The sequence below is a fragment of the Triticum aestivum genome, chromosome 7B, assembly GCF_018294505.1.
Source record: "Triticum aestivum cultivar Chinese Spring chromosome 7B, IWGSC CS RefSeq v2.1, whole genome shotgun sequence".
NCBI lineage: Eukaryota > Viridiplantae > Streptophyta > Magnoliopsida > Poales > Poaceae > Triticum > Triticum aestivum.
This window is the reverse complement of record NC_057813.1, coordinates 681,543,187-681,615,275: the sequence shown is the minus strand read 5'-3', so window position 1 is coordinate 681,615,275 and position 72,089 is coordinate 681,543,187. Positions and strand designations below refer to the sequence as shown.

General features: G+C 46.2%; 1 protein-coding gene across 3 annotated transcripts; it reads right to left on the bottom strand.

Moving 5' to 3' along the window:
- Positions 1 to 42,466: 42,466 nt before the first annotated feature.
- On the bottom strand, positions 42,467 to 65,141 carry LOC123159732 (probable sulfate transporter 3.3). Of its 3 annotated transcripts, XM_044577543.1 has the most exons (14): positions 64,839 to 65,141; positions 48,594 to 48,998; positions 48,354 to 48,402; positions 47,837 to 48,050; positions 47,539 to 47,710; positions 47,363 to 47,428; positions 47,005 to 47,118; positions 46,793 to 46,909; positions 46,543 to 46,669; positions 46,135 to 46,421; positions 45,842 to 46,032; positions 45,682 to 45,761; positions 43,127 to 43,203; positions 42,467 to 43,038 (listed from the first exon to the last, which is right to left on the bottom strand). In XM_044577543.1, the coding sequence occupies exons 2-14, from the start codon at positions 48,930 to 48,932 to the stop codon at positions 42,889 to 42,891; spliced, it is 1,983 nt and encodes a 660-aa protein (XP_044433478.1). In that variant the 5' UTR covers positions 48,933 to 48,998; positions 64,839 to 65,141; the 3' UTR covers positions 42,467 to 42,888. The 3 variants fall into 3 exon arrangements, 2 of the variants coding, with proteins under 2 accessions (XP_044433478.1, XP_044433479.1); XR_006479860.1 differs by lacking the exon at positions 45,682 to 45,761 and having other exon boundaries at positions 42,806 to 43,038; XM_044577544.1 differs by lacking the exons at positions 48,354 to 48,402; positions 48,594 to 48,998 and having other exon boundaries at positions 42,469 to 43,038.
- Positions 65,142 to 72,089: the final 6,948 nt, after the last annotated feature.

Below are 72,089 nucleotides of genomic sequence, written 5' to 3'. Positions count from 1 at the left end.
CGGTGGACCCCCGGGACCCTTCCGGTGGTCCCGGTACAATACCGGGTGACCCCGAAACTTTCCCGATGGCCGAAATATCACTTCCTATATATAATTCTTCACCTCCGGATTATTCCGGAACTCCTCGTGACGTCCAGGATCTCATACGGGACTCCGAAAAACATTCGGTATACTGCATACTCATATTCATACAACCCTAGCGTCACCGAACCTTAAGTGTGTAGACCCTACGGGTTCGGGAGACACGTAGACATGACCGAGACGGCTCTCGGGCAATAACCAACAGCGGGATCTGGATACCCATGTTGGTTCCCACATGCTCCTCGATGATCTCATCAGATGAACCACGATGTCGAGGATTCAAAGAACCCCGTATACAATTCCCTTTGTCAATCGGTACGTTACATGCCCGAGACTCGATCGTCGGTATCCCAATACCTCGTTCAGTCTCGTTACCGGCAATTCACTTTACTCATATCGTAATGCATGATCCCGTGACCAAACACTTGGTCACTTTGAGCTCATTATGATGATGCATTACCGAGTGGGCCCAGAGATACCTCTCCGTCATACGGAGTGACAAATCCCAGTCTCGATCCGTGTCAACCCAACAGACACTTTTGGAGATACCTGTAGTGCACCTTTATAGTCACCCAGTTACGTTGTGACGTTTGGTACACCCAAAGCACTCTTACGGTATCCGGGAGTTACACAATCTCATGGTCTAAGGAAGAGATACTTGACATTGAAAAAGCTCTAGCAAAACGAACTACACGATCTTGTGCTATGCTTAGGATTGGGTCTTGTCCATCACATCATTCTCCTAATGATGTGATCCCGTTGTCAATGACATCTAATGTCCATAGTCAGGAAACCATGACTATCCGTTGACCAACGAGCTAGTCAACTAGAGGCTCACTAAGGACATGTTATGGTCTATGTATTCACACGTGTATTGCGATTTCCGGATAATACAGTTATAGCATGAATAAAAGACAATTATCATGAATAAGGAAATATAATAATAACTATTTTATTATTGCCTCTAGGGCATATTTCCAACAGTCTCCCACTTGCACTAGAGTCAATAATCTAGTTACATTGTGATGAATCGAACACCCATAGAGTTCTGGTGTTGATCATGTTTTGCTCGCGAGAGAGGTTTAGTCAACGGATCTGCGACATTCAGATCCGTATGTACTTTGCAAATATCTATGTCTCCATCTTGAACATTTTCATGAATGGAGTTGAAACGACGCTTGATGTGCCTGGTGTTCTTGTGAAACCTGGGCTCCTTGGCAAGGGCAATAGCTCTAGTGTTGTCACAGAAGAGTTTGATCGGCCCCGACGCATTGGGTATGACTCCTAGGTCGGTGATGAACTCCTTCACCCAAATTGCTTCATGCGCTGCCTCCGAGGCTGCCATGTACTCCGCTTCACATGTAGATCCCGCCACGACGCTTTGCTTGCAGCTGCACCAGCTTACTGCTCCACCATTCAACATATACACGTATCCGGTTTGTGACTTAGAGTCATCCAGATCTGTGTCGAAGCAAGCGTCGACGTAACCCTTTACGACGAGCCCTTCGTCACCTCCATAAACGAGAAACATGTACTTTGTCCTTTTCAGGTACTTCAGGATGTTCTTGACCGCTGTCCAGTGTTCCTTGCCGGGATTACTTTGGTACCTTCCTACCAAACTTACGGCAAGGTTTACATCAGGTCTGGTACACAGCATGGCATACATAATAGATCCTATGGCTGAAGCATAGGGGATGACACTCATCTCTTCTTTATCTTTTGCCGTGGTCGGGCATTGAGCCGAGCTCAATCTCACACCTTGCAATACAGGCAAGAACCCCTTCTTGGACTGATCCATTTTGAACTTCTTCAAAATCTTATCAAGGTATGTGCTTTGTGAAAGACCTATGAGGCGTCTCGATCTATCTCTATAGATCTTGATGCCTAATATATAAGCAGCTTCTCCAAGGTCCTTCATTGAAAAACACTTATTCAAGTAGGCCTTAATGCTGTCCAAAAGTTCTATATCATTTCCCATCAAAAGTATGTCATCTACATATAATATGAGAAATGCTATAGAGCTCCCACTCACTTTCTTGTAAACGCAGGCTTCTCCATAAGTCTGCATAAACCCAAACGCTTTGATCATCTCATCAAAGCGAGTGTTCCAACTCCGAGATGCTTGCACCAGTCCATAAATGGATCGCTGGAGCTTGCATACTTTGTTAGCATTCTTAGGATCGACAAAACCCTCCGGCTGCATCATATACAGTTCTTCCTTAAGATGCCCGTTAAGGAATGCCGTTTTTACGTCCATTTGCCATATCTCATAATCATAGTATGCGGCAATTGCTAACATGATTCGGACGGACTTAAGCTTCGCTACGGGAGAGAAAGTCTCATCGTAGTCAATCCCTTGAACTTGCTGATAACCCTTAGCGACAAGTCGAGCTTTATAGATGGTGACATTTCCATCCGCGTCCGTCTTCTTCTTAAAGATCCATTTGTTTTCTATCGCTCGCCGATCATCGGGCAAGTCAGTCAAAGTCCATACTTTGTTTTCATACATGGATTCTATCTCGGATTTCATGGCTTCCAGCCATTTGTTGGAATCTAGGCCCGCCATTGCTTCTTCATAGTTCGAAGGTTCACTATTGTCCAACAAAATGATTTCCAGGACAGGGTTGCCGTACCACTCTGGTGCGGAACGTGTCCTTGTGGACCTACGAAGTTCAGTAGCAACTTGATCCGAAGTACCTTGATCATCATCATTATTTTCCTCTTCAGTTGGTGTAGGCATCACAGGAACATTTTCCTGAGCTGCACTACTATCCCGTTCAAGAGGTAGTACTTCATCGAGTTCTACTTTCCTCCCACTTACTTCTTTCGAGAGAAACTCTTTTTCTAGAAAGGATCCGTTCTTGGCAACAAAGATCTTGCCTTTGGATCTTAAGTAGAATGTATACCCAATGGTTTCTTTAGGGTATCCTATGAAGACGCATTTTTCCGACTTGGGTTCGAGCTTTTCAGGTTGAAGTTTCTTGACATAAGCATCGCATCCCCAAACTTTTAGAAACGACAGCTTAGGTTTGTTCCCAAACCATAATTCATACGGTGTCGTCTCAACAGATTTATACGGTGCCCTATTTAAAGTGAATGTAGCTGTCTCTAGAGCGTATCCCCAAAATGATAGCGGTAAATCGGTAAGAGACATCATAGATCGCACCATATCCAATAGAGTGCGATTACGACGTTCGGACACACCGTTACGCTGAGGTGTTCCAGGCGGCGTGAGTTGTGAAACGATTCCACATTTTCTTAAGTGTGTACCAAATTCATGACTTAAATATTCTCCTCCACGATCCGATCGTAAGAATTTTATCTTTCGGTCACGTTGATTCTCTACTTCATTCTGAAATTCCTTGAACTTTTCAAAGGTCTCAGACTTGTGTTTCATCATGTAGACATACCCATATCTACTCAAGTCATCAGTGAGAGTGAGAACATAACGATATCCCCCACGAGCCTCAACGCTCATTGGACAGCACACATCGGTATGTATGATTTCCAACAAGTTGGTTGCTCGCTCCATTGTTCCGGAGAACGGGGTCTTGGTCATTTTGCCCATGAGGCATGGTTCGCATGTGTCAAATGATTCATAATCGAGAGACTCTAAAAGTCCATCCATGGAGCTTCTTCATGCGCTTGACACTAATGTGACCAAGGCGGCAGTGCCACAAGTATGTGGGACTATCCTTATCAACTTTACATCTTTTGGTATTCACGCTATGAATATGTGTAACATTACGTTCGAGATTCATTAAGAATAAACCATTGACCATCGGGGCATGACCATAAAACATATCTCTCATATAAATAGAACAACCATTATTCTCGGATTTAAATGAGTAGCCATCTCGTATCAAACGAGATCCAGATACAATGTTCATGCTCAAGCTTGGCACTAAAAACAATTATTGAGGTTTAAAACTAATCCCGTAGGTAAATGTAGAGGTAGCGTGCCGATGGCGATCACATCGACCTTGGAACCATTCCCGACGCGCATCGTCACCTCGTCCTTTGCCAGTCTCCGCTTATTCCGCAGCTCCTGCTGTGAGTTACAAATGTGAGCAACGGCACCGGTATTAAATACCCAGGAGTTACTACGAGTACTGGTAAGGTACACATCAATTACATGTATATCAAATATACCTTTAGTGTTGCCGGCCTTCTTGTCTGCTAAGTATTTGGGGCAGTTCTGCTTCCAGTGACCCTTCCCCTTGCAATAAAAGCACTCAGTTTCAGGCTTGGGTCCATTCTTTGACTTCTTCCCGGCAACTGGCTTACCGGGCGCGGCAACATCTTTGCCGTCCTTCTTGAAGTTCTTCTTACCCTTGCCCTTCTTGAACTTAGTGGTCTTATTGACCATCAACACTTGATGTTCTTTCTTGATTTCAACCTCTGCTGACTTCAGCATTGAAAATACTTCAGGAATGGTCTTCACCATCCCCTGCATATTGTAGTTCATCACAAAGCTCTTGTAGCTTGGTGGGAGCGACTGCAGGATTCTGTCAATGACCGCCTCATCCGGGAGGTTAATGTCCAGCTGGGACAGGCAGTTGTGCAACCCTGACATTTTGAGTATATGCTCACTGACAAAACTATTTTCCTCCATCTTACAACTATAGAACTTGTCGGAGACTTCATATCTCTCGACCCGGGCATGAGCTTGGAAAACTAGTTTCATCTCCTCGAACATCTCATATGCTCCGTGTTGCTCAAAACGCTTTTGGAGCCCCGCTTCTAAGCTGTAAAGCATGCCGCACTGAACGAGGGAGTAATCATCAGCACGAGACTGCCAAGCATTCATAATGTCTTGGTTCTCTGGGACGGGTGCATCACCTAGCGGTCCTTCTAGGACATATTGTTTCCTGACAGCTATGAGGATGATCCTCAGGTTCCGGACCCAGTCCGTATAGTTGCTGCCATCATCTTTCAGCTTGGTTTTCTCTAGGAACGCGTTGAAGTTCATGTTGACATGAGCGGCGGCCATTTGATCTACAAGACATATTTGCAAAGGTTTTAGACTAAGTTCATGATAATTAAGTTCATCTAATCAAATTATTTAATGAACTCCCACTCAGATTAGACATCCCTCTAGTCATCTAAGTGTTACACGATCCGAGTCGACTAGGCCGTGTCCGATCATCACGTGAGACGGACTAGTCATCATCGGTGAACATCTCCATGTTGATCGTATCTTCTATACAACTCATGTTCGACCTTTCGATCTCTTGTGTTCCGAGGCCATGTCTGTACATGCTAGGCTCGTCAAGTTAACCCTAAGTGTTCTGCATGTGTAAATCTGTCTTACACCCGTTGTATGTGAACGTAAGGATCTATCACACCCGATCATCACGTGGTGCTTCGAAACGACGAACTTTTGCAACGGTGCACAGTTAGGGGGAACACTTTCTTCAAATTATTAGAAGGGATCATCTTATTTACTACCGCCATTCTAAGTAAACAAGATGCATAAAACATAATAAACATCACATGCAATTATATAGTAGTGACATGATATGGCCAATATCATATAGCTCCTTCGATCTCCATCTTCGGGGCTCCATGATCATCTTCGTCACCGGCATGACACCATGATCTCCATCATCATGATCTCCATCATTGTGTCTTCATGAAGTTGTCACGCCAACGACTACTTCTACTTCTATGGCTAACGCGTTTAGCAATAAAGTAAAGTAATTTACATGGCGTTCTTCAATGACACGCAGGTCATACAAAAAATAAAGACAACTCCTATGGCTCCTGCCGGTTGTCATACTCATCGACATGCAAGTCGTGATTCCTATTACAAGAACATGATCTCATACATCACAATATATCATTCATCATTCATCACAACTTCTGGCCATATCACATCACATGACAATTGCTGCAAAAACAAGTTAGACGTCCTCTAATTGTTGTTGCATCTTTTACATGGCTGCAATTGGGTTCTAGCAAGAACGTTTTCTTACCGACGAATAACCACAACATGATTTTGTCAACTTCTATTTACCCTTCATAAGGACCCTTTTCATCGAATCCGCTCCAACTAAAGTGGGAGAGACAGACACCCGCCAGCCACCTTATGCAACTAGTGCATGTCAGTCGGTGGAACCAGTCTCACGTAAGCGACGTGTAAGGTTGGTCCGGGCCGCTTCATCCCACAATACCGCTGAAGCAAGATAAGACTAGTAGCGGCAAGCAAGTTGACAAGATCTACGCCCACAACAAAATTGTGTTCTACTCGTGCAATAGAGAACTACGCATAGACATAGCTCATGATGCCACTGTTGAGGAACGTTGCAGAAAATTAAAAATTTTCCTACGGTTTCACCAAGATCCATCTATGAGTTCATCTAAGCAACGAGTCATGGGAGAGAGATTACATCTACATACCACTTTGTAGATCGCGCGGAAGCGCTCAAAAGAACGGGGTTGAAGTAGTCGTTCTCGTCATGATCCTATCACCGGAGATCCTAGCACCGAACGGACGGCACCTCCGCGTTCAACACACATACGATCAGCGTGACGTCTCCTCCGTCTTGATCCAGCAAGGGGGAAGGAGAAGTTGATGATGAAAGCTCCAGCAGCAGCACAACGGCGTGGTGGTGGTGGAACAGCAGCACTCCGGCAGGGCTTCGCCAAGCACGTGACGGAGGAGGAAGAGATGTAGCAGGGGGAGGGAGGCGCCAGAACTTCAGGGTGCGGCTGCCCCCTACCCCCCCTCCCTTTATATAGGCCGCCAGGGGGGGCGCCAGCCCTGGGAGATCCAATCTCCCAAGGGGGCGGCGGCTAAGGGGGGGTGGAGTACCCCCCCAAGCCAAGTGGGGCGCCCCCCCCCCCCCACCCTAGGGTTTCAACCCTAGGCCCAGGGGGTGGGCCAAGGGGGGCGCACCAGCCCACTATGGGCTGGTTCCCCTCCCCACTTCGGCCCTTGGGGCCCTCCGGGATGGGTGGCCCCACCTGGTGGACCCTCGGGACCCTTCCGGTGGTCCCGGTACAATACCGGGTGACCCCAAAACTTTCCCGATGGCCGAAATATCACTTCCTATATATAATTCTTCACCTCCGGATCATTCTAGAACTCCTCGTGACGTCCAGGAACTCATCAGGGACTCCGAACAACATTCGGTATACTGCATACTCATATTCATACAACCCTAGCGTCACCAAACCTTAAGTGTGTAGACCCTATGGGTTCGGGAGACACGTAGACATGACCGAGACGGCTCTCGGGCAATAACCAATAGCGCGATCTGGATACCCATGTTGGTTCCCACATGCTCCTCGATGATCTCATCGGATGAACCACGATGTCGAGGATTCGAACAACCCCGTATACAATTCCCTTTGTCAATCGGTATGTTACATGCCCGAGACTCGATCGTCGGTATCCCAATACCTCGTTCAGTCTCGTTACCGGCAAGTCACTTTACTCGTATCGTAATGCATGATCCCGTGACCAAACACTTGGTCACTTTGAGCTCATTATGATGATGCATTACCGAGTGGGCCCAGAGATACCTCTCCGTCATACGGAGTGACAAATCCCAGTCTCGATCCGTGTCAACCCAACAGACACTTTTGGAGATACCTGTAGTGCACCTTTATAGTCACCCAGTTACGTTGTGACGTTTGGTACACCCAAAGCACTCTTACGGTATCCGGGAGTTACATGATCTCATGGTCTAAGGAAGAGATACTTGACATTGAAAAAGCTCTAGCAAAACGAACTACACGATCTTGTGCTATGCTTAGGATTGGGTCTTGTCCATCACATCATTCTCCTAATGATGTGATCCCATTGTCAATGACATCGAATGTCCATAGTCAGGAAACCATGAATATCCGTTGACCAACGAGCTAGTCAACTAGAGGCTCACTAGGGACATGTTATGGTCTATGTATTCACACGTGTATTGCGATTTCCGGATAATACAGTTATAGCATGAATAAAAGACAATTATCATGAATAAGGAAATATAATAATAACTCTTTTATTATTGCCTCTAGGGCATATTTCCAACACCAGTTTTTCAACAGCTCATCGATTTCGGCACCGCTCCGCTTACGTGGAGGTCCTCGATGCTCAAAGTGACCATTGAATAGATCTCCACGATTTCTCCATGGGTTGTCCTATTCAAGCCGTCTTCGATGCCCCATGTACACGATTTTCCCAGACCCGCCATCTTTCCTTGACGTTAGCTGCTGAGTCGTTGTATCAACCATGCACCGCGTGCATCCGCAATATCCATGGCACACCTGGCCTGCCACATATCCATAACCGAGATATTCCTGCACTGTCGTGATCAGCGCGGCTCTCATGTTGAAATACTCGCCTTTGCTGGCATCCCATATCTTGGCTGGTGTTTTCCATAACGTGTCTAACTCCTCCTGAAGTAGCCCCAGATACAAATTAATATTATTTCTTGGTTGTTTCGGCCCTTGAATAAGCATGCTCATGTGAATGTACTTCGATTTCATGCATAACCAGGGCGGGAGGTTGTACATCCATACAAACACGGGCCATGTGCTGTGGTTAGTGTTCTGGTTGCCAAACAGATTCATGCCGTCAGTACACGCACCGAGCACGATGTTCCTTGCATCACATTCAAAATACCGATAGAAGCTGTTCAACGCTCTCCACTGGGTTCCATCCTTCACGTGTCTCAGCTTCGGATCATCTCCATCGTCGGGCTTCTTCCTCTCCGTGTGCCAGCGCATTAGCTTTGCTTCCTTGGGATCTACAAAATACCTCTGGAGATGGGGAGTGATCGGTAAGTACCATACAACTTTCAGGGGACATTTCTTCCCGGCCTTCTTGTATCGAGAAGCATTGCGCACCGGACAACTTGTTTTTTCTGCGTGCTCCTTCCGATAAATTATGCAATCATTGATGCATGAATGGTATCTAACGTGTGGCAGATCAAGAGGGCACACGATCAACTTGGCCTCATCAACACTAGTAGGACATAGATTACCCCCGGGAAAAACATCCTTTAGGTACTTGAGATGCTCATCGAGGCTAGTGCGGTCCATTTGTTTTTAGCCTTCGTCTTCAGGAGTTGGAGCGTGAAACTCAAGCGGGTCACCTCAGGATTGCAACCATCATACAATGGAGTGTTCAAGTCTACCACCAGTTGCTCCAGCTTAGCCTCCTCTCTAGAAGCAGCTCTCTCAGTACTCGTCTCCTTGTGAAGCAATGCTTGAACATGAGGGTCCCGTACGATTGAACTTAGTACCGACGAACTCTGCTGCGTGGAGTCCATGTCGTTCTCTCCGCCGCCATGTCTGGCCCCTTCTCTTCCGCCATGTCCGGCCCCTTCTCCACCGCCATGTCCGGCCTCTTCCCCGCCGCCATTATCGATCATCTCTTCGTCTTGCCCCGTGTCATCATTGCCTGCCCCGTCGGCATCCTCAACATCGTCATCCTCATCTTCAGTTATCCATCGAGTATAGCCATCCATAAAACCAGTCATGAGCAGGTGCGCTTCGACACGACCATCGTCATAGGGGTCGAGCCAAACTATTCCTTTGCATTTTCGACACGGACATAAAACCTCTGTCAGGTTATTTTCTTTCATGTCCTGCACCGCCGACCGCAACCACCTGTCCACCATCGTTCCACTAACCATCATGAATGTCTGCACGGTAATAATAAAACAAATTTATTATAAAATGCATGCATGCATCAAAGTCATACAAAAATTCGGCATGACCTTCCCTAAAAATAGGACATATATGGATCTAGAGTTTGCCCGGAATTCGCCGAAACAGAAATAAATCGACATTTCGGCAAAACATAGGCAACTCAAAAGCACAATTTGGCGTCAACTCATGCCACACACACAATTTCCACAAACATATCACACACACATAAACATATTTCCATTTTGCAAAAGCATGAAATTTTCATCACCTCTATCTCGAGATCGAGCACACGGTGATGAGATGATGATGTAGGGAGATCAAAAGTGCCCAGAGCTCTTCTTGACAAAGATAGATCTAGTTAGGGGGCAAATAGGTCACTTAACTAAATGCTACATCTACCTAGCTACCTAATTTGGGAGGAGACAACTTCAACTAGTGGAGGGGGAAGGATAAAGAGAAAGGAGATGCATTAATGGAGATGGTGTAGTTAGGTAGGAGTAATGAAGAGAGAGAAAGGTAGGTAGAAGAGGGAGAGTAATGGGGGAGAAGTGTTGAGGAAGAAGAAGAGTGAGGGTGGGAGGATGTGGGAGGTAGGGGAAAGGGAAGAGAGGAGGGGGAGGGGAGGGCACGGGTGGGGAAAAGGTGGTGGGTTGGTGCGGATTAGCAGTAGCGCGGGACGTAAAACGCGCTGCTGATAAGAAAGTAGCACCAGCGCGCTTTCGGCAGAAGCGCTACTGCTAACCGGGACAAAAAGTGTGTCCCATTTGAAAATTAGCAGCAGCGACCTCAAAAAAAGCGCGCTACTACTACATCCATAGCAGTAGTGCGGCTCGCGGAACCGCGCTGCTACTAAACGGAGTTTGGGGGCCACTGTCGGTCGATACTTGTAGCAGCACAGGTAACACCATGCGCGCTACTGCTAAACGCTTGTCAGTAGCGGGTTTTACACACCCGCGCTACTGCTAATTAGCAGTAGCGCTCCTTTTTGAGCCGCGTTGCTGCTAAGATTCTGTGTATAGGCTTTTCCCTAGTAGTGCATATCCAAAACTAAAGATAGAGAACAACTTAGAACAGAAAATAAAAACTACTTAGGGATAAAGCAAACAAGCACACACCAGAATATCAAACCCACACTATTGCTCCCCGGCAACGGCTCTAGAAAAAGGTCTTGATAGCCCACAAGTATAGTAGATCAATTGCAGATTTTTTGATAAATAAGAGTGTCAAATCCAACGAGGAGCTAAAGTTAAAATTAACATTCCCTTCAAGTTCTATCGACCATCGATACAACTCTATGCACACTTAAAGTTTTCTTTACCTAGAACAAGTTTGAAACTAGAAGTACCTAACTAGAATAAAACTAAGAAGAATTTTCAAGATAAAAAGATTTAGTTGTTTAATAGAGAGCTTTTTGTAACACAAAAAGAAAGATTTGTCCCTAGGCAATCAATAACTAGACCGGTACTCATTATTGCAATTTTATATGAGGGAGAGACATGAGCTAACAAACTTTTCGTACTTGGATGATATGTACTTGTGATTGGAACTCTAGCAAGCATCCACAAGTACCAAAGATCATTAAGGTAAAACCCAACCATAGCATTAAGTAAAAAGTCCGCTTTACTCCCATATGCAACAACCCACTTATCCGTGTCTAGGTTCCTGTCACTCCCGCAACCGATAATAACCGAATCATGAACATATTTCAAACCCTAAGCGGTAAACCCACACACTTGCGTGACACGGAGAGGACCATAGGACAACACCAAAAATAAAACATACAACTCAAACCAATCACGACCATCAATAAACCGATAGGACAAAAAGAATCTACTCAAACATCATAGGATGGCCGTACATCATTGGGTAATAATATTTAGCATGAAGAACCATGTCTAAGTAGATATTACAGTGGGTAGAAGAGGTGGTACACCTCTTCATAGAGGGGGAGAGAGTTGGTGTTGACGGCGGCGAAGTTGTTTGTGTAGATCGTCGTCACGATGGTTGCCGGGCGGCGTTTCAACGCCACCGGGAGAGAGGGGGGAGAGAGCCCCCTCCTTCTTTTTCTTCCTTGGTCTTCCCCTAGATGGAAGGAGAGTTTCTCCTCCAGTCCATGGCCGCCATGGCTCCCGGAGGGCAGGAGCCCTCGAAGATTTCATTTATCTCTCTGTTTCTCTTCTATTTTGCATTCTTGTTTTCTGGCCTTTCACCGTTTCTTAAATCCCCGAAGATCAGTAACTCCGATTGGGCTGAAATTTTAATACGATTTTCTTCAGGATATTTTCTTTCTTGCGGAGAAAGAAGGGCATCAACCTCCTTATAGGGCCCCACAAGCCTGCTGGGCACGCCCTGGGTAGGGGGCACGCCCTCCGATCTTGTGGCCACATCAGGCATCGTCTCACATTGATTATTTTTTCCCAAAAATCATATATTCCAAAATAAATCGTCATAAATTTTTATCGCGTTTGGACTTCGTTTGATATGATATTCCGCAAAACAAAAAATACATGCAATAAACAGGAACTCCCACTAAGCACTGGATCAATATGTTAGTCCCAAAAATAATATAATAAGTTGCCGACAGTATGTGAAAGTTGTAGAATATTGGCATGAAACAATAATAAAAAATTATTTGTATGGAGACATATCAGCCCACTCATGGCCTTGGCAACCTTGACTACGACACTCTCCATGGCCTTTGACTTGTTGTTATCAGAGGCGATGAACGGAGATTGCTCAGCTTGGGGAAAGCCTCCAGAACTAAAATCTCTCTTATGTGATCCTTGACCCTTCCAGTAAGCATCTACACTAGGTTTTCTTGGGTAGATTGCTACTCTTTATTCTTGTGGAATACTACAAAAATGCTCGGCGGCAACATGATGAGTGTCATGGGAGGTGGCTTTGGCATCATCTGTTGGAGTTTGGCACTTTTCTTAAGATGCAAAAAACACATTTTGGAGATGTAAATTTTTACATCTTCTGTTTTGCATCTCCAAATTTGCATTTTCTGATGGTGATGCTTTAAGGAAGCCGAACTGGCCATTATTAAACATCGGATCGTCATGGACTGGGTGGGTGCTAGCATTCCATGTAGTATGATTTTATAAATTTGACATGACATTGCTCCGACTTAGAAAAAAAACATCCCCGTTTTGCCGGCATTTCATCTTTGCAAGACACTGGTGTCCATGTTTTGAGTTTGCTTCATTGGGGGGGTGAGGATTTAAGGTTTTGTAATATGGAATTAGCACCTGTTGAACACAGTCATGTCTCGAAATTGACCATACGAGGGATTCTTTATTTTCTCACCATGAGACCCTTGCCCAGATGGCTTTCTAATAGAATTCTACTACTCCCTTCGATTCACATAAATTGACGCAATTTTAAAACAACTTTGTAAAAAATTGTACTAAAACTACGGCAATTAATTTGGATCAGATACCAGAAAAATAATATTGACTTGGGCCTAAGGGAGTACCTCCATTTCTAAAACAAACCTAAGGTGTACTACTTAATATGAAACTCTCCAGGGTCCCTCCCCTGGGCTGACATACTAGAAAACCACTGACACAACTTTACCTATAGCAACCAGATCTGGAGGTGCGGCAGGGCGGCAACGAGAAACCACTCACATACTAGAAGCTTCCTACCTGAATTTTGTAGGCTGGGTGGAGGAAAGGAAATTAGGCGCAACAAAGGTCTTTGGTGGAGAAAAACAACAATGGATCCTCGGCGGACAACGGCATTGCTTCTCCTACAGGTGGACAGTGTTGTTGCCAATGACCAAAACAATTGGTCATAGAACAAACGACCTTTTATTTTGGTCGTAACCTTCTATGACCATACCACAAAGAAGGTCGTTAAGTTTCATTAAAGACAACCAGCTTTTGACCAACTATTTTTGTCACAAAAAGGTCGCAAATGAAAAACAGCGACCATTCACTGACCAGTTTTGATGGTCGCAAGTTGCCATATTTCTTGTAGTGTTGCTGCTCTTGTCCAATGCTAGTTGACGGTGCTACTGCTCCTCGGTGCAGCGGACGGAGCTGTCGCTCGTAGGCAGATGGTGTGCTACGAGGAGGGAGGTCGGGGTCAGAGATGATGTGGCGCGAGGGGACCATCGGAAGGGCGACTGCGCATTCAGGTTAAGTTGAGGTCAGGAGCGGCGACACAATCGGGTTCTGTGTGAGTGGTGAGAAAGAGATAAGGTGAGATTGGGGATCAAATAGGTGTGTTTCTTCTTTTCTTTTCTGCAGGTCTAGTCTGACTCAAGTGTTTTCCATCGCGCTCCCATGCCTGTCTTTCAGCGCCATAATTTTTGTGTGTATATGGAAGCAAATAACACTGACACTTTTTTTTGTCCCTACGAATCAGTGACACACAAACAATCATTAAAGTTTGTAACTGCCTACAGATATTACGTCAGTGCTCTCGTGGTGCTTCAGCGACACACAATGTGTCATGAGGTTATATAAAACTAACATACTATGTGTCGGTATAGTTTGGGACAAAAAAAAATAATATCGGCGATGCTCACTTTTACCAGTAGATGTATGTCGTCATTGTGGTGTCGTGTTCCTTTTTTATATGTAAACACTTTGTAACTAATTTATATTGGACATGATTTATCAATTTTCAATATTCTTCTTTTTTTATTTCTCTCATTTGTGTTTTTCATGTATTCTTATTATTATCCATATTAATGAACCGTACGTGGGCAGGCTTGCACACGGGCGGGTTTCACCGTCTAGCGCTAGGAGCGGCGTGTTTTAGGGGGTTTGACATGTCATATTCAATTTTTCCCTTGTATTCATTGTTTGTTTGTTCATCAACTGCAAGTTTTTACATAGGTCCCAACTGCAAATTTCATGGGGTTTTAACTGCAAGTTTGAAATGGGTCACATTTGCAAGTCTTCAAGGGTTGCAGCTGCAGGTTCTCAAATGGGATAGAAATTGCAAGTTTTCAAGGGGATCGCAGCTACAAGCCTACAAGTTTTCAAATTGGGTCGCAACTGCATGTTTTTAAGGGGGTCGCAATTGCATGTTTTTAAATAGGTCGTAGCAAATTGTGACGCCTAGATAATTATGCTACAGTAAACCTGTGTTAATGGTGCCATGTCATCATGTTACTGTTGCTAATCTCTGCTTGATCGAAATAGCAATACAAATTCAAAACCGAGTTTAAAATTCAATTTTTTCAAACATTCAAACTAAAATGCTCAAGTTGTTACAAATAATCTTTTGGTAATATTGGTGGAGAAACCAAAATTTTATGGGATGGTTAGATGCTCTGAAATAAATAGAAGCACAAAATAAATAAGCAAAAAAAAAGCAGCAACCCGCCCCCCCTTCCCACTAACCCTAGCCCACCACCGGCATACCCCCCACTCCCTCTTGATATCTCTCCTCCCGATCCGATCTGGATCGGGATCGGGTGAACTGCCCCCAACTCCACTCTGGGCCGCCCCGTCGCCGGACCTCCTCCCCGTCGACATGTCCGCCGCTCGCTGGAGCCGCCTCGACGCCGCTGCCTAGAGCCGCCTCGGGTCGCCTGCCTCTATGCCGGCGCGACCACGCCACGACGTCGCCTTGCCGCCTCGTCCTCTCCCTCGCCGGACCTCCCCGAGCCCACTGTCACTCCCCTACGCTCCGCTGTGAGCGTTGCTCGTCCCCCCCTTCTTCCTTCTTCACATCGTCGTCTGGCTCTGCCACGGGTGCGCCCGTAGCTAGCCGCGTGGTCATGCCCATCGCGCGACGGCCATGCCCTGTCCGCCCCCTCGTGCTCCTCTACCGTGCGTGCTCACCACACCCGCACAGCGCTTACCGCACCCCCGACCAACCATGTGCGCTGCTGCTCGCGCACGGCCGACCGCGACCACCCCGCCGTGCTTGCTGCCCTCCGCCTTGGCATCACCCCAAGGCACCAGGCCGCGCACACTTCCCATCGCCATGCACCGGCCACCCCTACTCCTCCTCCCCTCCCACGCATGACTAGCTGCTTCTGCATCTGCTACTGCCGCCATTCATCCCGCCCCGTAGCCGTTCGCTGCCCTGCTCCGTATCGCCGCTGCGCGCCCAGCTGTGCGGCCTCACGCCCACGGCCTCCCCTCTCTCGCTCACCGCTCCTACAGCGTCGTTGCTCCCGCTCCGCCGCCCCTACGTCGACTCCGCCTGCCGCGCGCGGCCGGCGAGCTGCGCCGCCAACCACGCGCCCGGTGCCGGCGCCCCGGTGCACACACGCGTCCGAGCGTGTTTGGGCAGGCGCCAACACCCACGACCCGGCACCCGTTGCTACGTCTCGAGCTTGCATTGGATTTCCCTGAAGAGGAGAGGATGATGCAGCACAGTAGCGTAGGTATTTCCCTCAGTTTTTGAGAACCAAGGTATCAATCCAGTAGGAGACCACGCGCAAGTCCCTCGTACCTGCACAAAATGATAGCTACTCGCAACCAACGCTTAGGGGTTGTCAATCCCTTCACGGTCACTTACGAGGGTGAGATCTGATAGAGATAATATTTTTTGGTATTTTTGGTATAAAGATGCAAAGTAAAAGGTAAAAGCAAAGCAAGTAAATAAAGTGATGGAGATTGATATGATAAGAATAGACCCGGGGGCCATAGGTTTCACTAGTGGCTTCTCTCAAGAGCATAAGTATTCTACGGTGGGTGAACAAATTACTGTTGAGCAATTGACAGAATTGAGCATAGTTATGAGGTTATCTAGGCAATGATCATGTATATAGGCATCACGTCCGTGACAAGTAGACCGAAACGATTCTGCATCTACTACTATTACTCCACTCATCGACCGCTATCCAGCATGCATCTAGAGTATTAAGTTAAAAACAGAGTAACGCCTTAAGAAAGATGACATGATGTAGAGGAATAAATTCATGCAATATCATAAATACCCCATCTTGTTATCCTCGATGGCAACAATACAATACGTGCCTTGCAACCCTTTCTGTCACTGAGTAAGGTCACCGCAAGATTGAACCCAAAGCTAAGCACTTCTCCCATTGCAAGAACTACCAATCTAGTTGGCCAAAACAAACGGATAATTCGAAGAGACTTGCAAAGATAACTCAATCATACAAAAGTCGAACCTTTCCCCTCCAGTTCATCTGTCTGACAGACGTCCGGAACCGGGGAAACTTTCTCGGATGTTTTCCCCCTTCACCATTATCGCCTAGTATTGTGTTAGAACACCTATAGCACCGCTTATTATCTTCCTATGCTTATGTATGCGTGTATTTACTGTTTCTTCCCCCTCTTCTCTCCGGTAGACCCCGAGACCGCTGTTGATGCCCCTGTGATCGGCTACGCAAACGACGACACTTCTTCCCTTTCAGCAGAGCTTCAAGGCAAGCCCCCCCTTTGACCATCCTGATATCGCCCATTCCGTTCTCTCATGCTTGCATTAGATTTTGCTACTATAATTGATTGCTCCTATTCTGATGCATAGCCTGCTTTTGTACCTGTTGTTATACCTTTACCGACTTATCCTAAACAGCTTAGTATAGGTTGGTTAGTGATCCATTAGTGACCGCAACCTTGTCCTTGTTGCCCCTGCTTCATCTTCAACAACTCGATCGACGGGATCGACGACCAGAGCCCGACACCTCACATCACATGACACCCCTTTGTTTCCCGACTCTGCAGAGCTACTATCAAGTGCTGAGGGTGATACCTCGTAACGCACTCCAGATGCTAATTCTGTAGTGTAGCTATTCGGTCGTGATCATCGAGGGTGATTCCTCCTTGACCACTCCTGACACGACTCTATCGTGCAACCCCTCAAGTGTGAACTTCGAGGGTGGTTCCTCTTACGTTCACCTTGATGATTACATTGGGTGGAATCCACCGAGGGTGATTCCTCGGGTTTTCCCCTTGATGTTTTGGACACATGGTTACCTTGACTTTACTTGAGACCATTGTTAAAGTCGGGTCGGCCCTGAGGGGTACCCGTGAGTTGATGTGAAAGACGGGCGGTCCCGGAGAGCACCCGCGAGTTTTCCACGTGGCAAGGCCTGGAAGTATGGGACCTTGCCGTATGTCCATGAGACGGGGCGACGGGATCACACTATCGTGAGTCTCTGCTCGTTTCCGCAAGCCCCCAATGCACTAATAGGTTTTGGTATTTGTTATGAGTTGGCCTCTGGGCTTTACACACTAACCACCACGCGAGAATATTTATGGGCCTCGACGTCGCAACATCAGCCGAAGCTTTGTCAGACATCCAGTTCAGTAGTGCGGCATGGTCGGATCATGCTGGCCATCCGAGGCGGTGCTGGTATCCACCCTACTCGCAACGACCCGGAGTGCTACGGGCGATGGGCCAAAGATCCTGAAGTTCTTAGAATGTAGACTGGCGGGGACCTCTCTGCTGAGCCTAGGTAGGGCTGCGACGTGTTGATCTTCCGAGGCCGAGCATTGACCCAGAGATGTGTTTCCCGCCAGAGTAATGAAGTGTGTTGGGTAACGTGGTGCACCACTGCAGGGAAGTTATATATTCGAATACCGTGTCCTCGGTAATGGACATTCAGACTTGTATCCTGATCTTATATGACTAGAAATGGATACTTGAGATATGTGATGGATATGTGGCTCCGAGATTGCTTTCCCGCAGTGAGTCGGGGAAGGATCTCTGGGCGTTGATGTTACAACATGCTTGTTTAATATTAAAATGTTATTCTTTACGTTCTACATGTTGCAAGATGCTTGGAGCTGCTTGAAGATGCTGGTCTTCGTTAGGATAGGCATTCCCCTCTATTCTGCCATTCTGCAGTTCAGTCCATAGATACAAACCTTCCATTTTGATACCAATGCATACTTAGTATAGATATGATGCTTGCGAGTACTTTGGATGAGTACTCACGGTTGCTTTGCTACCCCTTTTCCTCCTTCTTTCTTCTTTCCGGTTGAGGCAACCAGATGGTGGATCCTTGGATACAGATGTCGCCGTCGACGGATACTACTACATGGAGACCGCCGACGACCAGGAGTAGTTTAGGAGGTCCCAGGCAGGAGGCCCTGCCTCTTCGATCGTGTTGCTTTTGTGCTAGCCTTCTTAAGTCATCCTTGTTTTACTTATGTCTGTACTCATATATTGTTGCTTCCCCTGACTCTTGTGTATCGAGCTATGTATTCGAGCCCTCGAGTCCCCTGGCTTCTAATATAAAGCTTGTTTTCTTTTATTTGTGTTTAGTGTTGTGTTGTGATATCTTCCCGTGAGTCCCTGATCTTGGTCGTACACATTTGCGTGTATGATTAGTGTATGATTAAATCATGGGCATCACAAGTTGGTATCAGAGCCGACTACATGTAGGATCCCCCTTTCCAACTCCTTGGCCGAAGTTGAGTCTAGTCTATGAAAAACAGATTTACTAACCTGGCTGTGCGGCTTACGGGCCCACATTGCCATTGGCTGGTATTAGGATCTTTTACTCCTCGTCTATACTTTGGGACTCTGATCTCTCTTTTATTCGGGTTAAATGATTTTGTTAACTCTAACTCTAGGATCTCGTAAATACTTTCTCCCGAAGAGCCCCTCACTCCAGATGATTGCTTGGTGCACCAGAAGATTCTGAAGATACTCTCAAATGTTTTACCGAGTCCCTTGTACCCTTCACTGTTGCGATCCGTACCACCGATAAATCCTTATGTGTAACTACCTATGTTGTCGTTCATACCTTCATCCCCAGTTGCTCTTGTTATTACAAGATGTCCTGAAATACTTTTTGATGTTCCGAGAATTCTTTATGCTTACTGCCCTGAAGTTCCTTCCCACATGAATATCCCTACGGATAATTACTCGCTCTTATCGAGTATCCATTATCCCCAGTTATTCTTATGCTTCATAAGATACTTTGTAATACAATCCGAGCTTTCGAGGATCTATGTCGCCTATTGCTCTAGAAGGTCTTACATGCCTACATTCTGGTTAATTCCATATGCCTAGCTGTATCCATTGACGTCCTTTCGCATTATCATTTTGAGTATTTCGATTTGATATGTTTGTGAGTAGTCACAATCATCAGTTGGTCCTTATAAATTATCATTCTGGCTCAAACGTCTTCCTGAACATGAGCTGGTTCTCGGCCAATCAGATTGCCATCGATTGTGCCCTAAGTCTATTCAACTTATCGATTCTTGATCAGAGTGTTTGCTTCTGATCCCTTGATTTGGGAATCATAATTCCTTTGCATTTGAACTCTGAATTAGTCAGTTGCTTCTATAAAATGACCTCCTTGCATTCTTTCTTCTTCTAGTTGAGTACCGTTGCTCATATCAGATCCCTCATGGACCACCAAATCCTTTGTGGATTTTATCTGACAGCATCCTTCATATTCAATAACCTTGTGAGCCTTCCCTCGGAAACATAATTCCTTTGGTAAATTGTATCCCCCGCTCTTGTCAAACATACCCTTCTTCCGGGCTTTATTTACTTGTGAAGTTGTGGTATATGTTCCTAAGATGCCCCTATGGGTTGAATCTATGGCTTCCCTAAACTTTGTGAACCCAAAGATTATTCAAGTTATATCTACTGGCGTTTCTTTGGATAAATTTTCAATTCTACAACTTCATCGAAAGCAAGAAGTGAATGAAAAGTTATGCATTAGAGAAGTGGGAGTCGACCTTGAACCTTTGTGTTCATGCCCATGGACCTGATGTGGAACTTATCATGGAAGCTTCTTGTAATAATAATAATCCCCTTGTGATAAGTTCATCTTGTATCTATGTTTGGTCCTTTGCAACCATGGTTCCGACCATGATTTTTCTTCTTTGATTCCATTTGTCGGACAAGTTAATGTACTTGTCTTCTGCAGATCTTTTCACCTGTCCAAACTCTACTTTGATCCACCTTCAAGTATTACCCTCTGGTATCTCGAGAATATCACGGAACTACATAACTTATGAGTTATTCATCAACTATTATTTCTCACTGATTCAAATTTTCCACGGGTTCCAAGTTGTTAGACACCCGTGAACACCGATAATTGATTTGAGTCTACACTTTCCTTTCCATTGTTTTGTTTAACCTTTCTTGTGACCTAGCATATTTGAGAAGTGATAATTCCCTGCTTATGTAAACACCTCAGTGTACAAACTCTGCCAGTAAGACCTTGTTACTATTGTTGATTACATTCTAGCAGCCACCGATGGACGAGAACTTTGCCTATTGGTCCGCCTCGTCTTAACGAGCAGGAAGATGGTTCTCTTCGTCCCACGCCCTTGGTACCAACGTTGTTGCCAACATAACTGACAGGTTATCCTGTGACCGGCCTTTCTATCATGACGGTGCAAATGTTAGCACCCTTCCTTCTTTTAACCCACATGGTGGGCCCATAACCCATAGTTCCACGGGATCAATACCCGACTCTCCTACACATCCCTGTTTCTAAGTTATTCCTCATGCTTGGCTTCGTATGTAATTCACAAGCCACATTCCTAGTGATCTATTCTGGTTCCAGATGCCATACTTATTCTCGATGCTCCGAACCCCTTTCACACTCTGTTTTTGATAACGAATAATTGCCTACCGGTTGAAGCTTCTTATTGCACCTTCTTCCCTGGCTCTCGATGACTTTTCTTGAAATTTTAACTCGAGAGATGCCTCTGTGCCATGTTCACTTATATAGCCCCCAGGTACCTATGTTGGGATTGAGCTCCGTCCTTCCCGAGTCTTTCCCCCTTACTCCACCCCTTAAATCTTGGGACGAGATTTCTTGTAGTGGGGGAGAATTGTGACGCCCGGATAATTATGCTACAGTAAACCCGTGTTAATGGTGTCACGTCATCATGTTACTGTTGCTAATCTCTGCTTGATCCAAATTGCAATACAAATTCAAAACTGAGTTTAAAGTCAAAATTCAAATTTTGTCAAACATTCAAACTAAAATGCTCAAGTTATTACAAATAATCTTTTGGTAATATTGGTGGAGAAACCAAAATTTTATGGGATGGTTAGATGCTCTGAAATAAATAGAAGCATGAAAAAATTAGCAAAAAAAGCAGCAAACCCACCTTCCCAATGGGCCTCGTGGCCCAGCTGGCCATTCAGCCGGCCGGCCAGGCCGGCCCACACGGCCACCTCACCTGCATAGCCCTCCCACTCCCCACTAACCCTAGCCCACCACCCGCATACCCCTCCCCCCCCCACTCCCCATCGATCTCCCCCCCCCCCCGATCTGATCTGGATCGGGATCGGGCAAACCGCCCCCGACTCCACGTCGTGCCGCCCTGTCGCCGGACCTCCTCCCCATCGACGAGTATGCCGCTCGCCGGAGCCGCCTCGACATCGCCGCCCGGTGCCGCCTAGGGTCGCCTGCCCCAACACCGGCGCGACCTCGCCATGACGTTGCTTCGCCGCCTCGTCGTCTCCCTCGCCGGACCTCCCCAAGCCCACTGCCGCTCCCATACGCTCGGCTATGAGCGCTACCCGTCCCCCCTTCTTCCTTCTCCACGTCGTCGTCTGGATCTTCCACTGGTGTGCCAGTTGCTAGCCGCGTGGTCATGCCCATCATGTGACGGCCATGCACCATCCGCCCCCCTCGCGCTCCTCTGCCGCACGTGCTCACCGCACCCGCACAGTGCTCGCCGCGCTCCTGGTCAACCCTGCGCGCTGCTGCTCCCCCACGGCCGCCCGCGGCCACCCCGCCATGCTCGCTGCCACCCCCCCCCCCCCCCCCGCCTTGGCTTCACCCCGCGGCACCGAGCTGCACACGCCTCCCCATCGCAGTGTGCCGCTGCCCCCTGTCATCTCTCCTCGAGCGCCTTACCGCGGCCACGCTAGCCCGTGCCCGCACACCGACCACCCCCTACTCCCCCTCCCTTCCCACATGCGGCCAGCTGCTTCTGCATCTGCTACTGCCGCCGTCCGTCCTGCCCCGTAGCCGCTGGCTACCCTACTTCGTATCGCTGTTGCGCGCCCAGCCGTGCGGCCTCACGCCCGCGGCCGCCCCTCACACGCTCGCCGCTCCTGCCGCCTCCCTGCTCCCGTGCCGCCGCTGTCCCAGCGCACGCGCGCCGCCGTCCTAGCGCCCGGCTCTGGCGCCCCGACGCATAGACGCGCCCGAGCGTGTTCGGGCGGGCGCCGACGCCCACGACCCGACACCCGCCACTTGTTAGGCTCCCCGGGGCCACTGTCCAGTGGGGCCCCCATGCCCATGTTCAAATATATATATATATATATATATATAATAAAATTAATTAACTAATTAATTAATTTACTTAATTAACTTAGTTTAATTATCCTAATTAACTGGGTTAGTTAAAATCAAAAGTTGTTTAGTTATCGGTCTATGATAGGATGGACCCACCTTTCAGTTTGATTGGTCAACAGGTCAACGTTGACGGCTGATGTCACCCTAACGTCATGCTGATGCAATATTAACTCGGATGAAAATGTTTTCTACATGAGAGTTTCTCAGAATGACGAGACAAATCCGAATGTCTAGTCTGTTCGCTCGCCACACGTCCCTATCATAGCAAATGTCGAACCTTTCCCCTCCGGTTCATCTGTCTGACAGACGTCCGGAACCGGGAAAACTTTCCCGGATGTTTTCCCCCTTCTCCAGTATCGCCTAGCACTGCGTTAGAACACCTCTACCACCATTGTTATCTTGCTATGCTTATGTTTGCGTGTATTTACTGTTTCTTCCCCCTCTTCTCTCTGGTAGACCTCGAGACCGCTGTTGATGCCCCCGTGATTGGCTACGTCATCGACGACACTTCTTCCCTTTCAGCAGAGCTTCCAGGAAAGCCCCCCTTTGGCCATCCGCTATCTCCCATTCCATTCTCTCATGCTTGCATTAGATTTTTGCTACTGTAATTGATTGCTCCTATTCTGATGCATAGCATGCTTTTGCACCTGCTGTTGTATCTTTACATGCTTATCCTAAACTGCTTAGTATAGGTTGGTTAGTGATCCACCAGTGACCCCCACCTTGTCCTTGTTGCCGCTGCTTCATCATCGACGACTTGATCAATGTGATCGACGACTAGAGCCTGACACCTCACATCACATCACACCCCCTTTGTTTCCCGACTCTGCAGAACTACTATCGAGTGCCGAGGATGATACCTCATAACACACTCCTGATAGTAATTATGTAGTGTAGCTATTCGATCGTGATCATCGAGGGCGATTCCTCCTTGATCACTCCCGATACGACTCTGTCGTGCAACCCCTCAAGTGTGAACCTCGAGGGTGGTTCCTCTTACGTTCACCTTGATGATTACATTGAGTGGAATCCACCGAGGGTGATTCCTTGGGTTTTCCCCTTGATGTTTTGGACACATGGTTACCTTGACTTTACATGAGACCATTGTTGATGTCAGGTTGGCCCTGATGGGTACCCGCGAGTTGATGTGAAAGATGGGCGGGCGCCGAGAGCACGCGCGATTTTTCCACGTGGCACGGCCTGGCAATCTGGGCGCTTGCCATAAGTCCACGAGACGGGGAAACAAGGTCACATTATCGTGTGTCTCTGCTCATTTCCGTGAGCCCCCAATGCACTAATAGGTTTGGATTTTTTGTCTGAGTTGGCCTCTGGCCTTTACACACTAACCACCACACGAGAATAGTTATGGGCCTCGACGTCGCAGTATCAGCCAAAGCTTTGTCAGACGTCCAGTTCAGCAGGGCGGCATAGTCGAATCGTGCTGGCCATCCGAGGAGATGCTGGTATCCACCCTGCTCGCAACGACCCGAAGTGATGCGGGCGATGGGCCCAAGACCCCGGAGTGCTTAGGATGTAGATCGGCGCGGTCCTCTCTACTAATCCTAGGTAGGGCTGCGACTTGTTGATCTTCTGAGGCCGGGCATTGACCCAAAAAAGTGTGTCCGGCCAGAACCCCTGCTGGGAAGTTATATATTCGAATAAATATACACAGTAATGGACATTCAGACTTGCATTCTGATCTTATATGACTAGAAATGGATACTTGAGATATGTGATGGATATGCGGCTCCGAGATTGCTTTCCCGCAGGGAGTCGGGGAAGGATCTCTGGGCGTTGATGTTACAACATGCTTGTTTAATATTAAAATCCTATTCTTTACTCTTCTACATGCTGCAAGATGCTTGGAGCTGCTTGAAGATGCTAGTCTTCATTAGGCTAGGCCTTCCCCTCTAGTCTGGCATTCTGTAGTTTAGTCCACAAATACAAACCTTCCATTTTGATACCAATGCATACTAAGTATAGATCTGATGCTTGCAAGTACTTTGGATGAGTACTCACAGCTGCTTTGCTACCCCTTTTCCCCCTTCTTTCTTATTTCCGGTTGATGCAACCAGATGGTGGATCCTTGGAGCCAGATGACACCGCCAACGGATACTACTACGTGGACACCGCCGACGACCAGGACTAGTTTAGGAGGTCCTAGGTAGGAGGCCTTGCCTCTTCGGTTGTGTTGCTTTTGTGCTAGCCTTCTTAAGGCATCCTTGTTTAACTTATGTTTGTACTCAGATATTGTTGCTTGCCCTGACTCTTGTGTATCGAGCTATGTATTCGATCCCTCGAGGCCCCTAGCTTGTAATATAAAGCTTGTTTTCTTTTATTTGTGTTTAGAGTTGTGTTGTGATATCTTCCCGTGAGTCCCTGATCTTTATCGCACACATTTGCGTGTATGATTAGTGTACGATTGAATCGGGGGTGTCACACAAAATTTCAATAGCATCGCAACTGTAACTTTTCAAAATAGGATTGCAAATTCATGTTTTTGAAGGGGGTCACAACTACAATTTTCAAATGGGTCGCAACTGCAAATTTTCAAGAGAGTCGCAACTACAAATTATCAAATGGGGTTGTAACTACATGTTTTCAAATGGGTTCGGAATGCATGCTTTCATGGGAGGTTACAACTGTAAGTTTTTTAAATATGGTCGCAACTATAAGTTTTTTAAATATGGTCGCAACTGCATGTTTTCAATGGGGTCGCAACTGCATGTGCTGGGGGGGGGGGAGGGGGCAATTGCAAGTTTTCAAATGGGTCACAACTTTGTGCTTTCAAAGAGAGAGGGGGGAGCACTACTAGAAAAAGGCTTATCCCCAATATCTCTACTAGTGGCGCACCATGATGGTGGTGCAGCACTGCTATATAGCAGTGGTGCACCAGAATCAGGTGTGCATTGCTATGTTTTTACTAATGGCGCACCACATGAGCAGTGCGCCATTGCTATTTTTTTTGGACCATTCATCCCCCACCAGACATAGCAATGGCGCACCACACCTAGGTGCGCCCCTACTATGCTACATAGTAGTGGTGCACCTAGGTGTGGTGCGCCATTGCTATGTCTCACACACACAACCCCCCCCCCCCCATCCCCCCCATGTGGATCGCCTTTTAGGTTTTTACAAAAATAAAAGAAAATGATAAAAGATTCAAAACAATTCAGAAAATAGATGCCCATGTGTTATGTGTTCTAGTTGTTAGGAAAATTAACAAAAATGAATTTTGAATTTTTTTGCAAAAGGCCGCCGTGTTTCGGTAAAATGGTCGTAACTTTTGCATACGACCTCCGATGAAAAAGTTTTTTATATGAAAAATCATCTACTCGAAACGTTACATCCGAATTCAAAGTAGATGAAATCCACATCTATGGGATCACTATTTTTCTCAATCAAAATAGACAAAGGAACATCATTAAGATCAATAGGAGCATTCTTATTAGCAACCAATTTCATAAGAGCATCAACTTTTTTACATAAAGAATTAATTTCTTCAACCGAATTAACTTTTTTACTAGTAGGTGCTCTTTCGGTATGCCATTGTGAACAATTGGCCATGATATTATAAGATACTAGCACAATGCTCCTCTTACAATTTACTGACATGCCGAACATACATACCCTCGGCCTCGTCAAGCCGCTTGTTAACAAGCGCGATGTCGGCATCCGCCACGTCTAGCTGCTGCTTCAGTTCGGCAAAATCAGCAGTCCGGTCATCCTCCGGACAATCAGCCGCCTGCACATACAAACAGCGCATTTATTACCTGGGATTACGATCCTCTGTTTGCCACGTCTGGGCGGCGACCAGAGTCTCAGGGGCTACTATCTACATAGAGCACACCTAGAATGTGCGGTACCATCAGAAATACATATATTATTTTGCATGCCTCGAAGACACTCAGCAGACTGGCAAAGGCTTCATTCAATCCACTTTTGGCGGATGAAATCCTCTCAATCACCGTACCCACTAAGGTACGATGTGTCTCTGAGATGGCCGCTCGCCCCAGCAGACCCATCAGTGTGTCCGGCTGTACGTCGGACAACCCCAGACTCCTCCTATCATTCTCCTTGGGAGCCAAATAGCCCAAACCACGGGCAGCCGAAGTGTCAACTTCCGGCCTCGGCGGATCGGGAGAAATCCTCCATGACGACACCTCGGGGTCGTCTGCCCCATGTGACGGGGAGGCAGGGGGAGGCGTTTCGCTTTCCATCATCTCCGGAGGAAGATCCCCCGAAGATAAACTCTATGGAGAAGGGCTACGAGCCGGACATCAACAAATATGTTTTGGTTACTATCCTTAGAGACAAAACGGGATATGTTTACCAAAGTACTCTTTTACTTACGGCTCGGTGGAGGGCTGGCCCCCTTGCGGGCGCTGCACGCTAAGGATGCCCCCTGGGGCAGGGCCCTTTGGCGAGGGTTTCTTCCCTCGTTTGGAAGCCTCCGTTTCTAAGTCTTCAGAGGCGACCCTTTTCTTACCTTGAGGAGAGGGGATTTTAGATTCCCCTCCCCGATTATCCTCCTTCACGGTGGCACTTACTCCTCCGATTTGGATGTGTAGAATGTGAGGCCCACCTGTGGCTTCCCTATTCCTCCCCTTGTCTTCTCCTGATGGCACCTGATACGGCGTGCGCTCAAGCATCCTGGTCAACAAAGGATTCGGCGAGCCTTCGGGAAGAGGGGCGGACACCTAATCCTCTCCACCTTCCTCAGCCAGTCCTGGCAGAGAGCAATTTTTTAGAATGATGTTATAATAAACATAAAGGATGGTGTTTTTGGTAACAGAAGTATTTACCTGGGTATCCGTACGGTTGCAATTGAGACCCGCATCCTCGGCGGTGTCTGGACACTTTATTCGTGATCCGAAGAATGACTCATACATCTCTTTGAGCGTCATGCCAAATTATTTTTGAACGGTTCACAGTCCTTCCGGGTTGAACTACCACATACGGAGAGGACGACGTTGGCAGGGCAGGACTCGACGAACCAGCATCACTTGCATTATCTTGACAAGACTGACATCCCTCTTGAGAAGGTCTCGGATGCGGCTTTTCAATGTCAGCACATCGTTAACCGGCCCCCAGTCCAGCCCCTTGTTGACCCATGACGCCAGTTGCGGTGGAGGGCCCGGGCAGAACGCTGGAGCAGCCAGCCGCTTTGTACCTCAGGAAGCGGTGATGTAAAACCACTCCCGCTGCCGTAAATCAGAAGTCTCCACGAAAGAACCCTTTGGCCATGGGGCGTCGGCGCCTTTGCTTATTATGGCACCTCCGCACTCCGTGTGACGCCCGTCGATCACCCTCGGCCTCACGTTGAAGGTCTTGAGCCATAGGCCAAAGTGGGGGGTGATGCGGAGGAAGGCTTCGCACACGACTATAAACGACGAGAGGTGAAGGACGGAATCCGGAGCTAGATCGTGGAAATCTAGTCCGTAGTAGAACATGAGCCCACTTACCAAGGGATCAATCCTAAAACCTAGCCGTCGGAGAAAGTGAGAGATAGAAACAACGCTCTCGTTGGGTTCGGGAGTGGGGACGACCTGCCCTTGAGCAGGTAGCCTGTGCGGAATCTCGGCGGTGAGATACCTGGCCTCCCTAAGTTTCTGGACATCCTCCTCTGTGACGTAGGAGGCCATCCACCGGCCTTGAAGGTTGGATCCGGACATGGTTGAAGGTTCGAAGCGCTTGGCTTAAGCCTTGGGTGTTAGAACTCGAGGTTTGGGAGGGGAAGGATCAAGCGTGGGAAGAAAAGGACAGGCCTTGGCCCCTTTATAAAGAGGACGAATATCAAGCGTCCCCCGCGTGACCGTTTGGGACTTGCCTAAAATCGAGGAGTCATATTAAACAAACACGGTTGGGTTACCCACACCCTTATTGATGAGAATCCCGTGATAAGGGGGACACGATCTCTGCTTCGACGAGACGTGCCAATAAAACCGCCTCGCAGCACGTGTAGTGGCTGGTTAGGAAAAATGGTTCGAATAAAGACTGGGCCGTGGTGGGACGTCACGCTATGAAAAGCTGTCAGCAGATTAGATTTGTGGAAAATTATACTCTCTCCGGTGCTATGTGGAATTTGTTTTGCAGAGCCGGACACGATTCTCGTGTTACAAATCTTCTATGCAGTATTCAGAGAAGAACCCGCCTTGCAATGCCAAAGACAATCTGCACGCCGGACTCATCGTCATTCAAGCCTGATTCAGGGGCTACTGAGGGAGTCCTGGATTAAGGGGTCCTCGGACAGCCGGACTATATACTTTGGCTGGACTGTTGGACTATGAAGATACAAGATTGAAGGCTTCGTCCCGTGTCCGGATGGGACTCTTCTTTGCGTGGAAGGCACGCTTGGCAATTCGGATATGTAGATTTCCTTCTCTGTAACCGACTCTGTGTAACCCTAGCCCCCTCCGGTGTCTATATAAACCGGAGGGTTTAGTCCATAGGACAACAACAATCATAATCATAGGCTAGCTTCTAGGGTTTAGCCTCTACGATCTCGTGGTAGATCAACTCTTGTAATACTCATATCATCAAGATCAATCAAGCAGGAAGTAGGGTATTACCTCCATCGAGAGGGCCCAAACCTGGGTAAAACATCGTGTCCCCTGCCTCCTGTTACCACTAGCCTTAGACGCACAGTTCGGGACCCCCTACCCGAGATCCGCCGTTTTTGACACCGACAACATCCTCATGACGAGTAACGGAAAATTGATCTTTCATGACAAGATTAAACAAAGCGGCATTAATATCACAAGACTCTGCACTAGTGGCGGGAGGAGCAATCAGAGTGCTAACAAAATCATTATTATTGCTATTGGAAAAATCACACAATTTGGTATTTTTTTGAGACATCGTGACTACGCAAACAAGATTGCAAACAAAAAGATATCTGACGAGAAAAAAGCGACCGAAAAAGAAGGCGAATAAAAAGGAAAATTTCTGTGAAGTGGGGGAGATGAACACGAGATGCAAATGGCAAATAATGAAAATAGCATGGAGATGAGATTTGTGATTAGGAACCTGATAGATCTTGACTTGATCCTCCCCGGCAACGGTGCCAGAAATACCTTTTGATGCGGCTAGAAACTGCATCTGTATTTCCCCAAAGAGGAAGTGATGATGCAGTATAGCTACGGCAGGTATTTCCCTCAGTTGAAAAAACAAGGTATCAATCCAGTAGGAGGCCAGGCCAAGCTATGTAAACGGTACCTGCACACAGAGAACAAATACTTGCAACCCGACGCGTAAGAGGGGTTGTCAACCCCTCCTCGGGCAAAAGATAAATTGGTTTGTATGATTTTGGATAATATATAAAGAAAAAGTACAACAAGGTATTTTTGGGGTTTTTGGAATATTAGATTTGAAAATAACAGAGAATAAAAATAGGTCGGAAAGCAATATGATGAAAGAATAGACCCGGGGGTCGTATATTTCAGTAGTGGCTTCTCTCAAGAAAATAGCAAATGGTGGGTAAACAAATTACTGTTGGGAACTGATAGAAGATCAAATAATTATGACAATATCAAGGCAATGATCATTATATACGAATCACGTCCAAGATTAGTAGGCCGAAATGATTCTGCATCTACTACTACTATTCCACACATCGACCTCTATCCAGCATGCATCTAGTGTATTAAGTTCATGAAGAAACGGAATAATGCAATAAGAACGGTGACATGATGTAGACAAGATCTATTCATGTACGAATAGACCCCATCTTTTTATTCTTAATATCAACGATACATGTGTGCCTCGCTGGCCCTTCTGTCACCAGGAGTGGACATTGCAAGATCGAACCCATAAAAAAGCACCTCTTCCCATGGCAAGAAAAATCGATCTAGTTGGCCGAAGTAAAGCAAAGATTCAAAGAAGAAATACGAGGCTATAAGTTATCGTGCATACAAGAGATCAAAGAACTCAAATAATTTCCATAGATATAGATTTGATCTTAAACTCAAACTTCATCGGATCCCAGCAAACACACAAAAAAGTCATTACATCAAATAGATCTCCAAGAGACCATTGTATTGATAATCAAGAGAGACAAAGATAAAGTCTTCTAGCTACTTCCTATGGCCCCGTAGGTCTATGATATGGACTATTCAAAACTTTTCAATAGCATCGCAACTGTAAGTTTTCAAAATAGGATTGCAAATTCATGTTCTTGAAGGGGGTCACAACTACAAATTTTCAAGAGAGTCGCAACTGCAAATTTTCAAGAGAGTCGCAACTGCAAATTATCAAATGGGGTTGTAATTACATGTTTTCAAATGGGTTCGGAATGCATGCTTTCATGGGAGGTTGCAACTGTACGTTTTTTAAATATGGTTGCAACCTCATGTTTTCAATGGGGTCGCAACTGCATGTGCTGGCGGGGGGGAGGAGGGGCAATTGCAAGTTTTCAAATGGGTCGCAACTCCGTGCTTTCAGAGAGAGAGGGGGGAGCACTATTAGAAAAAGGCTTATCCCCAATATCTCTACTAGTGGTGCACCATGATGGTGGTGCGCCACTGCTATATAGCAGTGGCGCACCAGAATCAGTTGCGACATTCCTATGTTTTTACTAATGGTGCACCACATGAGCAGTGCGCCATTGCTATTTTTTTGGTCCATCCCCCCCCCCCACCAGACATAGCAATGGTGCACCACAGCAAGGTGCGCCACTGCTATGCTACATAGTAGTGGCGCACCTAGGTGTGGTGCGCCATTGCTATGTGTCACAAACACAAACACCCTCCCCCCCCCCCCCCCCGTGGATCGCCTTTTAGGATTTAAAAAGAATAAAAGAAAATGATAAAAGATTCAAAAAAAATAGATGCCCATGTGTTATGTGTTCTAGTTGTTAGGAAAATTAACAAACATGAATTTTGAATTTTTTTTGCAAAAGGCCGCCGTGTTTCGGTAAAATGGCCGTAACTTTTGCATACGACCTCCGATGAAAAAGTATTCTATATGAAAAATCATCTACTCGAAACGTTACATCCGAGTTCAAAGTAGATGAAATACACATCTATGAGATCACTATTTTTCTCAATCAAAATAGACAAAGGAACATCATTAAGATCAATAGGAGCATTCTTATTAGCAACCAATTTCATAAGAGCATCAACTTTTTCACTCAAAGAATTAATTTCTTCAACCGAATTAACTTTTTTACTAGTAGGTGATCTTTCGTTATGCCATTTTGAATAATTTGCCATGATATTACCTAACAATTTAGCATCTTCATCCAAAGTAATTTTCATAAAAGTACCACCCACCGCAGAATCTAGAAGATTTCTGGAAACAAAATTCAACCCCACCTAATTTTTTTGTATAATCATACAAAGATTTAAACCATGAGTAGGACAATTCCTTAGCATCAATTTCATTCTTTCCCAAGATTGTGCAACATGTTCATGCTCAAGTTGTTTAAAATTCATGATTTGAGTCCTAAGGGAAATAATTTTCGCGGGCGGAATATACTTATTAATAAATGCATATTTGCACGATACCTCAAAGAGAAAGGAAATAATTTCAACTTCACAATATCATTGTCCACATCTTTTTTCTTTCGCATATCACACAATTCTACAAATGTATTTAGATGGGACACGACATCCTCATTAGGAGTAACGGAAAATTGATCTTTCATGACAAGATTCAACAAAGCGGCATTAATATCACAAGACTCCGCACTAGTGGCGGGAGGAGCAATCAGAGTGCTAACAGAATCATTATTATTGCTATTGGAAAAATCACACAATTTGGTATTTTTTTGAGACATCGTGACTACGCAAACAAGATTGCAAACAAAAAGAGATCTGACGAGAAAAAAGCGATCGAAAAAGAAGGCGAATAAAAAGGCAAATTTTTGTGAAGTGGGGGAGATGAAAACGAGAGGCAAATGGCAAATAATGAAAATAGCATGGAGATGAGATTTGTGATTAGGAACCTGATAGATCTTGACTTGATCCTCCCCGACAACGGTGCCAGAAATCCCTTTTGATGCAGCTAGAAACTGCATCGGTATTTCCCCAAGAGGAAGTGATGATGAAGTATAGGTACGGCAGGTATTTCCGTCAGTTGAAAAACCAAGGTATCAATCCAGTAGGAGGCCAGGCCAAGCTATGTAAACGGTACCTGCACACAGAGAACAAATACTTGCAACCCGACGCGTAAGAGGGGTTGTCAACCCCTCCTCGGGCAAAAGATAAATTAGTTTGTATGATTTTGGATAATATATAAAGAAAAAGTACAACAAGGTATTTTTTGGGTTTTTGGAATAATGGATTTGAAAATAAAAGAGAATAAAAATAGGTCGGAAAGCAATATGATGAAAGAATAGACCCGGGGGCCATATATTTCAGTAGTGGCTTCTCTCGAGAAAATAGCAAATGGTGGGTAAACAAATTACTATTGGGAATTGATAGAAGATCAAATAATTATGACGATATCCAGGCAATGATCATTATATAGGCATCAAGTCCAAGATTAGTAGGACGAAATGATTCTACATCTACTACTATTACACACATCGACCGCTATCTAGCATGCATCTAGTGTATTACGTTGATGGAGAAACGGAATAATGCAATAAGAACGGTGACATGATGTAGGCAAGATCTATTCATGTAGGAATAGACCCCATCTTTTTATCCTTAATAGCAACGATACATGTGTGCCTCGCTGGCCCTTCTGTCACCAGGAGAGGACATCGCAAGATCGAACCCATAACAAAGCACCTCTTCCCATGGCAAGAAAAATCGATCTAGTTGGCCGAAGTAAAGCAAAGATTCAAAGAAGAAATACGAGACTATAAGTAATCATGCATACAAGGGATCAAAGAACTCAAATAACTTTCATAGATATAGATTTGATCTTAAACTCAAACTTCATCGGATCCCAGCAAACACACCAAAAAGTCATTACATCAAATAGATCTGCAAGAGACCATTGTATTGATAATCAAGAGAGACAAATATAAAGTCATCTAGATACTTCCTATGGACCCGTAGGTCTATGATTGACTACTCACAACTTTTCAATAGCATCGCAACTGTAAGTTTTTTTGCAAAAGGCCGCCGTGTTTTGGTAAAATGGTCGTAACTTTTGCATATGACCTCCGATGAAAAAGTTTTTTATATGAAAAATCATCTACTCGAAAAGTTACATCCGAATTCAAAGTAGATGAAATCCACATCTATGGGATCACTATTTTTCTCAATCAAAGTAAGCATCAACTTTTTCACTCAAAGAATTAATTTCTTCAACCGAATTAACTTTTTTACTAGTAGGTGCTCTTTCGGTATGCCATTGTGAATAATTTGCCATGATATTATCTAACAATTTAGCATCTTCACCCAAAGTAATTTTCACGAAAGTACCACCCACGTCGGAATCTAAAATATTTCTGGAAACAAAATTCAACCCCACATAATTTTTTTATATAATCATCCAAAGATTTAAACCATGAGCAGGATAATTCCTTAGCATCAATTTCATTCTTTCCCAAGATTGTGCAACATGTTCATCCTCAAGTTGTTTAAAATTCATGATTTGAGTCCTAAGGGAAATAATTTTCGCAGGCGGAATATACTTATTAATAAATGCATCTTTGTTTTTATCCCAAGAAATAATTGACTGCTTCATCATGTGGCACAAATCTAACAAATCTATCAATGTCTAGCTCAAACGGAGGATGATCTACCAGAGCCTGTCTAGCAACCGGACTACGGAAACGGAAAAGTCCAACTCCTTGGATCCAGGGTTGAGCATCAAGAACGGCTCGGCCAAGATTGTTAACAATAAAATCACTGACCATGTTTCTGAAGGTAGCAACTTCTTCAGGCAGGGGAGCTGGCTCGACGATGGCAATGGCATATTCCTCATGCTGACGACCCGGAGCCACAACAGGTGAGAAGAAGGTGCGCAGAAGCCGTCGTGGGCCACCATCGATGATCTCGAAACCCGGCGGGACGAGAGGCGTGGGGTCGAGGGCGAAGGTAGCCATTTCTGGGTGTGGTGGAGGAGCTGATGGCAGCGCAGGAGCCGCGGTGGATAATGGCGAGACTAAGCTGGTCGATGGTGGCGATGTAGGTGGTGGTGGCGTGATGGGCGGTGGCTCGGCAGGCAATGGCGGAGGCGATGATGGTGTTGCAGGAGAGATGGGACTTGGCAAAGACCCAACTTGGCTAGAGGCGAGGAAATCTCAGGTGACCGGCCCGGGGAAGTAGGATTGACCCGCGGGACCCACTTGTAAGTCGGGGAATGCGCAGCATCGGAGCATCCTTTTGCACTGTGGCCTAGGCGAAAGCATCTACGGCGTCGTATTGGATTGGTGCACAAATTGGTGTAGTGCAGCATCGATAAACAATTTTGACATTTCCAAACCTTGAACACAATATCATCAATGAGGTCATTAAATTGAGCAGCCTCCTCAATAATATCCGGTAGATGGTCATCCATAACAGCCATATCAGAATTATCAACTGTGGCAACGGAAAAATCCAAAAGATCCTGAGACGGTTGGGCCATAGCAGGCTGGGTCGTGGCAGATTCGCCCAAGGCTGGAGGCCCATTGAGGGCACCGTGTTGGGCTGGAGGCCCATTCTGGCCCATGCATCCATGTTGGGCTGGAGATTTCGGTGCAACACAATCACGTGTGACGGAAACCTGTGGTACATGCTCAATTCGAATCAACTGGGTGGGTGCAGATCCGGATCTAATGGCGGTGTTCCTGGCAGGGACGTTGATCGCCCCGAAAGAGATGCACGGCGTCGCCACCGTCCACTGGAGTTCAGTCGCCGGCGGTGGGGGCAAGATCACTTTTTCACGTGGATGCACGACGTAGCCGGCGTCCGAAACCGTATCAACACATGACTGAGAAGCATGGTATCTATAACCCTTACATGCAGGATATTGGTGGAACGTGGCAAAAGAAAGCTTCTTCCTCAATGATGAACTCGATCTAAAAGAAGATTTAGCTGGGGGTTTGTGCATGGCTAGCAACCCCAAAGTGGCACGCTTCTTAGAAGCACTCACTAGAATCCACTCAGCGTTGCACTCTTTTTTCCAGATCTTAAATTCACGGATCCAATTAGGGCCACCATTCCCCCAAAGATGAAAATAGCATTTGAATTGTCGACACGCAAACGATCTCAACTGGAGAATGCAGAGGCCAACTTGCTTGCAAGAGACAAAAAAGGAGAATACCTTGTCTCGAATGATTTGTACCAAAAATTCAATTGCCGAACCCCCAATCGCTGATTCCAAGGCAGCCGCCACAGAATCATCATTAAGACGGAATATATGTCTGCTGAAAGACACCACCATAATGAAATGGCCCGTTCATCCGTGCAATGAATAGATCTCCCACAATGATTGAAAACCTTGTCTGCAAAGATGGCGCCCGCCGAGAAATCCAAGTCCAACGTTGATCCACTAGAAGAACCCATATGAAATGGGTATAGCCGTGTAGATCAGGAGCCGCTGGAGAAGATGGGCGGAGGGGAAACACAAATCACTGGCTAAAAGAGTAGATCACCGGAAAACCTAGGCCGGAGGTGGCAGGGGTGGGTGGGTGGGTGGAGAGCCATCGGTGAACCTGAGTTTTAAATAAAAAACAAGTTAGCAATGGCGCACCTTATGAATAATGCGCCACTACTATTTCCCCGCCTTCACAATTCAAAAAATAGTAATGGCGCACTAGTGCACGGTGCGCCGCTGCTAAGTTCGGACAGAAGTTTAAAAGGGCCGGCCAGCCACTTACCCCTTCATTCTTCTCCTCCTCTCCTCCACTCCACCTCCTCCTCCACTCCATCTCCTCCTCTCCGGCAACCATCTCCTCCTCACGGTGCTCCTCCTCCGGCGACCTCCTCCTCACGGTGCTCCTCCTTCCTCTCCTGCTCACGGGCCTCCTCCTCCTCTCCGGCGACCTCCTCCTCCCTCCTCTCCTGATCCTCACGGTCTCTCCTCCCTCCTCTCCTCCTCACGGTCTCTCCTCCCTCCTCGTCTACTTCCGTTCACATGTGGAGCTCCCCCGGCACAAAGAACGTACCAGATCCAGGTCGAGAACGAAATTTGAAAAAAATTCAAGCAAAAAAACAAGCCAAAAAAAAATGAGCCGCCAGATCTAGATCCAGATCCAAATTCAAAATTCAAAAATAGGAATGGCGCACGGTGAGGGTTAGACGGTGCACCACTACTATTTTCCCGCCTTCTAAATTCAAAAAAAAAATAAAAAAATTTCAAAAAAATAAGTTACTAGTGCCACACCTGTAGCAATAGTAATGGCGCACTACAGGGTGCGCCACTGTTACCTGCAATACTAATGGTGCACCAGAGGTGCGCCATTAGTATTTGTTACTAGTGGCGTGGTAATAGTGGCGCACCTATAGTGCGCCATTAATGACAAAAATAGATGCGCCACTAACAGCCTTTTTTCTAGTAGTGGAGGGAGGGTCGTAACTGCAAGTTTTGAGGCAGGTGACAATTGCAAATTTTCAAATGGGGTCCAACGGGGTCGCAACTACAATGTTTCAAATAGAGTCTCATCTGCCAGTTTTCAAGGTGGGAAATAACTGTTAGTCTGAGCGTCTCAACCCATATGGGGTTTTAGGTTTTTAGGAAGGTGTGTTTACTACCAATGAAAGTATTTTTTTTTACCTCACGCAAATGACATCGTAAGACAAAACAAGTTTGTTTATTTTTTCTTTTTTAATGTTTTCCTTAATGATCTTGCTTCATTTTTGAGGCTTTGGATTTTAGAAGTTATATGTATTTTCGAAGTATTTTGCACACACACACACACACGCAGACTTTTGCTATGCATCCAGCTGCCCGTGATTCGAAATCATTGTTATAATCACCCTTGTGTTGGAAATGTTAGAGGCATCTCAACCTCTGATGGCTGGACTACTTGGTTTGTCATGATCTTCACATCGCTTTGCCTTGCCGGCCGTTCGCGCCGACCTAGGTTTGTGAGCTTCTGCTGACTGTCCTGGATAGGATAATGATATCGTGAAACCGAAAGACACCCACCAGCCATCTTCCTAAAATCAGTGCACTGTCAACATGGATAACAGTTCTACATGGGTCCAGCCGAGGCATTTGTTCAGTTGAGGTTGAAAATTAATTTATAAGTAAATTCTGAGAAGACTGATCATCAATTTAAGTCAAAAAATTTATTGGTAATGCTAAAACTATTAATATACTTGCAGTCATCTTTACTAGCATAAGGTCTACTTTGGACTAGCTTTTTTAAGTTTGCAGGACATACTTTACATTTTCTTGTTTACTTTTCTACACTAAAGCAACTACAGGCAAATGGTGCAACAAGCCATCTATATCGTGTCTATTATGCTTAAACAGTACTGCTAAAGAGTGAGGACTTTGTCAGAACTTCATCCCATAAATAGTGACTAAATGAATCATAGATATACGCATATCCTTGGGATTAACAACTCGTTCTCACCTGATAGTTCCTGGCGAAGAACAGTGAATTCTCTCAGGAGATGAAGCCTCAACATCTTTACTACTTGGTGGTCTTCATCTTGCTCCCATGAAGCTTCGTGTAATTGTTGTTGGCCTCATGGTGGTGAAGACGATCCCCTGTGTGTAAACTTGCTGCATTTGTACGGCACCCACGGAAGAACTTGGTGCTTCACCACAAGCGGCAGATGTGGACCTCCTCGTAAACTTCTCTACAAAATAACTTTTCAGTCCAATAGAATGATACAGTAGTGATCCTACAACAACTACAACATTATATTCCTATAAAAACTTCAACGAATCCAAGCCAAAATTATAATTTGGATCAAGAGTATGCATATCCTAGGCATGACAATGCTAGGCACATAGAGCATGGATTCACGAAAAATAAGTTGGGGGCGAAGGAGAAACATACCGTAGATCATGCGGAAGGATTTAAACTGAAATCGAACAAGTAGAGAGATCCGGCAAAGTTGTGGTAGGGTTTGGAGGTTTGGAGGAAGATGAGATTTGTTAGCCATAATCTTGATCTAGAAATTAGCTGCATGCATTTAGTTCACGTGGTGCAGATCGTGGACTCGGCGGGCGTTGCGTTGTGCCGCTGGGTCGTGGGCTGCATCCGTGCTGTAGTTAGTGCAGAGCAAAAGGAGGATCAAGCCGTTGTGTGGCTTGACGGCGAGTTTGCATGCTAGCTAGGTAGTTAGTGCATGGGGTTAGTGGCTGGGCTGTGCGTGAGTCTGTGTATTAAAAGGGCCCCGGTGCTGCTGTGTAGAGTGTCAGTAGGAGCCGTGTATAGCCATGTAGCCACCGTAAAGAAGTAAAGGATTGGGGCTCGACATCTTGTGTCCGTGTTCTTCTTCTTCCACCTCCGTTCAAGTGAGAGGAGAGGTAGCTAGAGGGCTGCGGTTCCAACAAGATTGAGGAAACTTACCTCCTGCCTCGGCCTCCTCATGGCTGCCGAGAGGCCATATGAGAGCAACAATATGGAATATCAAGTACTAAATTAAAATGCATGTATGGACAGTTCAGTACGGCTGCACCACCATCAGCTGCTCCAAAAATCCAATAAAGGGATATGGATCCAACCAATTTCTTAGAAAACAATAAAACCTCTGATTTCTACGTAATATCCAGCATAAAAATTCAATTACCGCTGCGTGCTACTACGCTGATCCCTGCCCCTCCGTCGCCAGCGGCTTGCATCTGCTCTCTCCAGGGTCTAACGGGGCAACAGGGAGAAGGGTATCTGGGTGGCGCCATGGGGATGGAGGTAACGGCGACCGAGATGAGGAAGGGGAACCGGCGGTGAATAGATGCAGATGTGGGGCAGCGCCATGCAACAGGAGGTGACGATGGCCCATGCAATGGGATTGTGTGAAGTAGGGGCTCGACATGGAGAGAGGCGACGGCGGCAGACTGGAGCGGGCATGGTGAGCTCATGTGTGTCGTCAACTGAGTCGAGCGAGCCGCTATATCATGTGCGACATGAGGTGTCCTTTAAAGCCGAACCGAACAAGCGAGCACCGCGAGGGAGGCGCGCTCGACCAGGAGGCCGTGGATGCTATGCTTGTACACATGGGAGGCATTGGTGTCGGGCATGTATAGGCTTTAATTTACAGCCGGTCTGCACAGAATTTTTTTGGGAAACAATTCAATATGGCCGACTGACCGAAGCTCGGGCCGGACGTGCTGTATCGCTCGCTTTCGCGTTCTCTTCCAACGGGGTTCACCCCCCACCACTCATTTGTACTACAACCTCTCTCTCGTGCAGCTCCGAATGAATAGCATAAAACTACCACTTTTCGTGTTAGAGTTCCAAAAAACTACCGGATTTTTGTTTGTCGCTGATAAGTACCAGAATCAGCGTCGGCTATTTCAAAAAACCGAAATGACCGTGTATTTTACAATTGATTGCGATTATGACACGTCGAGCCCACAGCTAAACAAACAGTACCTTTGACCATTTGTGTGACCGTCAACTGTCATGTAGGGCCCACGCGTCAGTGTCTCCTCATTTTCTCCCCCTCCTCTGTGCCTTCCTTCTCCTTCTTCTTCTCCTCTCTCTGGAACTCCGTCAAGGCCATGCAGTCGGCCACACTGTTGGCGCCCTGCCTCCGTTGTTGCTGCTGCCCTCTGCGCAGCCGGCGAGGAGATTGCCGGCGTTGGGCATGGGAACCGAGCCCGACGAGCTGCTCCGCAGCGGCTACGGGCGTTGCAGGGTTGCTCAGAGGACCACGCCGCCTTGAGGAACGCGGCGGCCGAAGCTCCTGGGCGCGGCAGCCTGAGTTCCTGGCCATGGCGGCCCGAACGCAAAGAGAGGTTGCGACTGCTCCAACGGCTCGCGGCTGTGGCTGTGGCCGCGGCTCGCCTGGAGCACGGCCGGGCACAGGGAGCTGCTGGAGGGAGCGCTCGCCGGGCATGGAGAGCGGTCGGGGGGCGAGCGTCGTCGGGCGCGGTAGTGGCCGGAGGGCGAGTGTCGCCGGGCTTGGGAGCGGCCGAAGGGAGTTCGACGAGGTCACTGCGCGGGTGCGTGAGCTGCAGGACGACCTCCGCAGGGACCCGATTGCTTTCTTTGATTAAGTACATGGACCTGATTGCTTTTTTATTTTTTTGGCAGGGACCTGATTGCTTTTATGCCACATAACGGTCAACAAACGGTCAAACGATCAAAGCTCTTATGCGCGGGCCCGACATGTCAGAATCGCAATCAATTGTAAAACACACGGCCTTTTGGGATTTTTGAAATAACCGACACCAATTCTGGTAGTTATCAGCGACAAACAAAAAGCTGTTAGTTTTTTAGAACCATAACGCGAAAAGTGGTAGTTTTATGCTATTCACTCTGCAGCTCCACAACAGCAACACCCTGGCCTCCGGTGGAGGTCCAACATGCCCAAGGCCGATATCCCATGGCACCCCTCATCCCTGCTCTCCCCCTTCTTCTCCATCCTCCTGCATGGCTTTCTTTTGCACGGAGCTGCTGCAAGGCCTGCTGTGGCCGGGGGCAAGCTACACAGCGAGGGAGCGGCACTGGGAAGACCCACTTGCTGGCACCTGTGTTGCCTGTTGGGAGTAGCCATGGCGAGATGTTGCAATCGGCAGGCGTGCAACTAGGAGCTGTCGGTCCGGATGCTGGGATCGGCAACTGCACATGCTACATCCAGCCACGATGTTGTTGGAACTGGTGCAGACAGATGCTGGAAGCATGGTCACCAGAAGCTACAGACATTGCCGGGAGTATGGAACCAGTGTCATGGAAAGCTGCAACCATTGCCAAAGATGCTGGAAACTACCTTGTGCAAAGCTGCGACTGCGGGCAAAAAAAAACTGTGACTATGGTGCGAAGTTGCAACCATTGGCTAGAATTGCTGGAACCAGCACTTGTCGGTGCTATGTCGGTAGGTGCAAAAGCCACTACTGCAGCCCAAAAGTTGGATCCGTTGGCTGAAAATGCTGGAGCTGGTGCTCACTGGTGTTGCGACTGGTAATGTCAGGAGCTTCGACGGAGCACGGCGGCACTGCAAAGCCTCCGAACGTGGTCGGATCCTACTGCAACAGGCGGGGATTTTTCTACGACAATTGGCCTACTACAATTTTTTCCCCACAATTGGCCTACAACAACTTCCAACGCCCTAAAAAACAACTTTCTGTGGGTCAGCATCGCTTGGGCCAGCGCCTCCTGCCCACGTACGACACTATCACATGTTTCATCGAATCAGGTTGATCCAATCTGCTGTCGCCGCCGATCTTGGCAAGACTACCTCGTACATGCTGCACACTGCTCTGCCAGATTACAACACGATCAACTCCACTTGGCCATCGAAACTCGCGGACGTAGTTCGTCCCGTATTACGATGGCATCATGCGGATTTCTGTCAATTTTCTTCCTCCTCTAGATCTATAATCCACGACCTGCGGACTTTACAACCTTGCTCATGATACCACTTGTTAGAATAAAATGAAGTTCATAGTTGATCATCCGAGAACCAAGCAATCACACGAGGCATGACACCGAGATTTGTTAGCGAGGTCTCACTGAACTCGGCTACATGCCCGGGGCCTTACTACGGGCGCTCTTCCCGTGACACCGTCACAATACCACAGCCCGGACGCCTGGGCACCGGCACATACCGCCAGCTCCCCCTGCGCGCTTGTGCGATTATGTTGGTATTGATTATTGTGTGTCTTGCCCCGTATTATATGAGAGACCTAGGACACAACTCTATATCCTATAAACACAATACAATTTCGAGTCCAAATGTAAGTTACCTTGTACCTAAATTCCATTCACATACCTATTTCCATCATAGATTGGAAAGGAAAGGAATATAGCAGTAAACCAAGTTCTAAGGGGCTTTGTTGCAGGCACTTTCGTGGATGAGAAGGCTATGAAAGTTCAGCAGTGCAATCAGATGATCAAAATAATAAGTCGGCAAACCACTCTATGGTGTTGCCATACTGGCCTCTCCAGAAAGTGAGGCAATTGCTTCCCCGATGGTCAAATAGAGACAATCTGCCCTGAAATGGTTGTGTGTGTCGTTCGCTCGCTGTATTTTCTCCATGACCTCTCCAGTTGGATTCACAAGTACAAGCTGCAAAGGCAGAGGAAAAAAATGTTAAATTGCCATGTAACTAAAATTGGCAGCTTACGAACATAAAATTCAGTATATATATATTTACCTCTAGGCCAAGTCTCTCTGTTGGTTTCTTTAGGTCAATGAGGAACGCTATCCCACTTGTATCAATTGCAGGGACAGCTGAAGAGAAAAACAAGATGTGTCGGTGAAAACGCTACTGAAAATACTAAATCTGACATGCATCCAACACTCAAGTACATACATATGGTTTACTAGTATGAGTTAAGTAATACGGCAAAAGTATTTGGCGAACGGTCCATAAACAGTGATAAAACCGAACAAATAGTTGGTCGTCCGATGTGCTTGGTCTCGAGGAAGCCTATATTTCTATAGATTGTATCCCGACGTGCAGGTGTGTTCCCTCTATTTTCTACATGCTTCACCAGCCACATCTCCACATCTGGGCTAGCTAGGTTCTCACATCGATCTCTAGCTCAGGCTTGTTTCCTCTGTTGATTTTTTTGCACGCTCACGATCGCTAACTTCGGTACGTTGTCCCCCAAGTCCATCTTATAAAGCCAAAAAATTACGCGGTGGATGGGAATCAAACCCAAGCACTCCGTGCTAATTCCAACACACCAGCCAGTTGAGTAGCACGCTGTTCTAATTACATAGAACACAAGTTTCTCTTTTGAGTCGCATAAAACACTACAAGCCTGTTCTGATTTCCTCCAACTCCAAACATCACAAATTCTCAGTGAGGCACTAGCCCGGACATGTCAGCTCCAGGAAGCTAAAATGCCCGAAGCAATTTTGGGCTGTAGTGCAATCTTTTTAAGCGAGGGAAACCCAACTTCATGTTTACAGGAATCTGGAGTTGGACTTATTTAAGGCTGTAATGTCACCGCCAAAGAAAATGATTCGATCCCTCAACTCCTCGCTAGTACAGGTACCGCACAAACCCGCTCCTCCTCGTTCGGTCTAAAATGGGAAGCTTTTAGCCAGCCCAAGGTGGCAACGGACGGGCCTGCAGTCCCACAGCTGGGCTGCCAGCTCAACATGGCACTGGGAGAAGCTACGAAGAAGCCGGATCCTTTTCCAGTCGCCACCGGAATCAAGAAGCTGAATCTAGAAAATTTTGGAGAAGCTGGGAAGTTTCAGAACATGCCCTACGTGCTACTTGTACCTTGGTATTACAAGCTTGAACTCCAAAAATATAGAAACCAAACTGATGATTCTACCATTACTCCCGCACATTTTGCTACTAGTTTACATGGTTCCACCATTTTTCTTCACATCCTCCACCGGCTCACAAGGTCTTTTCTAAAAAATTTACACCGGTTCATAACTACTCATGCTGAAGTTGTCGGAATTTCTTATGCTATAGTTACCACCCTGCTTGTACTATAGTTACTAGCCTTCTCATGTCAATGTTATCGGTCTGCTCATGCTAGACTTACGAGGCTGCCCATGCCACAATTTCAAGCATAATGGTTATGTAGCTAATAGCCTATCCATGCTATACTTACCAACACGAGACAAGTGTAGTTACTAGGTTCCCCTGCTACATTTTCTCTAGTGTGTTAGGTCACGTTCACCAGCGTAGGTTCCCCTGCTACATTGCTATTTGCGACAAAGGTTTAGTTCTTGGATTCAATAACAGTCACAATTAATTCGACAACCCACATAATCTTCGCAGGTAATAACACATGAACGTTATGGGTAACTCTTGTACTACAGGGTGATAACTTTCAGCTAACAAAAACATTGAAATGTGGCAAAAAAAGTTTACGTTTTCATGCAGGTAACTTCGGAGTAAACAATATGGCAACATGTGTATAGTTATCAAAACATACCCACATGAGATCTAATTTCGAAGATCTCGCCGCAACAAATTTAATTAATGGTGAAAACTAATTTCGAATTGGAATAACTGCTTGAGGTAGCTACATATCATTTTGAATTTTTTAAATTGGAAGAATCCATGATGACATCATTTTTTTCTCCCCTGGTGCATGCATGCATGTGCATGTGGGGAGAACGCTAGGTGAATCATTTTTATGATCCAGAAATTTCTCGGTAAACAACATGGTGACTTTTGAGGAAAAAAGTCGTCGAAACGTACCTACATGAGATCTAGTTTCCAAATTTCATTGCAACGGATTGAATGGATAAAACAGATTTTGAATCCACCAACAATTTCAGCTAGCTACACATTTAAAAATTTTGAAACGAGGAGATTTATGATGACATCAAATTTGTCCTCTAATGGATGCATGCATGTGCATATGGAAAGAAGGGAATCGTTTGTTCCCAAAAACATACTCCCTCCATTCCAAAATATAAGGAGTATTAATTTTTTTCAAAAGTCAAACATGTGCATGCTTGACCAAGTTTCTACAAAAATATATCAATATCTACAATACCAAATTTATATCATTTGATCCATCATGAAAAGTATTTTCATATTTTATCTATTAGGTATTGCATATGTTGATATTTTACCCTCTAGTCTTGGCCAAACATACAACTATTTGATTTGCACAAAACTAATGCATTTTATATTGTAGAATGGAGGGAGTAACATTCACCAGTTAGTAGTGAGGTCTGATGCTAAACTGAGAAGTGAACAATTTTTTGTTGTTGGGGGTTACAAACCTGATAGATCAAAGATTACGAAACGGAGTTCGGTTTGTTTATTCGCTGAAAAACTTTCATCCTCTATCCATCTTTTAGTCCTACAAATGAAATATTACATTGTAACTTGTTCAACAACCTAACTTCAACATCCCTTTCTAGAATTTGATGTTTCTTTTACCTTTCATTCAGATAGTTGCTGTTTGCGAAGTTTATAGGAGCCTCAACTGTTAGTATCAAGAACCCAGGAACTCTCTGAGCCTCCTCATACTGATGGATGTTTCGGTAAATATCCGTTCCCTTTATGTTCCCTTGAATTATCATCCTTGGCCTTGTGACTTGCATCAGTACCCTAAATACAGATATACCAACCTACAAATTTGGCAATTTCAGTAACAAAAAAAAATTCAACTATCAACTTCCTCTACAGAAAAATAAGTAATACTACATCTCAGTAATATTTCTGTTGGTTACCGCTATCGCGAGGCCTTGTTGGACTGAGAGGAAGATGACACCAGCAAATGCGCAGAAACACACGAGGAAATCTATCTTATCCATCTTCCAGATGTGGTATGCAGCAGAAAAATCGAGCAGGCCAATGACAGCAACAATTATGATGGCTCCAAGGACAACATTCGGGGTGTAGACAAACAATGGCATGAGAAACAACAGTGTGACCATGACTGTCAGCGCCATGATCACATTGGACATGGCGGTCTTGCAGCCGGCATTATGATTCACAGCAGAACGAGAAAATCCTCCTGATTGGAATAGAGAGAGCAATCAGTCTTTCTTCCTATGGTTGTGTGCATCATAGGATGCGGAGTCTGGGAGCCTTGTCAGGAATGCAAGAACATATTGGAGTCCGAAAATGTATGTTACCTGTTGTAACATAGCATGATGTACATGAGCCCACAATGTTCATCAACCCAATGGCCATCATCTCTTTGTTACCATCCACCTTGTAGTCCTTGATTGAAGCAAATGTCCTGCCAACAGCTACTCCTTCCTGACAGAGTAAAATTTAGAGCACATGTCAGCTTGTTAGTAGCAACAGTTATGAAAAATAAAGTTCAACTACTTTTCTAATTTCTAATGCAATGTGAGGTTATGCATAGGATGATTAGCGTACTGTAAGGGAGATGATACCGATGACGAGGCCAGTCTTCATGGTGAGTCCTAGATATTTTGGATCAAAGAGTAGTTTGTCCCATGAGGGGTGATTCAGGCCACATTTGAGCGGCCCAATCTGCGGGGAAAAGATGCATACACTTCCTGTTTTCCATCATGTTGCATACCACAGTTGTAATATATGAACAATTATTCCGTTTTATTGTTTCTTACTATGCTTATGTTGTGGTTCTCTCCTTTGAAGAGGAAAATGAGCACCGTGGATATGATGATAGATACCAAGGGAGCACATGCCGAAATCCAGAAGAACTCTGGCCATCTCATGCTCTGTATATTCACATGTAGAGCCAGATGAATAAGTACTGCTGCAGGAGTTAGGTACAATCAACAGGTGCAAAAAAAAAGTTCTAATTTTAGGTTCTAGAAAATGAAATGTTCTGTGATAGTTCAGCAAAAGGGGAGTGCTCGAGAGAAACAGCATTTGCGTGCAAGACAGTCGACGATCGACGCCAGTCAACGGTGCAGCATGTGCAAAATTGAAGAAAGGAAGCGCACGGCCGCACGTACGTACCACATGTCTGGCTGACAGCAGGAGCACGAGGAAGCACGCCCCCATCAGCATCGTCTGCCACGACCACTGCATGAAATCAACCATTAGCTAAGCATGCATATGCACGCACCGTGCATATATGTGTGTGTATATATGCATGGAGCAGGGGTTCAGAGCTAGATGGATGGATGGGTGACCTCGTCGGTGTGCTGGAAGACGGAGGCCATGACGGGGACAATGTCCATCTTGTCAGTGAAGTGGATGATACCCAGCAGCTCCTTGAGCTGCTGCAGCGACACGATGATCGCCGCACCCGCCATGAACCCCAGCAGCGTCGCCTTCGACAAGAAGTCGATGATGAAACCCAACCTGCAGCATTGAAGAACAACAAAAACAACACATGCATTATTATTGTGCCGGTGTATGCATGTGTCCATGCATCGATCTTTCATTTAAACAGGTTGGTTGTTGGATGCATCAGTTTGTTGCAAGTACCTGAGGATGCCGAGGGAGGCTTGCAAGAGGCCGGCGAACAAGGTGGAGGTTAAGGCGAGCTGCAGGAATAGCGTCGGCTCCTCGGAGGGGCTCACCGGCACCCCCTTTTGCAGCATGGCCCCCATGATGAGCGACGTGATCGACGTCGGGCCAACCGCCAGGTCACGGGAACTCCCCAGCATCGTGTACACGAGCGGCGGCACGAAGCTCGAAACTGCACACATATATGATGGATACGTCAATTATTAATTACCGCATGTAGAAAGAGAAAACATATGCATCATTTTCTTTTCTGGTGGTGCCACAGGCAGATGACAGGTGGTGGTGTCAAGCTCAGTTGATTTTCAGTCTTGATTGTAATTTTTTCTTCTTGGCTGATATTCCTTTGTGCAAATGCTAGCTTTCTGCTCAATTTTCAGTTTTGTCAGTGTTTACGTGGCTTGTATTATGATCTTTATGATTTAAATGAGACATTTTACCACGAAAAGAAAGAAAGGGAAAGCATATGCATACGTACATAGGCCTATGATCGGAGGCAGGTCTGCCAACTTCGCGTAGCTAATACCCTGCAAAGAGTAAACATGCAAGACAGTAGGACCAGCACAGTTGGTAAGGCAGGGCGTTCGTGGAGAATCAATCATGGATGCACAAGTTAGCTTCAAAACTGTTAGAGGCTACAGCAATTTCATCTCATGCACATGATAAACGCTATGCAGACCAATAATCTTGTCTAGGAATCATTAGTGCGTGCACATGCCTGAGGAATGGCGACGCTGGCAATGGTGAGGCCGGCGATGAGATCGGACCTGAAGAGGGACAACGAGTAGCCGGGAAGCCACTCCACGATGGGGAACAGGTACTTGACCGCCATCAGCCACTTCTTCCGCAGCGGCTGCCCCTTGAAGCTCCGGAATGGGTCGTCAGGGAAAAAGGTCTCCTTCACCTTCCCTTTCATCTTGCTCGCCGAGCTCTGCGCCGGCTGAGCCATAACCTTGTGCAGCACCGCCGGCTGCGGCGCCTTGACCACCACAGCTTGCTTGGGCGGCAGGATCTCGCTGCCATTGTGGCCACCGTAGCGATCACTCGTCCCCTCCATGCAATATTATTGTGCTGAGAGAGATACAGCCTCACTGAGAAGGAAACTGCACCGGCACAGGTGTGTCTGTATGCATTGTATGCACAGCTTCAGTGGCGAATCCAGAAAGAAATTGAAGGGCTCAAAGTTAATGACGAGAAAACTAAACATCATTTTGAAGAGAAAAAGGCATTATCTCCTAATCATTTTGTCCAAACAAGCTAAGATTTTGCCAGAATACTACTGACAATATATGCTCTCATTTTCTGGCTTTTTTAAAACATAAAATTTTGAACGGAAATTTAATTTTATCTAGCTAAATACTCCCTCCATCCGGAAATACCTGTCGGTCAGATGGATATATCTAGCACTGAAATACGTTTGAGCGACAATATTTCCTGACGGAGGTCATTATCTCCCAGTCCTTTTTCTCTAGGCAAGCTTGAACTTTTCTAGATTACTATTGAAAACATGTAGTATTTGTTAGGTCTTTTTTGATTTTTTTTGAAAATTATCAATTTTTAACCAAATTTTGAATTTGTTTAGCAAATTATAACCTTTATTATCTTCAAATAAGCTTAAAATTTGAGATATTACTACTAGAAACATGTAGTTTTTACTGTAATTGTTCCAAAGTTTCTCAAAAATATCAAATTTGACTATGGCTGTGTTTGGTTCCAAACGTTTTTGCCTTGCTAGGCTAGGCTTGCCATTTGGTAGCGTAAATATATCCTAGCTTTTCGGGGCAGCTAGCCTCACTGGGCCAGATAATCCTTGCTCCATGGGGAGAGCCGATTTGGCTCGCCCTCGACGGCAAAGCTGTAACGCGCGAGAAATTCTAGCAGAACTCTCCGGATGGATAAGTTCGTCTGTAACAAATCCCTACATCTTCGTTCTCCACTCCGACCTCCTCCACTTCCCCCCTGATTTGACAGCAACGAAATCCTTCGAAGTCTCCGTATCCTCTGTCGGCTGCAGAGATAAATCAAGCGACATGGCCCAAGTTCCCCTCCACGATTAGCTGAAGGCACTCCAGATTTGACAGCAAAAGCCTTCCTCCGCCTTGCTCAGGTCTGTGTCTGCCTCTATCTCTTGAATTCTCCTGTGTATGCGTATGCGTTTTTCTTGGCAATAGATTTGTTGTTTTAGTAGTTGATTAGTACTAGAAGTTACAAATCCTAAATACTATCTTTCTATACTCCCTTGGCCTTATCCAAGGTTGGATTCTTGTTGGGTGAGCTGGCTTTGTGATTAGATTGGTACGACCAAGGTGATAGCAAACTCTAGTATAATGCCACTGTGGCGTTGGGGTTGGGAAGGATAATATTCTTGGCAGGCACCCAGCTCTTGATTTTTATTTCAAGCCAGACTGCAATTGAGTACTAGCTTATAGGAGTGCAAGACAGGTATTGATTTTACTGGAACGTGTTATGATGCATCTAGGTGAGCCAGCTGGCACGGTGCCTACCTAGGTGGATGGCGGCAAACATGGCAAAAAGTGGTAGAATGACCCTTGTCCAATCAGTACTCTGCGCAATCCCTATTGATAGATGATGTCACTAGACATTCCGCAACAGGTCATCAAGGCCATGAACAAGATCTGCAGAGGGTTCTTGTGGTGTGCCAAGGAGCAGGCGTCGGGTGGACAATGTAGAGTGGCTTCAGAGTTAGTGTGATCGCCAAGGTGGGTCGGGGGACTCGCATCCCTAACCTCAAGTGGCTCAATACGGCCATGCAGGCAAGATGGCCCTGGCTGAAACGAGTGGATCAATCAAGACCGTGGGCTGAGTTCGATATTACAGTCCCTAAGAGGTGTATGCAACTCTTCCAGGCTGCCACCCATGCAACGGTGGGGAATGGAGAATCTACGTTGTTCTAGGAGGATATATGGGTGGACGGTTTCAGAGTGGAGGAGTTAGCGCTAGGAATCTATCGTGCGGTGCAAGTGAGGATACGAAGCACCCGCACAGTTAGCCAAGGCTTGATGAACGGAGCTTGGGCGTTGGACGTAGGCCCGGAAGTAACCAGTCAGATGCTGCAGGAGTACCTGCGCTTGTGGGATGCAATGGAGCAGGTCTAGTTGCACCATGATTCGGTGGATTCTGTGAGGTGGGCTTGGGAGCCAAGCGGATCCTTCTCCGCGAGATCGGCATACCAGGCCAAATTCTGGGCTAGGGAGAGAGTGCCTATGGCTCAGTTCACTTGGAAGTCCAAAGCTCCCTTGAGATGCAAATTCTTTGCATGGCTCGCACTCCAGAACAAATGTTGGACCTCACATAGGTTGGCGAGCCGAGGATTGGACCATCAGGATGCATACCCGTTCTGTGACCAGGCAAAGGACAGTATGGACCACATTATGCTTCAGTGTTTCTTCGCGAGGGAGGTGTGGCTGCGGGTCTGCACAGCTTGGGGGAAGCCACAATGGGTTGCGACTGCTCCTTCACTTCTAGGAGAGTGGTGCATGGCCACCGAGGATGGAGCCACGGCGAAAAAGGATGCATGGGCTTTAATCATTCTTGTTTTGTGGGAGCTATGGAGGCATTGGAATGGCATAGTGTTTGATGGCGATGCTCCGTCGAGCGCGTTTGTAATTCATAGGGTAGCGGTTGAGTGTAGGGCATGGAAGATAGCAGGAATACTTAAAGCAGACATGGACCGGTTCCTAGCGGCCATGGAGGTGGGTCAGGTGGTGAGTAGTTAGCTCGTGGATCTTGGGTGGAGTTGGGGTTATGTAAATATGTAATCACCAACGTGAAGGGGCTTCTTTCCCCATTTCTCCTCTTTAATATATAGTACGCACACTTGTGCGTATTCGAGAAAAAAAAAGAATCCTTAATTTTTTCTATAGTGAATCATGCATACAGAGCTATCTGCTTAGCATGCATCTGAACTGATTCATTAGTTCTGCATATGTATTTTCAAAATGAATAGTGCCTCCTCTGTTTTTTTCTTGTGCCTCCATCTTGTTTTCATTTGTAACAACAAAGATTTGTCTATGATAGTCCTAGATTGCGTGTATACTGAAGACACCTTTATGTGTGAGTCATTAATATTCGATCTTCCTTGATTTATTTATGGGAATCGTTTAGAAACGGCGCACCGGCCGAACCGTTCCGCCGGTTCGCACGCCACGCTGGCAAACACGCCCGCGCATCCCCTTCTCCTTCCTTACACGCCTCCATCCCCTACCTCCAGCCTACGTGCGCGCACCTCCCCTCCCCCGAGCTGCGACTGGGCCTCCACGAACTCCATCGCCGGCGGCCAGGCGCTCCCTCGCCGGCGGCCAGGCGCTCCCTCGCCGGCGGCGAGGCGCTCCCTCGCCGGCCACCATGGCTGCCTGCTACCATGGCCAGATCCATCCCCAACGTACAGCTTTCTAGGGCGCGCATCCCCTCCCCTCCTCCTCCTCCTCCCGGGCAGCGACTGGGCCACCACAAGCTCCATCGCCGGCGGCCAGGGCGCTCCCTTGCCGCGCGCCATAACTGCCTGCCCGCCATGCCCGGATCCACCCGCTTATAGAAGTGTTGCTACCGTCACCTAAAAAAGCTTCAACGGCCATTCAAAAAAGCTTCAACCATAGACATAGAAAGCTTCAATGGCACTGCACAACAAGGGGAAGCTGCAACCATAGTTGAATTTTGCTACTACCGGCGAAGCTTTTTGCTACATCCATCAGGCGGAGCTCGGACCTCGCGACGACGAACAACGATGTTTTGCTGCAACCGTAGCAGGATTTTGCTACAACTAGCATCGTTTTTTGCTACAACCGGCATAATGTTTTTGCTACATCCATCATGGCCGAGCTGCGACCCGCGACGACGACGACGGCTTTTTTGTTACAACTGTCATAGGTATTTGCTACGTCCGGCAACGGGCTTTGTTACATCCGTTCATTTTTTCAGAATGCAAATGTTTTGCTACAACCCGTTTTTTTTGTTGCAACCATGTCTCCATTTTGCTACGACCAACAACGAAAAATGCTACAACGGTCAATTATATTTGCTGGAACCAGTCAATCGTCAGCGAGGCGGAGCTGCATCCATGGCGTGCGCAGGCGGGATCCATCCATGGCGAGCGCGGACGGAGAAGCTGCATCCATGGCGAGCGCGGCCAGCGGAGCTGCATCCATGGCGAGCGCGGCCAGAGGAGCTACATCCATGGCGAGCGCGGATCTCCGACGAGCGCGGGCGGCGGAGCTGCATCCATGGCGACCGCTGTTCTTGGGCAAACGCAAAAGGCCGGCGAGGGCGCCCACCGGCGACGAGGAAACGCCGCGGTGGTGCTTCAAGCTCGGCCGTTCTCTCGCGCGGTATGGCGTGGTCTCGGCGGCGCTCGGGGGAGAGGAGACAACGTGAGGAAGAAGGGAGCCTGGGCGAATCGTTTTCTTACCTAGATCTGACGGCCTCCCGCGATTTGATCTGACGGCCCGCGCGCGACCGGCCGAAACGTTGGGCCGGTGCGCCGGCGCAGATCACTGCCCTTTATTTATAGATGGATCACAGTGCGCCAATTAACAGAAAAAATGCATTCTTCGGTGCTTTTCTAGTGGCATATTGTTCATTGATAATATATCTAAGCAACTCTAGTCACCCCACAAGATACTCACCGTTAGAGAGAAATAAAGAAAGAATGGCATATTTACGGAAACTATATTGTGGTGAGGAGAAACACTGCATTGGCGAATTGCGCTTGGGGAAATCAGTTTTCTTCAAACTGTGTGATAAATTAAGGAGTATGGGTCCACTTAAAGATACATGGTATTGTACTATAGAGGAGCAAGTTGCCATGTTCCTCACTACAGTAGGGCATCATATAAGAAAAATATCGACATTAGTTTCATTTCACAAGGTGAGGTGACACAGTGAGTCGTTACTTCAATAGAGTTTTATTTGCAATTGGGTAACTTGGACGAGAAATGCTTAGGTGTCGAAAACTTGATACACCATCAATAATTCAAGGCAACCCACGATTTGATCCCTATTTTAAGGTATAGTTCAGTGCCCATCTAGTTACCCATAAATTTTAAAATAACTTCATAGTGCAGTATGTGTATTACTAATTAATAGTTACTTGTATGTTTAGGACTGTATTGGTGCTATTGATAGTACACATGTTTTATGTAATGTTCCATCTCGGATAGTCAACAGATTTCGTGGCAGGAAACCATTCCCTACCCAAAATGTTTTTGCGGCGGTCAACTTTGATTTGTTGTTCACTTATGTTTGTGCGGGCTGGGAGGGTTCGGCAAACAATTCAACTATTTTAAGACATTCTTTTGAGCATCCAAATGGCCTTACAGTCCCTGAAGGCAGCCCCTGCATTTGTTACATATGAACATATAACATATAGAGTGAATGAGTGATTTTTTTGAAACGAGGCAAAAGATTTGCCATTTTTATTGATTAAGACGAAGAGAGTTGCCCCATTAATTAGAGGAAAATTAGGTGAAAACCTAGATTACAAACCAGACATGAGGCACACCCGGACGACCTCGCAACAAACAAGATCATGTCACAACCAAACGACACAGCATCGAGAGGTAGCATGGCACAACAAAGCAACGCCAAACAGTCGATCACAGCGTCTGTTGGAACACCGCCCACATGATCGATCACATCAAATCACACGACGAACACACGCACCAAAAACTTATAGGAAAGGGCCCTTGTCATGCCCTTTTTTCCTCTTTATTGATTTTCTCTTATTTGTCACGATCAATACAATCTGATGCCTCCCTGCTGCATATATATACGCACAAGCAGCCACCGACCTTGACACAAACCCAATCCTACTCGTATTGAAAATACTACCTAAACACGCGGGACACATATACAAGTCCTAACCGGACTCCTGCTACTTGACGCACTGTTAGCACACTAGGACACCTAATCTAACAAGCCAGGCCTCACGTTACTAGCTAGCTTACGACCCAAAGTTTCACATAAACCAGACCAGTACTTTTACATAGCTCAAGATTACTTTAACAGTGTCGAGGACATGACAACTCTGATTTTGCTGACGAGCATCACAGGAGAAAGTTGCAAGCCTTGCACCGACCTAGTCCAATGCAACACCCGAAGAGCACCGCTCCCTGAAAACCGCTCTCATGGAGTCATCGTTGCCGCAGTAGCCCCGCCGCCTGCAGCTCCAACTTCCTTTTCACAGGCAGAAACTAGCAAAAGCACACCCATTGACACACCGCACCTTCAGCATCAGAAGGACAAGCCTTGACCCGGATCGCTCGCCACCATTGTTGTTTCCACGCATGTCGCAACGTCACACCAACCTCATGGCCGGTGGGGCACCTGCCGGCCACAATGTCGTGCACGTCCTGCCTGCAGGAAGCACAAATGGGACCAATATAACGAAGACGGCGCCTCCAAGAGGGAATACGACGTTGAAGACGATGTCGCCGCCTGATCCAACCATGATCATGACTTTCACCCGAAGATCTTGACCCGAGAGTTGATGATGCACAAATCACCTCGACGGCGCCTCCAAGGAAGAACGCGACACCCACGGGCTCCGCCGCCGCCGGCCGGCAAGCACCGGCCATGCTTTGGCCATCATCAACACCGCCACTCCCACACGGTCAACCGACACAAACCAACACCTCCACTGACTCGCGCACCCCTGCATAGCAACTATGCTATGACCGCACAGGGACCATCAACACGCCTAGATGCCGAGCTAACCACAACAAGCCTCTAGCAGGAAGACTGGCGCGCGTCCTTCGAGCAGCGAAGGGCAGGTTGCCACCCTGCAACATTTTGCCTGCCAGATCTGGTGGACGAGACCTTGCACAGAACGCCTTCGCTACAACCCGAACAAAAAAGCCCCCGGAGCTGCCACCCACCGAGGAACCTCCGTCGCCGAGCTACCTAGATAGGAAAGACAAACCTCCCACCACCGGCATAACACAGCCCACGCGCCGCCCGCCTGAACTCCACAACAGTCGACACATCAACCACCGTCCCGGGCCGCCACCCCGGATTCCAACCCTCGATGCCTGCCAGAGCTCACAGCCCCAGCATGGAGCAGCGAATCACCACCTCGCGAACGCCTGCCGCAGTCCCTTGCCCGCGCCAACCCCCACCATGGAGCCACCGAGCATCAGCCCACCGACGCATCTTGCGCCACACCGCCGTGGCCACTGAGGGCGGAGAACCCAGATCCGGCCAAGCCCGGCCAGGATTCGGCCGCTCCCCGTGCAGACGCTGTTCATGCAGCCCTGTAGGCCACATGCGTCTCTAGGAAGACGCAGCCACCACGCGCGCGCATCTCTGTGGAAAGGGGAAAATGCCCTGCCACCACCTTCCCTAAGGCACGCACGGGCTTCTCCGGCGGCCCCTTCGGCGGCGGCGATGCAGGGGAGTGGGGAGAGGAGGGCCCTTGTGGCGGCGACATTAGGTTCCCCCCTGTTGCCCGCGCAACGCGACAGAGTGAATGAGTGATTAATTGTTCATAATGTCATGTTAGGTAAATACTATCTTGTGGATGCGGGTTATGCAGCTAGGAGAGGATTCCTGCCACCTTTCTGTCAAACTCGATATTATTTGCGTGAATGGAGGGGTAATAATAGAACTCGCACCCAGAATGAGCTATTCAACTTAACACACTCGTCTCTTCGTACTACTATTGACAGGGCATTTTTGGAATTTTAAAGAACCATTTCAATGTTTTGACAACTAGGCCTTATTACTATCCCTTTCCTTCACAAGTATGAGTCGTCATAGCATGTTGTATCCTTCACAACTGGATATTATTAAACAGGGTCCTGATGAACTAGTCTACAGTGAGCAGAACTGGTTCTGGCCATGTCCAACAGGATTTACGGGAGGAACAAAGGGAGGTGCTTAGAGATAGGGATACCATGGCAACCAATATGTGGAGAAATAGGCATAATGTTAGGCGTGGTTGTCTTTTTTCATGCTTTCTGTATGAATTTGTTGAGGCCATGTTGTATTACCAGTTAGAACAACGACTTCTGTGTTTTCTTTCTAGAACTTGTAACCATGATTTGTTTCACTCGGTATGAGTAAAATGCGATATGCATCTTAAAGGTGTTATTCTATCTATGAATTATAAAATTTAAATGATGCCACAGGGACATGGCAGGATAAGCATGCTACCGGAGAGTTCACGGTCCTTCAAACACCCTACAACCGTGTTCATGCTCGTGACAAGGATTTCATTGGTGACACTGAGAAGAATGCGATTGATATTGAGGTTGATCCAGAAACACAATATGATTCAGATTGTCTTCCTGACGACACCAATAATGAAAGCTCGTCTTCGAAGCTTCCTAGAGGTGGCAAACGCGCTAAAGGTATGAGGCTGAAGTGTGATGAGAGTGTAGTTCGACACAAGATGTGGTCTATGCGTGATATGTTGGATACTATCCGTTTCACACGCGTGACCAACCCGAATGAGAATTCATTTAGAATAATTGATGACATGGAAGAATACCCTCTCTTCGCCCGACTTGTACTACAAACATCTTTGGCCACCAATGAACAAGTGGCGTCCATGTTGATGGGCTGGCCGATGGCTGCTATTCAACAGTTTGTGCGGCGTTGGGTCGATGATAACTTCCCTGAACATGTTCATGTATCTCCGGACATGTGATTCATTTTACTGTAAACTTCTAGGATTATTTTTTATGTCTTCCAGCGTCCTCTCCTAGGGAAATAATGTCCATGCCTCATGCTGGCATGTAATGATGTCACAAAGTTTTTCATTCCTGAAAATAAGCTTGTTACTCAGATTAATTATTTGTCAGTCAGTGTCTTTGCAAACTGTGTTAAATTTATAATCATAAAGTTGCGTTGAATTTTAGCATGACTATTTACAACTTGATTTGCCTGTAGCCATTTCCCTGTTTCACTGACTTTTTTAATGATATTGTATTGTTGATGCACTTCTTATAAGCTAGATGCATTTGGACATCCTTGAAGGGGTTGTGGTCCTACATGAAACGCTACATGAAAACCACACGAAAAAACTGGATGGGGTGGTTTTTAAAGTGGATTTTGAGAAAGCGTACGATAAGGTTAAGTAGCCATTTCTTCGGCTGGCCTTGCGGATGAAAGGATTCGATCAGTCCTGGAGAAAGTAGGTAGATTCTTTCACGCAAAAATGCAGTGTCGGAATCAAAGTGAATGATGACATAGGAAATTATTTTCAGACACACAAGGGTCTAAGACAGGGAGACACGATGTCACCTATCTTGTTCAACATAGTACCGGACATGTTGACAATTCAGATAGGAAGAGCTAAAGAAAATGGCCAATTAGGTGGTCTCGTCCCACATCTAGTGGATGGTGGAGTGTCCATTCTACAGTACGCCGATGATACTATCATATTCATGAAGCATGATCTGGCAAAAGCAAGAAATATGAAGCTTGTGTTATGCTTATTCGAGCAGTTGCCGGGGTTAAAGATTAATTTCCATAAAAGTTAATTGTTCTGCTTTGTGAGAGCTAAAGAAGAACAAGAAGCTTACAAACAACTGTTTGGATGTGGGTTGGGTTCGTTGCCTTTTACATATTTGGGATACCGATTCACCATCGCAAACTCTCTAACAAAGAATGAAAGTACATTGAACATCGATTTGAAAAGAAACTAGGTTGAGAGAAGGGCAAACTTATGTCATATGGAGCCCGTCTAATTCTCGTGAATTTGGTGCTCACGAGTATGCCAATGTTTCTCTTGTCCTTCGAGGTACCATTAGGGGTACGGAGAAGACTGGACTTCTGTCGATCACGTTTTTTCTAGCAGAGTGATGAGTTAAAATGGAAATATAGACTTGCCAAATGGGATATTGTTTGTAGGCCAAAATACCAAGATGGTCTTGGCATTGAAAATTTAGAGGTGAAGAACAGATGTCTTCTCAGCAAGCGGTTGTACAAGCTATCTGTAGAGACCGATGCCACATGGGTCCAGATTCTGCGTAATAAGTACCTTCATTCTAAAACCTTATCCCAGGTGATGGTGAGACCAACCGATTCGCTGTTTTGGAAAGGACTGATGAGTGTGAAATCAGCCTTCTTCCATAGGACAAAATTTATCGTTGGTAATTGTACTTCCACGCGATTCTGGGAGGATACATTCCTAGGGGAGATGCCTCTAGCTGTCCAACATCGTTCTCTCTTTAATATTGTTCAACGTAGAGATGCTTACATTGCAACAGTATTACAGTCCAATCCTCTCAATATTCAATTCAGAAGGACTTTAGTGGGAAACCATTGGAAAGCTTGGCTCCATCTTGTGAGAAGATTGATGGATGTTCACCTCTCTCAACAGCCAGATCAATTGCACTGGAAACTAACCAAGAATGGAGTGTTTTTGGTAAAATCCATGTATTTGGATATTATTAACTTTGTCTCTATCCCTCGATCTGTGCATATTTGGAACGTCAAAGTGCTCTTAAAAATTAATGTGTTCTTGTGGTTTGTCCACAAACAAGTCATTCTCACTCAGGACAATTTGGCAAAAACATAACTGGACATGATCTCGAAGATGTAGCTTCTGTGATCATGATGAATCTATGAAACACCTCTTTCTTGATTGCCCAATGGCCAAATTTTATGGCGGTCTATTCATATAGCGTTTAACATTACTCCATCAAATAGCATCCACCCGTTATTTGGGATGTGGCTAAATGGAGTTGACACAGAAATAGCGAAACATATCCGTGTAGGAGTATGTGCTTTATTATGGACTATATGGAACTGCAGGAACAATTTGGTTTTTAGCAGAACAACACATATTCATTTCTTGCAGGTTATTTTCCGGGCCACTACATATCTGTATGTGATCGCTACTCACTCCAACGGACGCCAGGGAGCGTATGGTTACTGGATCTATCCGTTGGGAGACGGTAGCGCGGGCTATCTTCAACCGGTTTGGATGACGGTCATGTAATAGGATAGTTGTTTAGTTTCCTATCTATCTTTATTCCACCGGTTGTGGCTATCCCGTTTTCATATGTTTAGCTCTTTGTGAGCCCTTTTACTTTTTGAGACTTGGAGACTTTGTTGAATTGTTTGTTTTTAATAAAATGGCCGCATGCATCTTTCTGATGCAGAGGCTGGGGGATAACCTCCTTTTCGGAAAAAAAAAATGGATACTATGAAGACGAGCTACCTTGCTTGCAGCACAACCAAACAACTAGCTACTAGCTCTTGCCAGCAACGACATTGAACCAAATGTGCAGCTAAGGCAAAGATAGCCCATCCGAGCTAAACTAGCTAGGTGAGCTCAGCTATGGACAAGCCGGGCAATACAACCAAACGCACTCTATGTATTTGGTATTGCCTACTTATAATTACACAACTTTTGGTATACTTGTCCGCCTCTCTGCTCGGCTAGTCCGCCGCTGGCAGCGCTAGGTCTCAAGCCGTGGAGCGTGAGGGTCCATCATCTCGCTATCATGCTTGTCTACTCTATATGTGGTGCCCTGTTTTCCCGTGGACTGTGTTAGAATAGTTGAGTAGAGATAGAATTTGTATAGAGATAGAACTCTGCTTAAGTCTTGTATCCTCTTCTATCTCTTCTTATGTTTCCTCCTTCGACCGATCTTCTCTGTAAACGATCTGATTGATCGATAAACTTGTAAGCCATGATATTACTAATAAATACAGGTGCGATCCAAGCAAAGGGTTTAATACTTCTTGTATCCTTTTACATGGTATGAGAGCCTCTTCCTCATTAGATCGAAAAAGATTGCATCTAGCTACCTTCCGCGACCGAGAGCACCTCCACCACCTCCGCCGCCATGACGCCCAGCACCATGGGCACGCTCACCACCACCTCGTATTCCACCTTTGCCTCATCATCTACCGCCACAAACACCACTTTCAGATCGCCACCACAAGAGAAGTTAACGAGGGGAAACTTCCTGTTATGGAAGGCCATCATGCTGCCCCAGATCAAGGGCGCACAAATGGAACACCACCTCGCCGAGACGAGTCCGGCACCACTGGCCACCGTCACCATCGCCAAGGACGACAAAGAAGAGAAAGGCATCAACTTTGCAAGATCCCTCTGGTATGCACAACAGCAATAACTTCAAGGATACTTGATGGGTACTCTTTCCCGCGATATTCTTGCACAGGACACCACGCTCCAGACGCCGCCCGAAGTGTGGCGCACCATCCATGCCATGTTCGCTTTTCAAAGTCAAGCTCAAGTGATCAACACTCGCATCGAGCTCACAAACCTTCAAAAAGGTAATATGACCATGGCTGACTACCTTGCCAAGATCAAAAGCCTCACTGATGAAGTCGCGTGCACCGTCGCGGCACTCTCTGATCCGGAGATCATATCCAAAATTCTTGCCGGATTGGATATGGAGTACAATCCAGTTGTTTCAGCGCTCGCCGCTCGGGTGGAGTCTATCACGGTTAAGGAGCTGTAGAGCCAGCTGCTGAGTATTGATGCCCGCCTCATCCTCCTCCATGGCTGTAACCTGCGGCAATCCTCGGCCAATTCTGCTTCCCGTGGTCGCGGCCGTGGGAGCAGTCACCACGGGCAAAACCGTGGCGGTGGCCACGGACGTGGCGCTCCTCAGGGCGATGGTGCCCGCTCTAGTGGGGGCTACGGCACCAACACTGGTAGCAGATATGGCAACAACACCAGCGGCGGCGGTGGCTTCAACTCCAACAAAACTCGTCGCGCTTCTTCTTCATGTGGTCGCCCTTGCTGCCAACTCTGTAAGAAGTCTGGCCATGAAGTCATGGGCTGCTGGCATCGCTATGACGAAGACCAGGCAGGGTGTGCTGATGATAGAAGATCTACAGGTGGATTTGCTGTGCTTCTGGGAGCAAATCTTGTGTCGTGGAGTGCAAGAAAGCAGGCCACTATCTCAAGGTCAAGTACAGAGGATGAATACAAAGCTTTGGCAAATGCTACAGCTGAAGTAATGTGGATACAGACGTTACTCTATGAGCTTGGAATCAAGGCTCCACAGGCTGCGAGACTATGCTGTGACAATATTGATGCAACCTATCTCTCAGCTTTCCATGCATGCACAAAACACATTGAAGTTGATTTTCATTTATTTAGAGAAAGAGTAGCTCAAAAGCTACTTGATATTCTGTTTATACCTGGAGATCAACTCACCGATGGCTTTACAAAACCTCTCACTATGAGAAGGTTAGATGAGTTTAAGTACAATCTCAACCTTAGCAAAGTTTCATAAGGTTCAGATTGAGCGGGAGTGTTAGAATAGTGGAGTAGAGATAGAATTTGTATAGAGATAGAACTTTATTTACGAAAATCCAGCTCTGCACCAGAGCTCATCTGCATCCACGCTGATGAAAAAAATCAAAACAAATACTAGAAAATTTCAAAAAATTCCATTTTTTTTATGAGGTAGACAATTTGAAGAGTGAGGCCGGCTCCAATTTTCAAATCATTTGGACATTTGAGGAGCTCTAAAAAGACAAATTGAGGGTCTGTAAAAATGTTTACTGTTCACGTACTATTTTGATCCGATTTGCCCTTTTGCCGAGAGCTGCTCAAATACCCAAATGACTTGAAATTTGGAGCGGGGCTCACGCATCAAATTGTCTACCGCACAAAAAGACTTGGAATTTTTTGAATTTGTTTTGAATTTTTTACGAATTTTTTTTCTAACCGGGTGCAGATGAGCCTGGGCACCGAAACACCCTACTCCTCTGTTTAAGTCTTGTATCCTCTTCTATCTCTTCTTCTGTTTCCTCCTTCGACCGATCTTCTCTTTAAATGATTTGATTGATCGATCAACTTGTAAGCCACCGTATTACCAATATAAATACAAGTGCGGTCCAAGCAAAGGGTTTAACGTTTCCCATATCGTTTTACAGGCTGTTGGTGTTGTTGGCTGAGAATGAGAGATTGGGTTGATGGGCTAGGACTTGTAGTAGTCATTTATTTATTTTTGTATTTTTGAAGGCGTAGGCTAGAGCCTATTGATGCCCCCCTAGCTACTAGACTCGCCTGTGCATGCATGTATATATAGATCAGGCCTGGGCTGGCATCTCCCAGAGGGCTAGCTACAAAAGAAGAGAAGTGGTACGTACTACACAACTTGTGAGGTAGGGTCTGTGGTAGGGGTCTTCAACGCTCATAAGACAAAGAGAATCCCATATATAGCCTTGCATTATTATTGGGCTGGTACTGGTACATGACAAAGAGACCACCATCACTCACTATTGGCAATTGTAGGACCACTTTTATGATATGACCACCATACTGGGCAATGATAAAACTCCATTCCTACCTTTATAGCCTTGTTTATTTTTGCAATATGTCCAAGGGCACAAACCTTACTGTACAAAAATCTGAGGAGCATGGCCTTGGATTATAAATATCATTATAAATCAGGCCTCACGATGCAACTTATTATTGAATTTTTGGAGCTACAAGGTCAGTCTGCAAGAAGATAACCCCACCGAGGATGTTGAGGATGGCATTGTCTGGAAAGTTAACACTTTGGGCGAATGTTTGATATCATCGCCATACTCTGCTCAGCTTGACTCCATGAACGTTTCCACAACGAAACCGGTTATTTGGAATAATTGAGCGCTAGCAAAGCACAAATTATTTATGTGGCTTATCATAATGACCGGGTTTGCATGACCGACATGCTTCAACAAAAAAGATGGCCTAATTGTGGCTCATGACTATTGTACAAGAGCCAAGAGGGAATTAGAGAGGGCGGCATATAGTACTTTCAGTGGTTGATTCACAATACACATTTGAAAAAATGTTTTACCTCCCAGCGTCATCAGATCGAGCAGACCGTAATGATCAACGTGGGCCTGCACGGGCTGCTCGTCTGCAGGATCGTATGCTTGGTGAGGGAAAGGCGACCCAGTTTCCTCACAAGGCAGACGCCACAGAGACAACCGGCCTCCTCTTTCAGTGAAAACCTGTGCACGGTCATATCACGTGCAGGGCCAATCCTGAGATTTCGGGGGCCCAAGGTGAAATTTTAACCTAAGGCCCTTTCCTATAACACTATAATACTAACCAATATTAGGACTACATGGAAAGAGGATGGACACCGGATGCTCACTCAGCAGCAGAGCAAGCGGAAATATCACCCGAAGACGAGATGCCTGCATCCATTGGTCGTTCAAGGACATACACGAGACCACCAGTTATTGAGGAACATGTCGTGTCACTATTGACAAGGAGGAGTCGACTCAACTGGATGAAATGCCTCACCAAGAACCATTCCACATGTCAAGGCTTCATAGATCGACTATAATTAGGCGAAAGCTTCCCCACCCCGTCCTTCCCATCATGGTGTCGTACTGTCATACCTGCCGCCGCCGTACCATCATCCACCAAGAATGCCCCATCAACTGACAGAGCAACCTGGTTGGAGATGGGATTCAGGACAATGAACTTGTTGCGTTCGTCGGTTTTGGCCTTTCAGGTTCCAACACCAGCGGCATTTTATCCTTTAGAATTAATGTCCTCCATCGAGTATCTATAAGCGACTGCCAATAGCTGTGCAGAAACTCTACGGAAATTTCCTGCAGAGGTATTTCCTTACCATGTGTAGCATCATTCCCATAATGATAATTTTATTAGTTTGGCGTATATGGCAATTACTGGATGATCCCATCTAACTAAACAAGGCTGAAGGAACAAACTAAATGAAGTCCACCCACCGTGATGCATTGTACTGATGACTAAAGCCTCTGAGTATTTGCGTCAGGCTCTAATTTAATCAAGTGCTCGATCAATAAGTGCTTGGGGACGCAAGGTCGTTGGTGCGTCCCCTGACCCGGGGTGGATCGACCCAGATCGAGGATCGGGGACGAGGCCGGATCGAGCAGGATCGATGGATGGGTCGTGGCCCCGATCAATGGGTGCTGACCGAGATCTATATGCAAGAAGACAAGGAGTTCTAGATGAATTGAGGCTTACCTGAGCACCAGGAAATCGCCCCCCACCACCGGACTGCCGGACTCCGTCGTTCCGCCATCTGCCCTCGCCTGCCGGCGCCTGGCCGTCGAGCTGTCCGCTGCCGTACGCGACCTCTCCCGTCCCACTTCCGTCAATGACGGATATGGCACCTGGAGATGGATCCACGGGGTACCAATGGCGATATGGGACTTGCAGATGGATGAGGATCCACGGGGGACTGGTCCGCTGGAGCTTTGGAGAAGAACAACGGTGAGGGATTTGTGGATACCCCCTTTTTATTTTGAGATGAGTTGAGATACTTCCTGGAGCAAAACTCTTGGTGTAAAAAAAGGCAGACGAGAGAATCATGGCGTGGTCATTAGTACACTTGTGGCCCCATTTCTTTTAACCATTTTAGTTGGTTCCTGAGATGGATAACAATTTAATGTGAAAAAGTAGACGTAAAATTTTCTGACGGGATTCCCTGTGTGCAATATTGGGAAATATATTAGCACATATCATATTATTTTTGGAGAGAGCGTCTAGATCTTTGTATCGCGTACCATGACCCGATGTATCATACCAGGGCCATTGACCCAAAATTCTTTGGATCGCGATCCACGTTGTCCATAGTTAGCGTCCGGAAGAAGTGAAGTGTACTCCTCATCCTGGAGGGGTGACAACCCTCAACCCACGCGACGCCGTTCCTCAACCCGGTCACCCAAAACTCGTGGCAACTATGCTTCAGACTAGCATAAGGGCAGCCCAAATATAATTCACAAGACGCAAGACGTAGCTAGCAGCAGTGCTACCAAGGGCAATGCTAGACTCACAAGGGTGTTTTTTTACATATATCATGGAGCTGCTAACGTGGACATTTAAGATTGGATTAAGCAGGTGGGAAGGGGCCACCCCCCAAATTCACAGGGGGGGGGGGGGGGGATTATGGTTTGGAAAATTCAGTAAAAAGCATGTAATAGTTCGTCCGTGTAGTATTATTGGTGCTACTCCCTCCATCTTTGTATACAAGGTCATAAACTCGGATTACAGGTATCAAGGTGAAATTTGATATCTTGTTTGTAAACCAGCTTTTCTTTTGTTTAGTGGGATCATTTATGCGCCACATGCATGCAAGGAAGGAATAGGAAACTGAGTGAAGTGTCATTATGACTACATGCATGCATGTATTAAACAGGTTGCTAGTAGGGGGAAATATCATTAACTTTTAACTCGATTACTGTTGGTGGCCTTGTATAGATGCAAAATATATTTTCCGTACTGGACTTGTATAAGTAAATGGAGGGAGTACCAAATACCAAACTCACCAGCCCAGTTGACATTAACCAGGTAAAGCTTGAACTCTAGACAACTCAAGAAATGTTGGTTGCTAATGGTTTCCACTTGTTTGATCACACTCTAAAGTTTCTTGACAGAGTGATTTGTAACAAGCCATTTTATCGCGAGTATTCCATTTCTTTTTACCAACTTCTCTTGTGTTGTTTTACGTCCGGAGATTCAAAGAGTTTGGTGTCACAGTGAGAGAAATAACATGCTATATGGATACACTAATAACATATAGTAGCAGTTGGCTATGATGATTGATAGTATTCCCTCGGTTGACAATTTAGACTTCAGTATGTAGAGTGGTGCACTTGGCCATACTTTCATAGATCAGTTGCAAGGACATGAAATCTTGTCAATGGTTGCCGAGGCTATCACATTTGAAGAGTTGCTTACATGATCTTTTACCATATACATGTTATAGTAGAAATAAATTACTTCATTTTTCTTCATGTGATCGTCAAGCTTGGGAATTACAAACCTCTGTTGCTTTTCCTATCTCTGTTTTTTTAGTTGTGCTTCATTGCTTCTTTGCTATATATGGAGTTCCAATATTGTACTCCATTTTAGTTGTTCAAAAGGTAGTGGTTATCATTTTTGTTAGTTAATTGATGATGAGCAATAGTACTTCAATGTGTGTGTGTGTGTGTGCGCGCGCGCGCGCGTGCACACGTGTGTGTGCACTTGCGTGTCAACTGGACATTCAAATCTATGGAGATTAAAATATTTGATGCTAGGTAATTAAATACCTCTTTTTATTAATCAGTTCACACAGAAACCGCTTGTAGGATGGATGTTTTGACTTAGTTGTGGCTTTAATATGCTGAAACACGGGTTATCTTCTTACTAAATAAACATACAAATGGTACGCTTAGCAAACAACAGCTGAAGAATATGTTGAAGGCATGCTAGCAGAGATATTTGTTGAAGTCGAAAGCTAATGACGGGCACTCGCATGGCCTCTTTCATAGGCGCGGCGTGCCGCTTTGCCTTCCGCCTGCTAATGTTTATCTTAAGAACACCAACCTGATCTTTACATAAACTACCCCCTCTGTAAGTTAATATAAGACATTTTAGACCACTATTTTAGGAATCTAAACGGTTTTGTATTAGTTTATAGAGGGAGTACTTAATAGACAAATGAATTCAGGAATATTAGGTTGGTAACATTCAGAAAATATTCAAACTTTTCGTTTGTTGAGCTCTAGCAATTGTTGCAAACCGAAAGATCCGAGATCATGGCGAGTAAACCATTCCTTGTATAGTTATTTAAGGAAACAACACCACGAAAGCCTATCCGCTTGAAGATTATAGTATTTCCTCTTATTCAAATCAATTGATGCATCCTCTATCTATAACATATATATATATATATATATATATATATATATATATATATATATATATATATATATATATATATATACTAATAAAGCAAGGTGTGATATTTTTAATTTCGTCCCGCTTAGGTGATTTTATTTGTTTTGGACACCTCGCCTAATCCTATGTTACGTTTTTTAGCAACTCGTCCTACGTTTGGACGTTACGTTTATTTACGTGCACAGGAAGCCAGCACCTCATCACATGAAGCCGGCCCGAGTTTTGCACGACTTGTACTTCCACCCGATCCCCCGATACAACTCCAATTCCAGTTTGTTTGCTATGTTCAACTTGCTATAAGAATTCCATCGCGGCAGGAGGAAGCAATTCCTGATGCCACGCAGTTACAGACGTGAGTTTTCTGCTATATACCGTCGCCGGAGACGGCCACCGCCCGTACTGCGTATTGGGCATCCATGCAGCCGGGAGATGCATTGGAGGGGCAGCGGTTTGCCGACCACCGTGTTAAAAATAAAACCGGAAGATGCATTACTGCAGCAGAGCAGGAACTTTCTCAATTTGTTTTCGAACGATACGTCCAAGTGTCGCAGCAAGGCAAATGACAGAGAGAAAGAGAATAAGAGTTGTTTCTATCGCTTCTCCTGTGTCTCATCCAGGAGAACAATCATCATTGGCAGCCAACAAACGGAGTAGAAAATGCGTACGAACCGGCAAACGCAGTAATCTATATCGGCTCCGGCACCGCCAAACGGCTCCACATCCCGGCGTCTGCAATTTACGGCCAACTCATGGCGACATGTCCACCAACTATTCTGCACCACACGTGGTGGCGCCGCGATACCTACCAACGACGGCACATCACAGCCCATCAATGCAGTCGGCAAGCACATCCAGATTGGATGTGTGGCGGCACCAAACTCGGTGTTAGCGGAAATCGAGGTGGCTCCAAGCAGTGACTCTTGGCCCAAACACCGCTTCTCTGTTCTCTCAGTGCACCGCCCCGTGGTGCGGCCACCTGGGTGGTGCGGTGATGGACCAAGACAGGCGTGCGGAAGGAAAAAGTCTATTTTAAACCCTGAATTTGTAGGGGTTCGGCGAAATGAACCGTCAAGTCGAAATCCCGGTCGATTACATCTTGACCTATGTTATCCCAGTCTAAATCAAACCTTCGGGTCGTTTGGATGGCCGGGATTCAGACATTTCGCAAAGGGCGCCCACCAGCTCCTGCTGGGCCAGCCCGCTTTATTTTTTTCGGTTCAAAAACAAAAATCCGCAAAGGGCCCTACACTCTGCTCCCTGCTGGGCCGGCCCGCATAATTATTTTCGTTAAAAAACAAAAAAAAACGGTCTGGCTCAAACACGAGACCCCATGTTGGTGTTGTTTGATCGAAAAAAAAAGAAACTTCTGAACTAGAATTTCAAAAATAAAAGAAGTTCACAAATTTTATTAAAAAAAGTTCACGGATCTAGAAAAAGTTCAACAATTTTGAAAACAAGTTCATGGGTTTTCAAAAGAAAAGTCCATGGATTTGGGAAAAAAATCACAGTTTCTGAAAAACAAACTATTAAATTGAAAAGGTGTTCATGGATCTTTTTCTTTATCTTTTCTTTTTTCTTTCATTTCTTTTTCACGGATTAAGGAAATATTCACAGTACTTTCCAAAAAATTCACTCATTTATAAAAAAAATCATCTTGTATTAGAAATTTGTTCAGTGTATATAGCACAATTGTTGTATATTTTTTAGAAAATTGTTCAACATATATTACAAAAATGTTCATCTATTAATACTTTTTTCAAAAATGCTATCATATATTTGCCGCGAGTTTGAATTATCTTCCACACACCTTTTTCATTTTTGTTCGCGTTTCCTAAAATGCGTACAATACAAATTTTGTTCGCTTTTAAAAAAAGTTTTTGTTTTAACTTTTATGTCGCTAAATTAAAAAAATTCCTGTTATATATTTTCTAAAGATACTAAATACTGTTCACAATCTAAAAAAGTGTTCGTGTTTTTCATAATTTGTTTGTTTTCCTGTTTTTTTAAATTGTTCGCGTTTTTGGAATCTGTTTGGGGTTTGCAAATTTTGTTCGTGTTAATTTTTAAATCAGAATGACAAAACATCTTCACTTTTCCGGAAATATGGAATACAAAAAAGTGCGGTATCTTAAAACTGCTTGCAATTTTCAAGAAATATTTTTGAAAATGTTTTCCAATCTCAACTGCTGTCTATTCTTATAGGTTTCTGCACCAACATTTTCAAGTTGTTGTGTACGGTGTAGTGGCTAATGGCTCGTTGTTCGTTTAGGCGGTCGTGGTGTCGAGTCATGGTACTCGCTGTTAAATCTGATTATTTTTTTCTCGCGGAAAGGGAAGCGAGACAACAGGCGGGTCGCTGTTAAATCTGAATTATTTTTTTCTCGCGGAAAGGGAAGCGAGACAACAGGCGGGTTGCTGGGCCGGCCCTGTCGTGCGTCATGTGCGTCGATTTGCTGACATGCCGCTCCTTGGCCGACCAGCTAGACAAATCCCGGTTGATTTTTGCCAGGGTTTGATTTAGACCGGGATTACATAGTTTAGCGTGCAATCGACCGGGATTTTGATTTGGGGGTTCATTTCGCCGAACCCCTACAAATTCAAGGTTTAAAATGGACTTTTTCCCGTGCGGAACAAGTGCGCGTGGAGTCTCTCCAAAATGATGGCAGTGCGCAGGCCCTGACGGTCAGCAACGGCGGCCGTTTACCTAGACGGGAGGAAAAGGAATGGAGGAGCTCATGGTGGTAGAAACCCCCCCCCCTCTCGCGTCTCCCCCGAGAGCGACCGAGAAGGCTAACCCTAGTCGCTGCCACCTTCGCGCCTCCTCCCATCCCCCTCCACCGCCACCGAAGGCAAGCTCCGTTGAGCAAAGCCCTGTTGGCTTCGGCGGCAGCGGGCAGCTTCTCCTCGACTCGGCGTGGGGGCTGGCGCGGGATTGCCCGGCCGGGTGAGGGCGCCGAGCTCGCATGGGGTCGACGATGGTGGCAGGCACGGGTGGCAGCAGCGTGCGCTGCATCATGGGTGGTGGGATCATGCGGGCGGGGCACGCTGTGCGGTGGCTCTTTGGCGGGTACATGCATCATCGGGTAGCCCGATGTGGATTGCTAGTGGGCGGCGCAGGAGGTGGACGGCGAGTTGGTGTCCTTCCATGGTGGCTATGCGGGACGGCGCCGCCTGATACATCTTCATCGTTTCTACTTTTTCAAACTCTTTTGCCTTTGGTTTGGACTCTAATTTGCATGATTTGAATGGAACTAATCCAGACTGACGCTGTTTTCAGCAGAATTGCCTTGGTGTTATTTTTGTGCAGAAGTTAAAGTTCTCGGATTGAGCTGAAAATTTACGTGTGGAATATATTAAAAAATACTGGCCCAAAAAGTAAGCAGAGTGGAGCGACCCAGAGGCCACAAGCCCTGGGGGCGCGCCTCCCCGGCTTGTGGGGCCCTTGGACCGCCTCTGACCCTAATTCCAACGCTATACATACCTATTCGCGGAGAAAAAAATCAGAGAGAAGGATTCATCATGTTTTACTATACGGAGCCGTCGCTGCCTCATGTTCTTCATCGAGAGGGCTGATCTGGAGTCCGTACGGGGCTCCGGAGAGGGGTCCGCTTCCCGCCATCTTCATCATCAACCTTCTTCCCTCACCAATTTCATGATGCACACCGCCGTGCGTGAGTAATTCCACCGTAGGCTTGCTTGACGGTGATGAGTTGGATGAGATTTATCATGTAATCGAGTTAGTTTTCTTAGGGTTTGATCGCTAGTGTCCACTATATTCTGAGATTCATGTTGCTAGTACTTTGCTTTGCTTAATGCTTGTCACTAGGGCCTGAGTGTCATGATTTCATATCTGAACCTATTATGTTTTTATGAATATATTTGTGTTCTTGACCCTATCTTGCTAGCTGTAGACACCTATTACCTATTACGAGTTAAGATCCGCATACCCCAAGGTGAGAATAATTGGATACATGCCTACATTATATTGATGAATTGGAGTTATTTTTGTGTCACCCAGGTTATCATTGTCGTCCCAATGCCTACGAGCTTTTCACATATTGATCTTTGTTGTAAGTTACTTTCGTTGCTACTGTTGTTACAATCACTACAAACTGCCACTGTTACAATTGTCACTGTTATCGTTACTATCATACTACTTTGCTACTAAATACTTTGAACAGATATTAAATCTTTCAGGTGTAGTTGGATTGACAACTTCAACTACCAATACTTGTGAATATTCTTTGGCTTCCCTTGTGTCGAATCAATAAATTTGGGTTGAATACTCTATCCTCGAAAACTGTTGTGATCCCCTATACTTGTGGGTTATCACCCCTACGCAGGATCTGCTAGGGCTTCGGGTGGGGTCCGTGTGGTGCGTGGGGCTGGGGTTGGCGGTCGCCTGGGGTGGTCGTCATTCTGGGGGTAAGCCTGTGGTTGGTGGCGGGGCTCGCGCTTGTGGGTTGTGTGGTGTGTGTGGCTCCGGTTGCTTCTATCCATGGCCGCAGGCGTGTCGAGGTGAGATCGGCGACGGGTTGGTGGAGCTCGATG

What these genes read in the sequence shown, in the direction of transcription:
- LOC123159732 (XM_044577543.1), bottom strand. Translation starts at nt 48,932, where the DNA reads ATGGAGGGGACGAGTGATCGCTACGGTGGCCACAATGGCAGCGAGATC. An exon ending in AACAAGGCCTCGCGATAGCG is followed by an intron (nt 46,033 to 46,134) that starts GTAACCAACAGA and finishes CCAAATTTGTAG; the next exon opens with GTTGGTATATCTGTATTTAG. An exon ending in AGCAACTATCTGAATGAAAG is followed by an intron (nt 45,762 to 45,841) that starts GTAAAAGAAACA and finishes TTTCATTTGTAG; the next exon opens with GACTAAAAGATGGATAGAGG.